The following is a 61,834-nucleotide window of genomic DNA, read 5'->3' as shown; positions in this document are numbered from 1 at the left end:
GGAGATTACTTTATACAATTCTCTGGAGCCTGGTTTATGTCGGTCTCCCTCCATAGCTTCATATTTTTGTTGTTCATAGTTTCTTTTCATTGTGCGTATCATTTTTCTTGTTTCTTTTCGGCAGTCATCGTATTCCTTTTAGGAGCTGTGGGAAACGACTGCCGAAATAATAACCAAGACAGCTGACAAGATCTTTGGAAGGAGTAGGCAGAAGAGGGCAAAAACACGGTATGACGATGAATGTCGGAAACAGCTGGAAAAAAGACAAACAGTAAGGAAGACATGGATAAAACTACAAACAGACAAAAGTAAAAATAGGTCTGGATCCCGCGTAAGAAAAAAAAGTTGATTACTAGCAAGCTGAAAATTTGTTAATAGCTTAAGGGTGTCTAGTCGGACAAACTTTGATATATGGGAACACTGGAACAGGGGAAGTTTTAATTGTGGAACAGTTTAAAAATTTGGCACACTCAGACCACGAAAACGTCACATGTATTTTGTCCGACAGAACTTCCAATTGCTTTGATACCCTTTCATTAAATTCTCTTGCAAAAATCAGACTGCTATTTATCACTTGTCATAATTCCTGTCATTTGACATATTCTACGTGTTCCACTCATTATAATTCCCATTTGGTGATAAACAGCAGCCTGATTTTTGCATGAGAGTTTAATGAAAGGGTAACAAATCAATTGGAAGTTCTGTCGGACAAAATACATGTGACGTTTTCGTGGTCTGACCGTTCCAAATTTTTAATCTGTTCCACAATTAAATCGTCCCCTATTCTAGTGTTCCTATATATCAAAGTTTGTCCGACTAGACACCCTTAAGCTATTAACAAATTTTCAGCTTGCTATTAATCAACTTTTTTTTCTTACGCGGGATCCAGACCTATTTTTACTTTTGTCTGTTTGTAGTTGTATCCATGTCTTCCTTACTGTTCGTCTTTTTTCCAGCTGTTTCCGACATTCATCGTCATACCGTGTTTTTGCCCTCTTCTGCCTACTCCTTCCAAAGATCTTGTCAGCTGTCTTGGTTATTATTTCGGCAGTCGTTTCCCACAGCTCTTATATATCATTGTAAACTGTTTCAGAGTTCAAGGTTTGCTCAAGTTGTTCTATATATTTTTGATGTTTCTTTGTGTTCTGCATTTCGTCCATGTTCCATTGTGGGTTCATTGTTGTTTTGTTGTATTTGTGGCTAAATATTCTGGATTTGACTTTTGCTCTGACTAAGTAATGATCTGTGTCTCCGTCTATTTCTCTGAGGCTTCTTACGTCTATGATATTGTTCCCATGTCGGGCATCTACAATGATGTAGTCAATTTGGTTTCGCGTAATATGGTCGTTTGAGATCCAGATTTGCTTATGAATGTCTTTATGCGGAAACATAGTTGACTTTATTAACATATTATTAGCTGCTGCAGTTTCTGTGAGTCTTAAGCCATTGTCGTTGGATATATTGTGAAGGCTGTGTTTTCCGATTGTGGGGCGTAGGCTAGACTCTTTGCCTATTTTAGCATTAAAATCTCCGCAGAGTCTGCGCATATCTTGTTTGAGCATCGTATCTATCATTCTTTTTAGGGCGTCGTAAAAGTCATCCTTGATATCTTCATCCTTCTCTTCCGTTGGAGCACGAGCTGAGATGATCGAAATGTTGTATCGTTCTCCCTTCATTCTGCTATAGCATACACGCCTTTCGTTTATAGGTTTGAAATTTAGTATATTCTGTACCAGGCCGTCTCTAATCTCAAAGCCCGTTCCAAATTCATGTCTTCTGTTTTTTACCGCTGAAGAAGATGGCGGATTTACTTATTTTTATATTTCCATCGTCTGGCCATCTTATTTCATGGACTGCTGTTATATCCATTCCTATGTTTTCCAGTTGTTCCACAGCATTTGTGGCAGCTCCAGGTCTGTACCAACTCTGGACATTCCAAGTTCCGATATTCATAGTCCTTTTACATTGCATTGGTCGTTTTTTGTGTTTATTTGTCCGGTTCCGAGGCAAAGTTGCAGTTTTCATAACTAGCTTCTTTTTCCGAGGGTGGGTAGTTAACCCTCCGCTCAACCCTCCTCTTTTACCCGGGCTTGGGACCGGCTGCAGTAAGGTGATTTCCGAGCTACTCAGTTCCCGTTCACACCCGTTCCTCACCCTACCCCAGGCAGAGTTTCAATAAATTTAATATAAAAATATTAAATATTTAGTTATTTAAGGTATTTAGGTATTTAAAATATTAGTTAAAATTATTTATAAATACAGCTTTATTCATGAAATAATATTACAGAAGTACAATCGAGCTCTTAAAATTGCCGATTTGTGTTACCCTCGTGATAGTTTGACATTAGATGCAGAACTAAAAGTTTATCATGGTTCATTTTCTTAAATTTGACAGTTGTCAAAACTTGAAAATTTGTTGGTGTAAACAAACAGAAACAATCCACCTAAAAATATTTCCACTGTAATAATCTAGGTAGAAAATTCTCCCTATAATAATAATATGATTGGACAGAATTAAACATATGATGAAAAATCTTACTACACGATCGGAAATTAAAATCGTTAAAAAATAATCGACAGAATTAAAACAATAATACATGTTCATACTTCATATTTTCTGCATACCTCATTATTTTTAGTTCTAAACACGCAATTCTTCAACTTCAATAATTAAAACAACTCAAACATGAAGTAAAAACCACTTCTATGTAATTGGTATATTTATTAAAAATTTTAAAAATCTCAATGGATTGAAAAAATGTGTCCAATTCAGAACGTTTTCGGACCTGTCGGTCCATCATCAGTGAATCTAAAATAGAATAAGTAATCCCACTAAAAAAATTGAAAGATGGTTGAAATTTTAAAAGCTAAAAATTGTGGTTATAATTACTTGCTCGAATACTTGCTAAATAGCCCCAGAACCAAGCGATGGTTGAAATTATAATTCAATCTACATTATGTTATAGTGATATTGAACAGGCTAAACGCCGATGTTAAAAGATATAACCTCCGGGAACATGGTGAAACTCTACCAGGAAACTGATTATTAATAGCAGCTCATACTTCCTTTTTAATCAATTTGATCAGTTTAATTTTATAGTAAACAGTCAAAGTAAAATAATTTTATATTAAAAAAAAATTGTAAAACACAATTTTCTTTTCAAAAAACAATAGATTTAAATGTTAGACATTTTCAGATATTAAAATTTTTATCATAATATTATAATTGTTTTGGATCATGACCTTTGGTTAAAACTTTTGAAAATCGACTACCTTCTTCTCTACTGTCAATGTCACTCCATAGAGTTCCTTACAAACTTTTGACACTTGGTTGTCAACGTTGGCCTAAGATGGTTGATTAAGTTTCCTGGTAGAGTTTCACCATGTTCCCGGAGGTTATATCTTTTAACATCGGCGTTTAGCCTGTTCAATATCACTACCACATAATGTAGATTGAATTATAATTTCAACCATTGTTTGGTTCTGGGGCTATTTAGCAAGTATTCGAGTAAGTAATCATAACCACATTTTTTAACTTTTAAAATTTCAACCATCTTTCAATTTTATTAGTGGGATTACTTATTCTATTTTAGATTCACTGATGATGGACCAATAGGTCCGAAAACGTTCTGAATTGGACACATTTTTTCAATCCATTGGGATTTTTTAAAATTTTTAATAAATATACCAATTACATAGAAGTGGTTTTTATTTCATGTTTGAGTTTTTTTAACTATATGGTATGCAGCCAACCTAGGGAACAACCCTTTTTAGTTCAATAATTAAAATTCAACAAGTAGCTTAGAAATAGGTATTTAAAATAATTTAAAAGCACGAATAAGTTATGAAATATGATAGAGCTGTAACATGAAAACGGTAATCTACCGTGTAAACAGTAAACTTGACAACAGCGGCTGTGGTAGCACCGGTCGGAAACTTTGAATGTTTAAATTTCGGGCCCGCGGCCCGCCTTGACCTTGGCAGATCGAAGGTCTAGGCCAATCAGTTATGATGTAAAATATTCCTGCAGATAATTTTGTATAATTCAGTTAATCTATCATGATTTATAAAAAAAAGTATTAGCACCAACAAAGAAACACTAGCTCAATATTATCATGGGAGATTTTAATGCCAAGATTGGCGAAAGAGAGCATGAAAATATCATAACAAAATATCGTTTGAAAGTACGAAATAAAAGAGGAGATATCTTGGTATCTTTTTGTATATTATAATATAATATATATAGAAAATGAACTAGCAATAACTAACACAATATTTAAACTTCCAAGTGTCGACTTTACACCTGGAGATCACCAGCAGATACACCTGAACGAATAGATATAGACTTTATTTGAACAAATAAGAGATACAGAAATTCAATTTTAGCAGTCAAAACATATCCAAACACAGATGTACCAATACATCACAATATTTTAGTAGGAAAAATAAGAGTGAGATTAAAAAGGCAGGGCCATAACTACGATGTTGGGAGCCCCGGGGCAAACGTGATCTGGGGGCCCCTACCGTGGGGTCTGGGATTTATCCCCCAGCGGAATGGGGGGCGGCCCAGAAAAAAATTCTTGATATTTAACCCGTTGAATACTCATTTTAATGCATTTCATGACTGAAGTTTCTTGTACTAGTCCAAGTAATGAAGCTTAAAATAGGACAAAACCTCGCAATTTTTACAGAATGGATCGATTTGCTGGAAATTTTGAGAATAAGTAGTCGATAGTCCAAGGATCAAAATCTATATCATGCCGAAAAGCGCTTTTACCATGGGGGTGGTTGCCACCCCATCTCGGGGGTGGAAATTTTTTATTATATTTTAATCGCAAAAGTTGGTAACGTTCTATACATTTTTTTGATAAAATTGATAGTTTTCGATTTATTCGCTATCGAAAGTGTTAGTTTTATATCGAAAAGTCAAAGTTTTTAATAAGTTTTCTGCTAATAACTCTAAAAGTTTTCGTTTTATCAAAACAACTTTACTTAACAAAAATGTACCTTCCTAAAAAATAAAAAAAACCGTTTTTTAAATTTTCTTTAAGACCAATAGTAATCGAGCTATACTTTATTATGCGTTGGCTCTTCTTCGTCAAATGCTAAATATTGTAGTTTCAAAGTCAAAAGACGGGAAAACTATTCATTTTTCGAGGACAACTTTCTAACTAATTTAAAGTAAGTACTTAAAAATATCTATCTCCAGAAATAAAAAAAATCTCTAGCTCAAACATTAAGTGACTTATAATGAAAAGAATGTCAGTCCCCATTTTTTCAGCGAAAATGTGATCGCAAGCAACCCCCTAATCACCACCCTAGTAAAAATTAGTCATTAACCTTATTTGGTCTTTTTTATTTATGTATTTATTAATAGGTTCTAGAACTTTGACCAGCTTAGAATGATTAGTTTTTAAAAAATGGAGTTAAAAGCGAATAACGAATTTTTGTAGTTTGGAAAAAATGGCTTTTTCTTCAGAATAGCAAGATTAGCATCGGAGATACGAAAAAATGTTTAAATATGAAATTATAGTTTATTTAATTCCTAAGATCACGGTTTGCAAAAATTTTTTTTTACGGAGAAAGTGAGTGAACTATTGACAATTAAAACTTGTAATAACATGCAAAAACCACCTATACCAACCCTTTAAAGTCACCTCTTTTGGTGACTGAGGCTTTTAAAAAGATTTAATATTAACAGGCTTATAGATCTAGTAAAAACCTACAAAATATTTTTTAACAAACTTTCTAAGGTAAAAAATAAAAAAGTTACGGTTAAAAAATCAATATATTTTTTTGAATAAAAAAAGGAGAAATCAGATTGGAAGCATAATAATGTAAGTTAGCGGTGTTTTTAGTCATTGGCCTTATTCATTCTTTTTTATTTATGTATTATTAATATATTCTAGAAGTTTGACTGGCTTAGAGTGATTAGTTTTTAAAAAACTGAAGTTAAAAGCGAATAACGATTTTTTGTAGTTTGGTAAAAAATTCCATTTTCTTCAGAATAGAAAAATTAGCATCAGAGAGACGAAAAAATGTTTCAATATAAAATTGTAGGTTATTTAATTCCCAAGAACTTGGTTTGAAAAAACATTTTCTACGGCAAAAATTGAGTGAATCGTAAATGAGTATATCGAAGAACATTGATTTTTTCTATACAAAACTAACACTTTCGATAGCGAATAAATCGAAAACTATTAATTCTATCAAAAAAATGTATAGAACATGTTTTGCTTATAATGAATGTTTTTATCAACTTTTGTGGTCAAAATATAATAAAAAATGTCCACCTCCGAGATGGGGTGGCAACCACCCCCATGGTAAAAGCGCCTTTCGGCATTATATAGATTTTGATCCTTGGACTATCCACTACTTATTCTCAAATTTTCAAGCAAATCGATCCATTCTGTAAAAATTGCGAGGTGAAAAGCTTTCGTTCCTGGCCTCTACCTATATATTGCTATTTTAGTTGACCAACACAAAAAATTTTGAAATCACCTTATTTTAAGTTAAATAATTTTGCAATTACCATCTTATCTGTTTTATTCAAGTACATTGTTCGGCTACAATGTGGTTCCTTTTACGTACCAATATGTGGCCTGGGGTAAATTGGTTAAGACAATATAGCTGGGACGGGGTGCCCATATTCCGGTTGCATTTTAGTTTTTATTTCGCCAAAATGACTAAATTCTCTCAGTAACATTTTATATCTTTACGAAAGGTCTCGGGGGCTCCAGCTTGGCCCAGGCCCCTGTTCCAATGGCATTTTAGGTTTTATTACGCCAAAATAACTAATTTCCTAGGTAATAATTTAAATTTTTATGTTATGGTCTTGGGGGCCCCAGCTTAGCCCCCTCAACTTTATGTGGAGGTCTAGGGTGCATCTGTAAGGTCTTTTTAAAATTGTGTCATTTGAAACTATTTCGTTGGAATCGGCTTTTAAAATACATATTTTTATTTTCCTCGTTAAAATCTATGCACGGCCAACCAAACGAGAATTCCTGCGGGGCCCCTCTTGGCCGGGGGCCCCGGAGCACTGCCCCGGTTACCCCAATGGTAGTAACGGCCCTGTGAAAAGGGTTACAAGGACGAATAAGCGAATAGTTATTATTGATAGAGACAAGATGTTAAATGATACCGTAAAACAAGAAATACCTAGTGTATTAGAAAAAAAAAGTTATCAGCAAGCATAGAGGAAAGTACTGAGGAAAACTGAACGAGAATTAAAGATATATTAAGGGCCGTTGAAGAAACAAAATTAAGTACAGTAAAACCAAAAATAAACCAAGGGTGGATGACGGAAGACTGAGGCAAATACTGAGCCTCAGGGACCAGTATTTGTCTGGTCCATGAGTCTCATTAAAGATGAAAAGGCAGAAATAAAGATAAAACCGAATAAAAGAGGATCAACGCAATAATCAGGCAGAAATGAAAACAGGCGAAAACACAATTTCGTATAAAGAATGTAATAAAATTACAAGAAACATGATACTTTTCATCTGCACAAGAAATTAAAAGAGATTGTCGGAACACATGGACGAAAACGGACACAGAATATGTATTGGGTATTTTGAACTTGATGAATCAAGTTAAAAAATTTAAAAAAAATTCTGGCTAATTGGCTTAGTTCCAGCGCCATAAAACAAAACACACACACAAAGTTTCAAAAAACAAATAATAAACTTAAATAAAACAATTTATACAACCTTTAATAAAACATCTTATAACAATTATTAATTATTATTATCCATACACATATTCTACTAAGATTTTTCTTTAATAATACGTTCAACAATTTCTGTAAACTGTAAAATATCTTTGGCTAAAACGTCAGGAACTTCAAACGCAGCGAAATGGCCGCCATCACGGTGGGTGCTTATGTGGACCATATTTACGAATCTTTCAGTGAGAACAGATTCTGGAAACCACAAGATTTCCTTTTCAAATCTCGAACAGCCACTTGGAGGTTGTACAGGAATTCTGTAAACAGAAAGAGGGTTACGCTTTATCTCATTAAAGAAGATAATAAAGTCGCTAATGAATTGGAAGAAATATAATGACATATTTTTTTAAATTTCTAAATCAACTAATCATTGATGTGTATTATTGGAGTGATCTCATTAGGATTGTAAAAGATAACTTCTAATTTTACATTTTGTGGTCTATATTATAGTCCAATCAACAGCCATTTTCTCGTGGAATTTTGAGAACCAAGGTCGATTTCCTTGAAAATTTGGATTTATGCAGTAATTATAACCTTTGTCAAAATCTACTCTATGCCGAACTGCGCTTTTGCCCTGGGGGTGAAAACAACCCCATGTAGGGGATGAAATTTTTTTAATCAGAATAACTATGGAATTCGATTGAATTCTGAGTAAATTTTGTTCTATAATTTTTTTTTCGCAAAATTGACATTTTCCAAGTTATTTGCTATTGAAACTATGCATTTTTCATTGAAAAAACTCACGTTTTATAACCGTTTTTCATGAATAACTTAAAAAAAATTAATTTTATAGAAAAAATCATTAATATCAAAATTGTAGCTAATAAAAAAACAATGAGATTTGCGTCTGAAAGACCTATATGTAAACCCAATAACGAATGAGTTATTGCTCTTTAAAGGATGGTTATTTTCGAAGAACATCGAAATGGAGAATCTTTAATCTTAATAACTCGAATGTGGTGCAATTTCTTGGGAAAACTTAAGAGACATCTTTTAAAGGTCATTAAAAGACCTTCCAGATAAGCTCCAATAAAAGTTTTTTGCTTAAGAACTGACTAACTTATGACAAAAATAAAGTCACTCTCTGCTTTATTCTTTTTGAAAGGTAAAAATTAAACCCTTTTCGTAACAATCCTAATACAAATTAATAGCTCCCCACTCGAAATTAACTTTATTTAGGTATATCTGATACAATCCATCTGATTTGACTGGTTTGGAATGCTTAATTTAGAAAAAAATAGTTGATTAAATTGAAAATGACATTTTTAGAATGAATTTTTCTTAAATAAATCTAAAAGTATTCATAATATGAAAAATGTTTCAAATATTAATTGTAGAATTTCTTTTACTAAAAATTTAGATTTGTTTTTGTTTTTGTATCATGAATACTTTTAGGTTTATTTAAGAAAAATGCACTTTTTTAAAATTATAATAATGTAATTTTCGATTTCTTCAACAATTTTTTCTAAACTAAGCATTCCAAACCGGTCGAATCACATGGATCGTACAAATTATACCTAAATAAAGTTAATTTCAAGTGGGAAGCTATTCGTTTTAATTAGACTTGTAACGACGAGGGGATTACATTTCAAAAAGAAAAAAGCAGAGAGCGACTTTATTTTCGTCATGTCAGTCAGTTCTTATGCAAAAAACTTGCCAGAACTTATCTGAAAGACATTTTAGTGAACTTAAAAATATGTCTCTTAAGTTTTCCCAAAAAATTGCACCACATTCGAGTTTTGATTGAGTTCTCCATTTCGAGGTTCCTCGAAAATAACCATCCTTTAAAGAGCAATAACTCATCGTTATTGGGTTTACTAGGTCTTTCCGACGCGAATCTTTGTTTTTTATTATCCACAATTTTGTGCTCAATGATTTTTTCTATAAAATTAATTTTTTTTTAAGTTATTCATGAAAAACGGTTATAAAACGTGAGTTTTTTTCAATGAAAAATGCATAGTTTCAATCGCAAATAACTTGGAAAGTGACAATTTGCAAAAAAAAAATTATAGAACAAAATTTACTCAGAATTGGTGACTCTATCGATTTCCATAGTTATTTTGATTAAAAAAATTTCATCCCCTAGATGGGGTTGTTTTTACCCCCAGGGCAAAAGCGCAGTTCGACATAGGGTAGATTGTGAAGAAGAGTGTCAACAGAGCTTAAACCCAAATTTTCATTAAAATCGGTGTTGATTCTCATAATTCCACGGTTTTACAGTTTTTTTTACCGCTGATGAGTGGTCTACTAAACAATATACAGGGTGATTGATTAGTAGGGTAAAGCTCGATAGCTCCGCTATAGTAATAGATAGCAAAGGAGTTAATAACAAAAATTTTAGCCACCTTTGAGCTTCACATTACAAAATTAGTTAGAATGTTACAGGGTGTTCGATAACACAGTGGCAGACCTAACTTATGTTTTTTTTTTTAAATGTAACACTCTATATTTTATTTTATATTCGAAATACTTTTAACTTCTCCATCACAAAAATATAAAGGTTTGTAATGTTACACAGAGTATTTACAAAGTTATAACCAATTTTGCATGAAAATCGTAACAAGTTCAACTCCCTGTATAAATAAAAATAAGCACAACAGCAATCGTTTATTAATGCCATATTTTTTTATTTATTGTCAACATTTTTAAGAATTATTTATATTGCTAATTTTCTTTATATCAAATACAGGGTGAGTCAAAAGACAAGTACATTATTTTCTCAGTAATGTTAAATGGAACACCCTGTATTTTATATCATTATTGAAAAGTAACGTTAACGTACTTTAATTTTTATATAACATTCCCTATGCCCAAAATTAGTTTTCGAGATATTTTCATTTTTCAGAGCAAATTATTTTAGGTGTTTAAATTTATCTAAATTTTAAGTAAGCCATGACTGAATTGACAATTGAAGATTACCGATTATCAATCCGGTAGTCAATGTAACACTGTAGCAAATAAAGAAATAAAAATAATTTATTAGTAATACATTTTACAAACAAAAACATAACCACTACATGCAACATTTTTGAAACAATTAAAAACTATCTTTTTATGTAAATGCAACAAATAAACAAAGAAAATTAGTAATAAATTTTACAAAAAAACACACAAACACAAAATACAATATTTTGTGAAGACAATTAAACACTACTTTTGTATGTAAATGATGTAAACAAAGTAACAAATCAAGAACGAAACATAATTTATCAGGAATACATTTTGCAAAAAAAACATGTTTGAAAAAATTAGAAGCTAATTTTAATAAAATATGTTAAATATTTAATTACATAAGGTGTTCAAAATTATCTCCTAACACAATTATTATGTAGGTACGCCTAAAAACGATCATTGAATGAGCTACTTACTCTACGGAGCATTTGTAAATTAACACATTGAAATACACTTTGTATTCTAATTTTCATCTCATCCCTTGTTGCTGGAGGTATTTTATAAACTTCATTATTAACGTAACCCCAAAAAAATCAGTCCAGTTTATTAAATTCTGGTGATTTGGGTGGACACGCTACTGGTCCATCGAAAAATGAAAATATCTCGAAAACTAATAAATTTAGACATAGGGAATGTTATCTAAAAATTAAAGTACGGTAATGGTACTTTTCAATAGTGATATAAAATACAGGGTGTTCTATTTAAAATTACTGAGAAAATAATGTACTTGCGTTTTGACTCACCCTGTATTTGGAATAAGAAAATTAGCAATATCGACTATTCTTGAAAATTTTGACAATACGTTAAAAAATATGGCATTAATAAACCATTGTTGTTTTGCTTATTTTTATTTATACAGGGAGTTGAACTTGTTACGATTTTCATATAAAATTGGTTATAACTTTGTAAATACCCTGTATAACATAACAAACCTTTTTATTTTTGTGATGGAAAAGTTAACAGGATTTCGAATTTAAAATAAAATATAGGATGTTCCATTTAAAAAAACAAAAGTTTGGTCTGCCACTGTGTTATCGAACACCCTCTGTAACATTCTAACTAATTTTGTAACGTGAAGCTCAAAGGTGGCTAAAATTTTTATTATTAACTTTTATTGCTATCTATTACTATAGCGGAGCTATTGAGCTTTACCCTACTAATCATTCACCCTGTAGATATATATCTCAGCGTTGTATTGGGTCCAGACCATACGCATAACTGTGGAACCATGGAAATCAATCAATAAGAACAGAGAAAAAATAAGAGGTCTACGATAGAGAAAATCACTATTGGTTGGTATCTAATCAGCCACAAACAACTTGGTTTCAAGCATATCACATTTTTGTTAGATTTTTCACTTCCATTTCTTGATTTTTAATCCTTAATTTATTTGAAGGTTTTGAAAAATATAAAAATCAAAACGAAATATGCGATCAAACTCTGAATACAGATGTTACACACAATTGCTAAACACTTAAATTCAAAAGCAGTAGGTACACCAGAAGACCTCACCAACAATTCACACCTTTTTAGACTTGATACTATTAGACAACATCGGATGTATATTGTAACAAAGTCTGTAGATAGTGACCCCCAAAATCAATAGGTATAGTTCTTCCAAGAGAAAATCATGCGCCAAAGATTCAAAGTCAAAGTTCTACATTAAGTTTGTCTCAATAAAAAAAGATGTAAAATCAGAAATAATAAGATTTATCAACCACAAACTTAACACGTTTTTTCAGTAGAGGAAACCTATGTACCAATTTTCAAAACTCTAGGACTGTTGCTTTAAGAAAAAAAAACTATATTAAGATGAGACAAAGAATATGATCAGATAATTTTAAAACTAATAGGGTTACCGCTAATCAAGAAAAACCTATGTATTAAAAGTCAAAGCATAACAATACGACAAGAAGAAGCAGTTGTATTTACCCTAAATTCGATAGGATTCTTCCTTGTTCCAGGAGAAACCTGTCTACCAAGTTGTATGACAGTAGAGTTTTTTCTTAAAAAGAGACCCATAATTTAGTTTACCCAAAAACTAATTATAAAATTATAATCATAAAGAAAGCTATTCCGGATGAAATGCCAACAGAAGTCTTTCTCAGAAGTTGATATTGACTTATTCAATTACATAATATACAAAACTGATATAATATGTCTGATATAATGATATAATATTATTATCTAAAGAATGGCTACTATCAACATTCATACCTATACCAAAGAAGAACAACGTGAGACAATGTAGTGAACATCGCACCATCGTCGTATCAGTCTAATGTGTCATAGTATGTTAAAAGTACTTTTAAAAATTATTCATCATTCACAATCACAATATACAGGAAGTTAGAAGGTGAACATCAGTAATACCCAGTTCGGATTTAGAAACGACTTAGGAACAAGACAATTACTGATTTCCTTCAACGCAACGTGATAATGCAGATATGTTTAGATATAAAAGGCCTTCGACAAATATATCGATAGCAATTATAACTGTCAACCTTAGTGGCGGAGAAGGCACGTGAAGATAAGAAGAATAAAGAAAATTAAAACTATGTGTACTTCTTAAATTAGCAAAAATCTCACCCTTCCATATTTGTAGTTAAATGTTTCCTATTTACACTTTCTGCGTACAGTCTCATAGCGGTGGTTGATGATCGAGTAATCCAGTATATCATCACATTATCTATTAGTTGTTCCATGGTGAATTTTTTAGTCAGACCACCACTGTCTAAATCTTTATAGGCAGCATTTGTCCATGTGGTGAATTTTTCTAACAGGTATGCAGCTAGACCCACTGGGCTATCACGAAGAGCAACACCTAAAATTTTACACATTAATTATTAATTAATTGAAAGGAAGACTATTTCGTACATATGGAAAGATCAGCTATTCATTCAGATGGACTTCTTGGAGAAGATCAGCTAGAAAATCAAGGCTTGAAAGGATACAAAATGACCAAATCAGACATTTAATGGGAGTTAAAGCAATTATCATAGACGAAATTCAAAGCAGACAACTGACCTGGTGTGGTCATGTAGAAAGAATGGACGACGACAGGCTGCCAAAATAAATTTTAAAATGGATGCCAAGGGAAAGAAGGAAGAGAGGAAGGCTGAAACAATCCTGACTAGGCGGCATTCAGAAGGCGATGTCGGAAAGAAACCTTCACCCTGGAGAATGGAACGATCGACAAAGCTGGAAACTAAGAACCGGAAAAATACTACTAAACTACTAAAACTTAAAAAAACCGGAATAATAGTAAAAAAACAATGAATAAAGGACAGTTTTTCCTTATAAACAACAATTAAGCATTTAGTAATGGAAAGGCTAGAGCGAATTTTATCAAAATGAGAAAAGTGCCCTGCACAAGAGATCTGAAGTTAGATCTAAGAGTAAGGTTGGCTAGGTGCTACGTTGTCTCGACTTTGTTTTACGGAATGTAAGCTTGGAACCAGTGGCGGCTCGTGGTAATTTAAGGAGGGTGTTCAATTTAAGAATGTAATTATACGAACGGAGAATACGCGCCGCAGGCGAAAAGATTTCTGTAAAATGAAACCTATCTTTGACCCGATTAGTCAGGATGTCACACACTTTATTTGTTTTGTGCAGAATATGATACCTACTGAATGATGGCGCTTCTTCGGTGGTGAAGGTGGAGGCAGAAGTTACGAATAATGAAATGGCTTTGTCAAAACTGTTTAAAAATCCGTTTATTTTAACGGCATCCAAAGACCGAGATTGAAATTATAGTTTTATTCTTTGAAAATACTAAACATGGAAAACAAAATAAAGAATGTAGTTTATCACACCCACATAATCACTAAGTTTTTCTATATTGTTCAACTTTAAAACAATGTTTAAACTTTTTGTTTCTTATTGCACATTCTTTTACCAAGTTTATCTCCGGCCAAGTTAGTCCATTTTTTTATAAGAAGTCGATTTTCAAAACTATTTGCATTTTCTTTTATAAACTTCACTGAATAAGGCTCCACCATCCTAAAAAAAGTACCTACCAATATTGTATTTAATAAAATCCCACAACAGAAAATGCCAAATTGTGAATCGAAACGCTTCGCCCCGGTCTCTGTGTGCAGTGCACAAATGGTCAATGTTTTAAGATAGGAGAATCCCTGGTTCACGGATTTAAGAGCTCTCGTTCTTCTATAGGCTTACTTTATAGTGGCTGGGTTCAATTTGAATTCTGCACTTACCACGTGCATCTAGCGTAGCGGTGTTGTGCAAACAAATTATGTGATTAATAAATACAGTTATATTTTAATGATACTATGATATTTACGAGATTTAAGAAAAAATATTTTAATGATATTTATGAGATTTTAAAAAATATGTATTCTAATGAAATTTGATTGGGTGTTCACTGCACAAGTGAACCAATGGAGAAACCGCCCCTGCTTGGAACTTGAAGCGTGTATAGAAGAATTCTGAAAATAACATGGACAGAATACGTCACAAACAAAGAGGTTCTGAGAAAGATGAATAAAGATATGGAAGTCATAAATACAATCAAAACCAGAAAATTGGAATATGTATTTCGGAAATATTACATGTGCAGAGGGATACAACTTGCTCCAACTCACTATGCAGATAAAGATTCAAGGAAAACGAAGCATAGGGAGACGCAGGAAATCGTGGATGAGCAACGTGAGAGAATGGTACGGATGTACATCAAATGAACTTTTCAGAGCAGCCACCTCTAAAGTCCGAATAGCTATGAGGATTGCCGATCTCCGTCGCGGGATGGCACTTGACGAAGAAGAAAAATGGAAAAAGGTGTTTGAGAAGGGGAATACTAATAAAGACACTATAATTAACGATAATAATTCAAATTCTTACCAATTGTATCAGGTTTTGTAGATTGGATATGAGTGTAACCAAATTCCAACATCAAGAACTCTATTTTGTCCCAAACTGGAGAGACCAAGTGCTCCTTACCTTCATCAACGAATAAATATGGTATAAAACCGCTAAGAAAGTATTTAAAATTGGACATTGGAGTGTTGACAAAACATAGATTCGAATGTATACCAATTACTTTCTCTGGAAATAATATAGCGAGATCTGCGGCTATTGCAGCTCCCCAATCACCTCCTTGAAGATAGTACTGTTTGAAACCTAGTCGGTCCATAAGATTTTTCATTATAATGGCAATTTCGGCACAATTGAGGCCAACTATTTCTGCTCCCTCTGAAAAGCCGTAGCCTGGCACACTTGGGATGATTAACTCAAAAACAAAATCCCTTTCTTTTTCTGGTTTAGTAAGCATTGGAATTATTTCGTAAAATTCTCTAACTGATCCTGGCCATCCGTGCAACATTAACATTGGTAACATTTTCACTCCTTTAGTTTCACTGGGTCGTACATGAATGAAATGGATATCAAGTCCCTGGACGTTTGTTTTAAACTGTGGATACTGGTTAAAGAATTCTTCTCGTTTTCTCCAATCATATTTTGTTTTCCAAAACTCTAATATAGGTTTGAGTGTGTTGGTATTTATGCCATAGTGTTGTTTGACATCTTCAAGAGGTGACTGCAACGGGACTGTTCGGTTTAGTCTGTTTTTAAGGTCTTGTAGGTCCTGAAAGTTAAGCACCATTTTAAATTACACATATTTGTAGAGTAATAATAATAGTCAGAATCATCATCATTCTCTTTGCCTTATCCCTATGCGGGGTCGGCTTCCCTAATTGCATTTCTCCACACAATTCTGTCTTGGGTCATATCAATGTTAATCCCCTTTACCAACATGTCCTGCCTTATCGCCTCCCCCCAGGTCTTCTTTGGTCTTCCTCTCCTACTCCTTCCAGGAATCTGCACTTCAGCTATTCTTCGTATTGGGTGATTAACGTCTCGACGTTGAACATGACCGAACCATCTTAACCTATGCTCTCTCATTTTGGCATCAATTGGTGCCACACCTAGACTTCCCCTAATATACTCATTTCTAATTTTATCCTTCTTTGTCACTCCACTCATCCATCTAAGCATTCTCATTTCCGCCACATGCATTCGTTGTTCCTCTTTCTTTTTCACTGCCCAACATTCAGTTCCGTACATCATAGCCGGTCTTATGGCTGTTTTATAGAATTTTCCCTTCAGCTTCATTGGAATTTTTCTGTCACACAACACACCACTCGCTTCTTTCCACTTCATCCATCCAGCCCTAATTCTACTGCATGCATCTCCATCTATTTCTCCATTACTCTGTAATACCGATCCTAGGTACTTAAAACTATTGCTTTTCACAATCATTTCACCATCCAAAGATACCATTTTATTTGTAGTAGCTCCATCTTTAAATGAACATTCCAAATACTCTGTTTTTGTCCTACTAAGTTTTAAACCTTTTTCCTCCAGAGCTTGTCTCCACTGTTCCAGTTTTTGTTCTAAGTCTCTTTCACTATTTCCTACTAACACGACATCATCAGCATACATTAAGCACCATGGAATGTTACCCTGTAGTTTCGCTGTTATCTGGTCCAAAACTAATGAGAATAAATACGGACTAAGCACAGAGCCTTGGTGCAATCCTACTTTCACATGAAATTTATCAGTCTCTCCCACACCTGTCCTAACACTAGTCGTTACTCCCTCATACATATCCCTCACAATCTTTACATATTCACCAGGGACTCCTTTCTTATTGAGTGCCCACCACAGAATCTCTCGAGGAACTCTATCATATGCTTTCTCAAGATCAATGAATACCATATGAGCGTTTGTTTCTTTACTCCTGTATTTTTCCATCAACTGCCTTATAATGAAAATTGCATCTGTTGTTGATCTACCCTGCATAAAGCCAAATTGATTCTCGGATATTTCGGTCTCTTCACGTATCCGTCTGTCAATTACTCTTTCCCATATTTTCATGGTGTGGCTAAGCAGTTTTATAGCCCTGTAGTTTGTACATTGTTGTATATCTCCCTTGTTTTTGTAAACAGGTACCAGTATACTGCTTCTCCATTCGTCTGGCATTTGTCCGACTTCCATAATTCTATTAAATAGACCTGCTAGCCACCTTGTTCCTGTCTCTCCCAATGCTCTCCATACTTCCCCAGGAATATCATCTGGTCCTACCGCTTTTCCTTTCTTTATTTTTTGAAGCGCTTGAGCCACTTCCTCGTTGGTTATTTTGGTGACCATTGCTGCTACTGTCTCCGTTGACTCTACAGGCTGTCTGTCAAATTCTTCATTTAATAAGCTGTCAAAGTACTTTCTCCATCTCTTTTTGACTTCCCTTTCGTGAACTAGTATTTTATTATTTTCATCTCGGATACATCTAATCTGATTAAAATCTTTTGCTTTCCTTGCTCTCTGTTTGGCTATTTTATATATCTTCGTTTCGCCTTCCCTGGTATCAAGTTGATCATATAGGTTTGAATACGCTTCTGCTTTGGCTTTTGCTACTGCTACTTTCGCTTCCTTTTTCGCCACCATATAGTTTTGAAGATCTGTGTCGGATCTGGTTTCTTGCCACTTTTTATATAATTTTCTCTTCTCTTTTATTTTTCCTTGTACTTCGTTTGACCACCACCAAGTCTCTTTATCCTCAAACTTTTTTCCTGACGTTTTCCCAAGTATTTCAATAGCAGTCTCTCTAATACTACTGGCCATTTTTCTCCAAATTTTATTAGGGCTTCCTTTCATGTTCCAACATATTTTTTCTACTATTCTTCTCCTGAATAGACCTTCTTTCTCATCTTTCAGCAGCCACCATTTGATTTTTTGTGGTCCTCTCCGATATTTTTGTTTAGTTTCGCTTTTTACTTCGATGTCCAGAACAAGCAGCTTATGTTGTTGGCTTACTGTCTCACTCACTATTACCTTGCAGTCCTTGCATTCACGTATGTCTTCTTTCCTTATCATGAAGTAGTCTATTTGGGATTGATGTTGTCCACTTTTGTAGGTAATAAGTTGAGTTTCTCTCTTTTTAAAGAATGTGTTAACAATCGCCATATCCAATGCTGTTGCTAATTCAAGCATGTCATCTCCAGCTTCATTTCTAGTTCCAAAGCCTAATCCCCCATGTATTGTTTCATATCCTGTCTTGGTTTGGCCCACATGTGCATTGAAATCACCTCCTATTATAACTTTCTCCTCTGCTGGAATATCACTCAGTACGTCTCCTAATTGATCATAGAAAGCTCTTCTTTCATTCTCACCCAGACCTGTTTGGGGAGCATACACACAAACAACATTCAATACCTCTTTATCAATTACAAATTTCACTGACATCATTCTATCACTCGTTCTTACAACTTCTACTACGTTACCTTTCATTTCACTATCAGCAATTATACCAACTCCATTTCTAGTGTTACTACTCCCTACATACCACAATTTGTATCCTTCACCTATTTCTTTCGCCCTTTGTCCTTTCCACCTAGTTTCTTGAATACAAGCAATTTGAACTCTTCTTCGTTTGAGCGCATCCACTAACTCCAGACTCTTACCTGTAAGACTACCAAGATTCCAAGACCCTATCCTGATTTTTCTAACCTGCAATGGTGTTCCCCCTGAGATAGTCCTCACCCGGAGATCCGAACGGAGGCTCATTTTACTTCCGGAACATTTTACCTCAGGAGATGCCATCATTTCAGTATAAGTTTTTACTGCGTTTGGAGAAGGTCTTTTCATTATTATGGCCTGAAAAGATTTTTGGATATTTGATGCCTGAATGCCTTTTCTATCAGCACCATACCCTGCCCTGCACGTTTAGCCAATACACCACCAATGCAACCAAAGTGCAGTATTACCCCACACCCGCCTGCATTTTTCTGTATAGGCCAGGATCCCTACTGTAAGGACTGCCCTATAAGCCAATGTATTGTTGCCCGTATCCCGCCGCTAGGAGGCACGTACTTTGGTTATTTCGGGATACTAATAATAATAGTCAGAATAATAATAATTAATATTAATCTTAATTTTACACTGGTTATGATAATAAAATAAACATAGGCAGATGCGTTTTGATTCAATTCGAGTCTCTTATCATCCTCTGACATGTTTTTCTAGGTCTATCCATTATCAAAGAAAGCTTATAAGAAGACTGAATGACTGAACTGAATCAAAACGCACGAACTGGTTGCTCTAATGAGGAACGATGAAGTGAGTGTCGATAATAATCCAAATAAACTGTAAACCCAAGGTTTAAGCAAGCTATCGGACGATGCTAGGAATCTATTCCACTTATGCTTCAACAGTTTACCCATCTAAACCACTATCGTTTTTTACTCTGCGTAGAGTATAACTTAACAAAATAAACATAAGTAGTTGCGTTTTGATTTAATTCCAGTCTCTTACCATCCTTTGACACGTGTTTCTAGGTCTACTCCTTATTAAACAGCTTTAGCTTTTGATATATATGGACTCTTAAAACAGGGGCGTTCGTTAAGGGGGGTCTGAAAAAATCTATCCTTGGAAAAACTCGAAAAACAGTGTATATTTCAAAAATCTGATGATTGGAGTGGGGCGTAAGGATATAAGCTAGTCACAAAGTTTCACAAAAAAGCGAATATTTCGAGAAATGAACGTCAGATCGAAAAACTGGAAAACACGTATGCAATATTATTCTAAAATCTATCGAATAATACCAAACACGACCCCCCACGGAGAGAGGTGGTAGTAACTTTATAATTTTAAATAGGAAACTGGCGATACTTCGCGAAATGAATATTATGTCAAAAAACTTAAAAATGGAAAACTTAACTAATTTTTTTTGGTTTTAAGACCTTATGTTCACAACTCAATATGGCTCCATAACGCTTGAGTAACTGCAAATTTAGCATACTTGCCTCCCCTACTACAAATAAGATTGTGGTTTTCTACATCGGGAAATAATTATTCGTCGATATTATCGATTTTGGCCAAAAATTTACATATGTAATTTAATTTACATATCTTCATCAACAAATAAACATTAATCGTCATTGCATATTCTAAGAATTTTCCGTGGACTGTAACAATAATGATATTACATAATTTTGATAGACTATTCAAATCTTTCAACAACAAAAACAGGTTGCTTAAAATTAGCGATTGGTTATTCGTCTCAGCTGAAAATGATTTTAGAATAAACAAAGGTAGGTTAGAGTGTTAGAGTAACAGTAAATTCAGACTCCTTAAGTCAACTTCTTTTTATCGCTCTGAACCCTGTTCAAACTTCCCCACTGATATCACCTGGTCCAACTGCTTTAACTTTATTTATTTTTTGAACTGTTTGAGCAACTTCCAGATTTTTGTTTTATTTTGGAGACTTCTTCTTCTTCAAGTGCCGTCTCCTAATCGGAGGTTGGATATCATCATCACTATCTTTACTCTATCCACCGCTGCTCTAAAGAGTTCTATAGAACTGCATCTAAACCAGTCCCTTAAATTCTTTAACCATGACACTCTCCTTCTTCCTATACTCCTTCCGCCTCTTATCTTTCCCTGTATTATCAGTCTTAGCATTTCATATCGCGGTCCCCTCATTCCGTGTCCCAGATATTGTAACTTTCTTATTTTTATTGTGTTTATTATTTCGCATTCTTTACCCATTTCTCGCAATACTTCCGTGTTCGTTTTCCTCTGTGTCCATGCTATTCTAAGCATACTTCTGTACTGTAACACCACATTTCAAATGACTGTAGCTTATTTATGTGTTCTTGCTTTAATGTCCAGCTTTCAAGTCCATATTGTAGTATCGAGAACACGTAGCATCTCAAAGCTCTTACTCTCAGTTCTAAGCTAAGGTCTTTGTTGCAGAGAACTGTTTTCATTTTTACAAACGCATTTCTTGCTATTTCTATCCTGGTCCTTATTTCTGTTGTTTGATCATTTTTCTCTGAAATCCAGGTTCCTAGATATTTGTATTTATCAACCCTTTCTATCGGTACATTTCCCAAATGTATGCTTGTTTGTATGTTTGTTTTCTTAGTTATTATCATGTATTTGGTCTTTTTTATATTCATTTTAGTCCATATTCTTCACAGAAATTGTTTGTTTTGTTTAGTAGTAGTTGGAGTTGTTCAGCAGAGCTTGCCATAATCACGGTGTCATCTGCATATCTTATGTTGTTAATAGATCTTCCGTTAATTATTATTCCTTTACTTTGAGATAGCAATGCTTCTAGAAAATTGGCTTCACTATATGCATTAAAGAGTAATGGAGACATAATACATCCCTGCCGAACTCCTCTCCTGATTTCAATTTCTGGACTGGGTTCGTTATCTATTACAATTTGTGCTCTTTGATTCCAGTAAAGGTTTGTTATTATTCGTAAGTCCCTTTTGTCTATGTTTTTTGTCTTTAGAATTTGGACTAATTTTTCATGTCTTACTTTGTCAAAAGCTTTCTCAAAATCAACGTAACAAACATGCACATCCACATTCATGTCCATGCATCTTTGAGCTAACACATTAAAAGCAAATAACGCCTCTCTGGTTCCTAGTCCGTTTCTGAACCCAAACTGACTATCATCTATTCCTTCTTCTAGTTTTTTATTTATACGACCATGTATTATTTTCAAGAATAATTTGAGAATGTAACTTGAATTGTTCTGTATTCACTGCAATCTTTAGCGTTTGTATTTTTAGGGATAGCACAAAAGGTTGAGAGTAACCATTGTTTTGGTATGTTTCCTGTTTTGTACACTGTGTTAAACAGGTCTACGATAATGTCTAAGGTTTCATCATTTATGCATTTTAAGCTTTCTACTGGGATTTGGTCTACACCTACTGCTTTACCATTTTTGCTGTTTTTTAATGCCGATTTAATTTCTTCTTTTAATATCTTCAAAACCGTATCATCTTCTACTTCGACTTCCATCTGCTCTGTTCTATTGTCTTTGAACAATTCATTTATGTATTCTGTCCATCTTTTAATTTTTTGTTAGTACTCAACACAAGTTTCCCATGTGTATCTTTTAGTATTCCCGGGTTTCTTTTTCTGTTGTTCTGAGTTAATTCCTTAATTTTTTTATATGTGTTAAAATTATCATGTCTTTTCTGGTGTTCTTCTATTTCTGCGCATTCTTCTTTTAACCATTGTTCTTTAGCCTGCTTAGTTTTGGATTTTATTTGTTTATCCATATTTTTGTACATCTGATTATCTTTGTTTTTATGCTGACGTCTTTCTTCCATTAAATCTAAGATTTACTCCGTCATCCATTGTTTCTTTTTGTATCTGGTTGGTGTAAGAATTTCTTTTTGACATTTATATATTTCTGTCTTTTTTGGAGACTATTAAGGCAGAAACATATTAGAGACCCGCGGACGCGCCTCGACTCGTCGTGGACTAGCCTAGCTGAGATTCTTTACGTTGTTTTTAATCTTCATAGACGCATTTGGAAGTCTTCCACTGTCTTGTTCGCGACGAGTCGTGTCCGCGACTCTCTAATGCGTTGCTGCCTTTAGTGTCGACTCATAAATAATTTATCAACGGCATAACCAGGATAATCTTAAGGGGGGTTACGACTACTGGAAGGTATCTGGGGGTATGGAACAGTAATGTTGTTAAGCGTATAGAGCTTAAAGTACATCCAAATGGGGGAGGGTTTATAACCCCCAAAACACACCCCATGGTTATGCCACTGTAATTCTTTAAAAATATTTTTGAAAATACATAATACAAAGAAGTAGTCCAAATTCTCTTTAAGGAGTGTTTGGACTCCTTTGAGTCAAAGTTGTAATGATTATTTTGCAACATCTGGTAAGAGGAGAAAAATAAGAAGCAGTAAAAAAGGGCAAGGTCCGTGATAATGTATCCATATAATAAAGTTTATTACATTATTGTCATCAAGGTCAAATCAAACACTATTCTTAATTATTGATTGATAAAACTTTCTATAAAAAGAAACAAATCTTCAAAATATCCCATTACAAATAATATTATGAAAGTATATAATGATATTTTGTATTTAATTTTAAATAAAAGATAAAAAAGAAATTAATCTGAATAAAAACAATATCATCTATTAATAATAATAAAAACGCACCGTTTATGATTATGATTATAACAAGAGATATAACATTTACAGTTTATTTTCCATAGTTGAACATTTGCGAATGCTTTATTTTAGTTGTATTTTAAGCAGATGTTATAACAATCAGTTTTAGGATGATATTTCCAACATTTTCGTAAATAAAAGCTCAATCCTCCTAGTTGAATCATTAATAAAACCGTAGCAATATCTGATCTGCACAGTAAAACAGAAAATTCTCATATTTTGGTCATGTGATTCTTCTTTCTTGATATGCTTATCTCTTATCCATATGGAATGCTGGCGATTATCATGGCAATCTTTATGTTATCTGCAGCAGCTCGAAAAAGCTGCACAGATGTTATGTTTAACCAGGTTCTGAGGTCCTTTAACCAAGATAGTAAAAGAGCTATAACAGTTCTAGCTATTTTCCCATGTAAAATCCCATAAAAAATCGCTAAGGTCCATTCTGTTTATTTTTGACACTTTTTGTGGCGACGCCGACGGCTCGTCAGGTATTAAACAGGTCTTGAACAGGTCTGAACAGATCTTGAACAGGTCTGAACAGGTCTGGAACAGGTCTGAACAGATCTTGAACAGGTCTCTGCTTAAGACCTGTTCAGACCTGTTCAAGACATGTTAAATACCTGACGAGCAGTCGCGCCTCCACCACAAAAAGCGTCAAAAATGAACAGAATGGACCGTAGCGATTTCTTATGGGATTTTACATGGGAAAATAGCTAGAACTGTTATAGCTTTTTTACTCAGGATTTTCTTTTTCTTCATGAACCTCGTTTCCAAATATTTTTCCTTGCAAGGTAGCTTAGATGAGGACATATCTGGATTAATTGTCGCAGAATCTGTCCGAAGTGTTCTAACTTTAGAAATTTGATCGTGGTCAGTATCTCTCGGGTTTTCTTAATCCTTCTGAGGAACTCAGGTTTACGTCAGGGTAGTTGCATTTCCCCAACACTATTTAAAGGAAATGCAGCGGAATGGTTATACAAATTGATGAATACCCTTGTACTTGGACTTGTTTGTATACCCTTCACTTCGCAAACGACCAAGTAATTTGTTCAAATGATAAGGAGGACTTGGAATATATGGCGCGTCAACTAAAGTAAAATGGGGTCTACAAATGAATATAGACAAAATACAATATTTATGTATTGGTGAAGAAACAACCGATTTGATTATAGAAAATAATGAAATAATAAAAACATGCAGAAATTATAATTAGGTACTTGGGAGTACTGTTGAACAAAGAAGGAAAATATGATGATGACATTACAATCGTTAAATGGAATATTGTGGAGTAACGACATAGGAAAATAACGAATAGTAACAATGTATAATACTCTGATAAAAAGCGTACGGTTCTGAAACTTGGTGCATTAAAGAACATCAAAACAAGGGAAAACTAGAGGCTAAGGAGATGGACGCACTAAGACGATCAGACAAAACATCAAAGTTGGAGATAATTCGTAATGAAATAATAAGAGAGAGAACGGGTGTAACAAAAACAATTACTGACTGTATAGAAGAGTAAAAATTAATCTGGTACGCACACGTTTAAATGATGAGCGATGAAAAACTCCCTGAAAAGTCAATGAGAAGGATACCAAAGGAAAATCGAAAAAGTGGAAGACCGAAAAAATTTTGGATTGGTGGTATACGGAGGTTGCTACGAGCGAAAGAGGATTATCTGATAAGGACTGGAACAATCGAGGGAACTGTCGCTTAGGCATCGGACAACGTCGCAGGACGTTATAATAATAATAATTAACCGACAATATACAGTGCTTTTCAAATAAAATTATCCACTATAATATAACTTTTGAACCACTCATTTTTAAAAAAAGCGCAAAAAATAATCTTAAAAATGTATCTATTAAAACACATTATTAAGATAATACCAAAACGATTGTCTCATATTAAATAAAAAATGTAATAAATATTTGTACACTTACTTCTTCCGAAATTTGTATTTTAAAAGGTCTAACACTAGTATCAAGTTCAGCCGGTTTAGAGGCTTTCCACCACTTTTCCCCCAATTCAGGAATTGGAGGTGGAGCCAGAAAAGCTCGTATTCCAAGAAAAATCGCTATCGACGCGACTAAAATAAGCGCTGATAGTACCTGACCGCATGATACAGCACCCATCGCTGTTTACCATTGACTGCTAAAACAAGCGGTGGTACCCGATCGATTATCTGATATGAGTAGGTACTAAATCTTAAAAGAGGTAAAAAGTGATTATGAAGAAGTGGTATTTTTATTTTTAATACCGGTGTAAACTCGTTGGGCGTAATTACCAAATTTCGAGACACTCTGTTGCCATATTTATGTACCTATAATAAGCTTGAAGATTTAGCAATAATGATTTTATTAAAGGTCACCAAATTATTGATGTGATTTGTGATTTACGATCTTTAATGGAAATAAAACACAACGTCAAACAAATCGTTGTCAAAATAGGAATTAAGCCAATTATTTTGTTTTGCTACCTCCTTTTCATCTTCTTCACACTTTTTTTCTACTTAGTTTCCATTCGTTTATACCCTGCACGTTATATTTTCTTCTGATGTCTTCACTCCTCTTTCGATCTCTCAGCGTCTTTCTTGTAATTCTTCTCAGTACTCTTATCTCTGCCGCCTCCAGCATTCTTTGTGTTGTGACTGTGGTTCTTATTTCTGATGCATATGTTATTATCGGTCTTACACTCAGGGACCCCGTAAGAGTTACAGGCGCCTGTGTGCAAAAAAAGATTTTGGCGCCCCTTAAGTTATGTTTTTTTATGTTGGATCATGTTGTTTATGTATTTTTTTGACGGTAGGTAGGTAGGTAAATGCATGAAATAAAGCAAAAAATTGAACTTTTAGAAGTAATATTCATAGTCCATTTACCCACGGTCGAATATTGCTAAACCTCCGAATTTTAAAGAACCGCTTGGATTGACATGAAATTTGGCATATGCATAGCTAATATGTCAAAGAAAAAAGTGATATTGTGCCGATGTGTGCTTTCGCCTTGGATGTGAGTTTCGCCCCTTCTCGGGAGCGAAAAAACACACGTTCAAAATAGTCCGGAATTGGATAAAACTACTAATTTTAAGCAACTTTTGTTCTATAGAGTTTTTTCACTAAGTGAATACTTTTCGAGTTATTTGCTAGTAAATATATTCATTTTTCAAAAAAAAACAGGTTTTTATGCGGTTTTTCGCAAATAACTCAAAAAGTAAGTATTTTATTGAAAAAAATAGTCTTAGAAAAAATATAGCTCATAAAAAAGTGAACAAAAAATGGTGTATATATGAAGTCTGCAGACCCAGTAGAAGCAGAGTTGTAGCTAATGAAAAGTAGATTCTTATTCGTCAAATTCCAAATCGAATATTTCAACGTGGAATAACCAAAAAATCAAGAACTTATCGGTGAAAACTCTTTTAAAGCATTTAAAAGAAACTGTATTTTTGTTTTTTTTTTAAGTTCTAACATCAAAACTAAGTAATAAGGACCTAACTTTCGCTCAACATAGAGTTGGTCCCTTTTTTTGGTAAAAAAAAAATCATGAAAATCGCCCCTTTATTGCATCCCAAATGAAATTAATCGTTACCGCTTCACCACAAGACGCCACAAGTTATTTTACTTATGTGTTGTTTATACGATCTCAAGTTTTATAGGTTAAAAGGACTTAAACGAGCGACTAATCACGAGTGTATGCAAATTTTGAACAGTCATATCTTAAGGTGATACAGTAGCGATCAACAGGTAGCAAAAACGCGTTCCAAGATTGCGGCTGTAATTTTGAATATTTTTTCGAGATATTTGGCACACGTATTCGTAATATAATAAAGAATGGCGGTACAGAGCCCAATTTGAAAAGTATATTAATATGTGGAAATTACTCTGTAACTAAATACAATATTAAAAGAACGAGCCTGTACCGCCATTAAGAAGAACAAAAAAATACACTTTCTTCAAATAAACTTTTTTATCCGATGCCTAGATTTTGTGTCATTTTGGAACTACTAAAATTTTTTATTTCATTAGTAGTTCCAAAATGACACAAAATCTACGCATCGGATAAAAAAGTTTATTTGAAGAAAGTGTATTTTCTTGTTCTTCTTAATGGCGGTACAGGCTCGTTTTTTTCGTATTATATTTAATTACAGAGTAATTTCCACATATTAATATATTTTTCAAATTGGGCTCTGTACTGCCATTCTTTATTATGTTACGAGTAAGTGTGCCAAATATCTCGAAAAAATATTCAAAATTACAGCCGCAATCTTGGAACGCGTTTTCGCTACCTGTTGCTCGCTACCTGTTGATCGCTACTGTTTCCTCTTAACAAATTTTTGTCCTACAGGAAAACAAAAAATCCAAAATATTCAGAAAAGCAAAACCTACATTTTTTTACTGCTTGAGATTTTTGGTATCACTAATAGTTTTTAAGTTATCTGAAAAAAAAAAACGGAATTTAAAAAAAATTATTTAAAAACCAAATCTTTCCAAAAATAAGGCACTTTGAACCGATGAAACTTACAAATGATAAAATATAAATAATACATAATATAAAGTAAATGATAAAGCTGTGACGATTAATTTCATTTGGAATGCTAATTAGAGAAAGTGAGTTTTACGATTTTTTTTTACCAAAAAAATAAGGAGCCATTATTTTGAGCGGGCTTTTTTTAAACACTTTAAAGAAGTTGTAATTAATATTCCCCGATAAGTGCTTTATTTTTTGGTTATTTCACGTTGAAATATTCGATTTGGAATTTGACGAATAAGGACCTACTTTTCATTAGTTACAAATCTGCTTCTACTGGGTCTTCATAAATATACCCCTTTTTCACTTTTTTGTAAGCTAGATTTTTTCTAAGATAATTTTTCGACAAAATACTTACTTTTTGGGTTATTTGCGAAAAAGTGTCTAAAACGGGGTTTCTTGCGAATGAACATATTCACTCGTAAATAACTCTTATAAATATACGCGCAAATAAAGTATTGACTTTGAAACTGTGAACTAACTCTATAAGAACCAAAGTTGCTTAGGAAGTCAGTTTATCCAATTCCGGACATATTTTGAACGTATGTTTTTTCACCCCCGAGAAGGGGTGAAAGTCACCCCCAGGGCAAAAAGCAGACATCGGCACAATACACTTTTTTCTATGACGTGTTAGCTATCTGTATGCCAAATTTCATGTCAATACAAACGATCCTTTAAAATTCACATCAAAAACCGTGAATAAATGGACTATTATTTGCATACTAAAATATCAAAATGAAAGAAACAGAATAAAATCATAATAAAATAAATTAAAATTCATGACTTCTGACATTTTCTCGCACATAGGAATCGGCAGTAACTGAATGATGTACTAATAAAATTTCGTGTGGATGTATACCTTCTTCTTCTTTAGGTGCCGTGTCCGTATTCAGACGTTGGTCATCATCCTGTTTACTAAGTCCCTATCGGCTTTCTCTATCGGCTGCTGCGCGAAATAATTTTTCTACTGTGGTTGTGGTTACACACCATTGTCTAATACAACGCAACCATGAAAGTTTTCCTTGTGTTATAAGGAGGAAGTAGATGGTATTTAGGTCCTCTAGTTATATGGCCAAAGTATTCTGTTTTTCTCCTCTTTTTCTCCTATTTATACCTAATCCTATTTAATTTCTCAACTTTTATTTTAAAATTACTTTTTGTTTTTTTCTCCAATTTATTTGCAATTTTTAACTCCGGGTTTTGGTGCCCCTAAAGGATGGCCGGCCGTGTGCATTGTACACTTTGCACATATGGTAGCGGGGGCCCTGCTTACACTGGCTTTATAAATGATTTCATCTCATTGTTAATATGTCGGTTTCGCCATATAGCATTATTAAGGCATCTCGCCAGTCTCTTTGCTTTTTGTAGGTACTTGATCTCTTACTTCTTTGCCAGTTCTTCACAGCTGGACAGTGTAATTCCAAAGTATTCTATTTCCAATACTTGTTCAATACTGATGCTATCGCCAGCGGACAACTACCTAATGGTTGGTCTAATTCACTGTTTATAGTTCTACCTAAGACGACAACAGCAAAAACCTGTGCTGATTATAGAACCATCAGTTTGTTAAACCATTTATTGAAATTTTTTCTGAAGGTAATACATGGTCGTATCTACAATAAATGCGAGGAATACCTGGATGACACACACTTTGGCTTCCGTAACGGGTTTGGAACGAGAGATGCATTGTTTGGAATGAACGTACTTGCTCAAAGATGTCGAGATATATCTGTAGACATATACTGTTGTTTTATTGACTTCCAAAAGGCATTTGATCGTGTTAAGCACTCTATATTGATCGAAGCTCTAAAAGACATAGGCTTGGACGGCAGAGATGTTCGAATAATTGCAAATTTATATTGGAATCAAACAACATCAGTTTTAGTACATGGTGTGGAATCACAGGCTCTTAATATTAAAAGAGGGGTACGGCAGAGATGCCTCTTGTCACCCCTGTTTTCAACGTTTAGTCCGAAAGAATTTTTAGAAAAGAACTTTCTAAAAAACAAGAAGGAATACTTGTGAACGGTGAAGTTATCAATAATTTGCGATAGGCGGACGATACAGTACTCCTAGCTTCTAGTCAAAAAGATCTGCAAACACTACTTGATAGTGTCGTTGAGAGTTTTAGGGAGGCAGGTCTGGATCTGAACATACGGAAAACCAAAATACTAGTAATAAGTAAACAACAGCATATAAAACCGTCTATATATGTAAATAATACCAAACTTTAGCAAGTTGATAAAATCGTTTACCTTGGAGAGCAACTAAATTGTAACGTAGAAAATCACGGCCGAATTAGATCTAGGATAGAGCAGGCTAGAGCCGCTTTTAGAAGGATGTCCAAGGTGTTATGTAACAGAGACCTAAAATTGGCATTGAGGATCCGCCTACTTCGCTGATACATGTTCTCGGTCTTACTTTATAGTGTCGAGTCCTGGACTGTGAATAAAATCGATCTAAATCGCCTTGAGGCTTTTAAAATCTGGTGATATAGAAGAACATTAAAAGTTTCCTGTTGATACAAGCATGCTACTTAAGGTGGCAGTGAATAAAATTAAAATAGCTATGATGGTAACCAACGTTCTGAAAGGACATGGTACATGAAGAAGAAGATGCTGTCGATCTCTTTTTTGCATCTAGTTGGTCCTTTGCTGATTCCTATTGTTTTAATTCTTTGAGATGAGATATTCATATTAAATTCTAATGCCCTTCGTTAAATCTATGTGGGTACTAGTCTTTGCAGACTATCTTCATCTTTGATTATCAATATTGCGTCTTCTGCTTAACCGAGTAGGTACCTTTTTTTACTTCTGTGTATTCCATTATGTATCCTCTTCCTTTTCCTTTGTTGACACTTTTGATTATTTTATACATAATAAAGAAATAAAGTCCAGAAGACTCCAAAAGGTAGAAAACCTCAGGAGACATTCTGACGAAAGAACAATAAAGCTGGTATGGGAAGAAGTCCCAACTAAAAGAAGACCACGTGGACTTGAAAGCTATGGGCGTAGAGAACTGGATGGAGATTGCTCAATACAGAGAAAATTGGAGGAATGTTGTCGTGTCGGCTAAAGCCCACGACGGGTTGTAACGCCACGGGGTGTGTAAGTGAGTAGTGAGCTAATGAGAATAGATCATGCAATCGCATATTATTATAATAATATTATAATAATTTATATATCTGCCCCCATTGTTAGGCAACTTACATTGCGATGTAGGTACAGAGCCCTGCAATATTAATTTGTACTTCAATATCAAAATCACTATCTTCTACCGTTGATTGATGTTAAATTTCAATCAACGCTTCTACATTACCTACAGTTTGTTGTTACTCCAGCACATATTATTTTCAGTAACTTTCTGTACTGAAAGTATAGGAATAAAAATATAGAAAAAACTAACGACTAAAGATGACTAGGTATACCTTTATTTTCACATCGTAATCGTACTTATTTTTTTTCTGGTGAAGAAAATATTACATTTTATTTGTGGAATCCAATCCTGTAATAATATATTTATGAAATGTATTCCTTGGACTAAAAATGGATAAAAACATGGATTTAATGTGTAATTATCAATTAAATAATACATTCGCAAATATTTCTTTATATAATGAAATTTTTGTTTATTTGATTTATATCTTAAATAATATATATTTTTTGTCATTTTAATTACTTACATCTTACAGGTTTTGCTTTGTTTAGAGATTTTATTGATTTATTTCGCCCAGTGATATTTCACTCGACCTTTTACTTTTACTACTAGTCCATAGAGGTCGCTCTACATTAATTCACCGGACATTATACTTTTACTTACTAACCTTTTCCAATAATAATAATAATAATTATTGTTATTGTTTACTTTATAAATAAATATCAAAATTCTGTAATATTTAAGTTAATTTAATATTGTTTTATATGAGATTAAACCACAATTTATTGTAACGAGGACTTAACATCTGTTTTGAGGACTTCTTTTGAGAAGTTTTCTTTGTAGCTAGGAAAAGAAGAAGCTAGGAAACAATAGGCAAGATACCGGAAACACATAATTTGGTTTCAGAATTGAACCCTCCGGTGAGTTACAGATGAAGGTTGATCGAATAAGTAGGTACATCACAGAGAGATTCAACCAGGAAGAATACGCTGCTAACTGCATTCCTAGACGGCAGTAAGGTATTTGACAAAGTATGCCTCGAATGGGTACAATGGGCCAACCAGGATACAGCAAGGCCATGACATACATTTTTTCGTCCTATCTAGTCAATAGGGCTTTTCATTCACAGTCATTTGTTTCGAGCTTCTGTCACTTGTCGTATAATATTAAGATATCTAAGTCACACGTCTTTGGTTTTTATCATTTGTATATTCCAATAACGTATGACGTAGATATATTAATATTTGATGACACATGACAGAAGCTCGAAACAAATGACAATCGATGAAAAGCCCTATAGAAAAGTCACTGGTTCTGTGTGAACTCGAAATGATCGAGGGTGGAGTTCCACAGGGGATTGAGCTCGGCTCGAAATTTCGATTATTCCATATTTTACGGACACACTCTATATTGAGAATTCATATTTGTAGTCTGAATTCGGTACTTATTTTGGATCAAAAGTATCCGTCTTAGCGGAAATAAATGAATTACAAAAAGTATTAAGTATTAGCTAAAATATTGACAAGCTCGTTAAGGGAAGCTCGGCTCGTTTCGAATTTGGCTCGGCTCGAAAAAACTTTAATTCGGCTCTAAGCTTGGCTAGCAAGAAACAAACCGGCTTGAGCTCGTCAAACGAGCCGAGCCGGACTAAGCTCGAGTTTGTGACAATCCCTACTGTCACCCTTTCTATATACCATATACATTGTGGATACACCAACCACCTCGCAAACCATGTGAAGTATTATAATATCACCCTGTACAATAAGATGTTTTTATTGAAAGTTAATAACCAAAGTAAATAATATAATCGAACGCCCATGACCGAGGCCGCGCGTGATGTTGAAATAGTTTATTCTATATAAAAGTGAATCTCCCATGATATAGATATTATTGTACTCAGTATTTAGTTAATGTAAGGTAGGTCGTTACTGTTATATGTAAACACGTTGTTATGGTTAGTAATTGATGGAGTTGATTGTAAATATAATGCATCTGAACCAAGAAAGAGAGTTTTAATTAATTTGGACCTAGAAGGCATTAACATCACACATTTCCTTACACATGCTCAGTCTATATACCGATGACACAACAACAACAGCGAGAAGACTGGATCCACACCTAGCGAGAAGATGCCTACAAGATACTCTAAATTAGTTGTAAGATTGAAGCTTTCAATGGAAAATCGCAGTAAACCCAGAAGAATCACAGGTCAGTGGCAGATCCAGGGAGGGGGCCATGGGGGCCATGGCTCCCTCCGAGAATTTAAAAAAATAGAAATTTAAATATTTTCAATTCAAATGTTTTTAGTTTCAGACACATATATATGTAAAAAACAGGGGATAAATATGTCTTCTGAATCTGAACTAGAATTGAACAAAAGCAGGAACGCGGAAGCTTCAAGAATGGCATAGGATGAATTTTACAAAGTGCCAATTGTTAGAACGACTTTGGCAACCATCAAAATCGTATCAATTTCTGTATTCTGTACACACACAGAATAAATAAAGAAATGAAGAGTTATACTTGGGCCACCAGCACTTAGAACAAAGTTGGTTGGTACTTTCTCACATTTAAAAGAGATTGTTTTGCAAGTATTCCGTTTTATTTTTCTAATAAAAAATATGGTCACAATGAAGGGATGATAGCCCAAAGCCTTGTCACGAAACCTTTAACATTTTTCGCCAAACTCATGGGCAAAGCGGAGCCACACAAACCCATGAAAAAACATCATACCACAAGGAGTGGGTTCAGGTTGGGCTCGGTTTTCTGCAAAGTTATCGTAACCAGCAAAAGTCAGTCATTAACCAGATAGACTCTCAGAGGTCTAAACAGACACAAGAAAATAGAGAAAGACTACGACCAATAGCACAGTCCTCTAACATATAACATATTCATCTAAGAGGCCATCGTGATGATGGCTTTCTACTTCGGGACTAAGATACTGGCCCTAGCTATAAGGGGAATTGTTAAGGTTGGAAATCGCATCAGGAGATAAGACTAATCAATACATATCCACTGCTTCTTCCCGAGCAACATACATTAGTAGCACTAGCAGAATAAGTTGATAACATGTGGTGAAGAAATAATTGAACAAATAATGAATCTGGGTCAAAGCGTAAATTGTTACTTTGTTATATTTGACGAAACGACCGACGTATCCCACGTGGAACATCTTTCTCTCTAAATTTAAGATACATACACAGTAACAACACTTGTGAAGACTCTGTCAAGTTCATTGACGCTTATGAGAACATAAAAATAATTAGTGAAAATTAAGAAAGAGAGAAACAAGGCCTGACAGGAGAAGCATTGGGAAACATAGTATTATACTTGTTAAAAAAACTGCACTTGGATCCGAAGAAATTTGTAGGACTCGGTACGTACTTTAATAATTCTTTAATAACGATAAGTTTTGAATGTCTTTATGGCACTCAAAAGTGTCTGAAAAGTGCCTTAAAACTCACCATCATTGTAACCGTAATTTTTGAAAATTACTTCCTGGTACCCCCCCCCCCAAAAAGTTCATGGGCCCTCCCGAAAATCGGCCCTGGATCCGCCCTTGTCACAGGTAGTCATGTTCCAAAAAGATTAGGGTTAACAATTATCCGTAGCGATTAGCAAAAGCCTTAAAAAATGACAAAAATCATGAATTGGGCTGCAAATTGCTTTCTCGTGCAACTTATTCACCTGATTTGGTCCCCTGCGATTATTATGTGTTCTCAAATCTGAAGAGATGGCTCGTAAATAAAAAAATCAGCTCGAACGAAGAGGTAATTGACAAAACAAAACACGTATTTGTTTCGAACACAAAATGGCTTCCAATAGTAGAAAAATTTCACCTTCTAGGTCATAACCAATCTGTTAATGACCAATTTCAAATTCTACATATTCAAAATCAAGGTCATAAGCTAAGTTTATTAAAATTGATAGAAATTAATAAATTAAAAAATACAGACATAATTCTGAATAACCAACTTGAGACAAAGAGCTCTCCTCTCCTCAACGTATTCCTCATTCCTATCCTCATTCCTATCCTCATCCAAATAAACATTAATATGTTTCATTTCATTTGTATAAATGGATTATAAAACGTTTTTATGAAGCACATTTGTTCGGATCACACTGTAACTGTAATCGAACGAAGGTGATATTTTGGCATAAATTGGTAACATTTATTTGACAGTTGCGGTGAGTTGACACTTAATATTTGTTTTTATTCTTTACTTTAAGTATTTGTTTTATTATATTTATTGTATTAATTATTTACTTTAACGTAAGATTATCACTTAATTCTTCTTTTCTAATTCTAAACTTTTTATTTATTTTCATTGAATATTAATTGGTTTTGTTGTTTAATCCATTTCCGCAAAAATTATGTGATATATTTGATTTAAAATGGATTCAAGAATTTTTTGTAATTGGGCAACAATATCAACTTAGATCTCTGATGTAGATAATGACGTGCAACGGTAAGTATATTAGACGAACTGTACATATGAATCAGTTCAAACTTTATATTCTCTTCTTTCTATTGGTATTATATATTCTGTAACTATTTTAAAGCCTTTTACCAGTATATTTTCTAGAAAAATTATAAAATAAGGTTTATATTTTAACACAAAGAAAACTTACTTGTAGGAAGATACTTCTCTGCAGTAATCGCTATCTTTCATAAAGTTCTCAGGTAACCGAGGACACCTCGGCAAATAAAACAAAACTATTTTGAGAGCGTATTGAGTTTCTCAGGAGACGTTTACAAGAAGGAGGTAATACTCATGAATATACAATGAGATCAACTACGATTATAAGACAATTTGTTTTGGTGTTAGTACATATACACCGGGGTGTTTTGTATACTTTGAAACGTATACAGTTGATGAGCTGCAATATTTTGCAACTTTGTACGAGACTTTGTAAAACTTACTTGAATTGGGTTCATTTTCATTGATCAATATTTTTCGTCTTCCTTGCAACGGGTTAGCTCTGTCGGACAACAGAGTCAGTAAAACGCAAATTAAATTCAAATAAAATATGTGTATTTTTATTACCCAATACAATAAAATAAAAGCAACAAAATAATATTTAATCCTCCGCTCGGACTCGAATAAAGTGCATCGGCAGTTATCTGTAAATAAAAATAAAATGTATTTTTTGATGGCGATGATAATGTTCGTACACACCATTAAGTTGAAGATGGGAGTAACCGTTCAATTCACGGTTATGGTCACCGCGAGCGATTTATCAATTCTGAACCGCTACACGGCTGGCTTTAACTCAATACGTCAAGAACCCGGTTGGTTTTCGCTAGATCAACACTCCAGCTTAAACCAGTTGACTCTTCTTAGATCAGTACTCCGTAAGATTCCGGTTTGTCTCCAACTCTATACGTTGGAGCCCAATTGGCCACAAGGGATCGGCGAGTTCTTCGCCAGATCAGTTCTTCGGCTTAAACTAACTTTTCGGTATTCTCGATCTCTATTATATATAATTCCGAAGGACCATCTCATAGTATTCGTCGGTAATGGTGGCAACTATTATAATTCGGATTAAAAAAAAATTTCCTTGATAAGAATATAACTCTAAAGAACTCTAAAGCAACTCCAATGTATGTCTTGATACGATGTCTGGTAGGAATGCTTCTGCTATTTTAGTCGCTTCTTCATTAGGAAGTGGTGCAATTTCATTAAGTTTAGAAAAATAATCCATTGTGACCGTTAAGTACTTATTTTCTCTCCCTCTGTCATTGGTGCAAGTGCACCAAGAATATCCACTTCAAGCAATTCAAAAGGCTCTCCAGAAAGATATTGGGCCATTCTTACTACAACTTTTTGTTCAACGATCTTATACATCTCGACGACAAATGATCCAGTAAGATCTATCTCGAAGTCTGTCAAGTGTCCTTTTGAATCCAAAATGTCCACCAGAGAGGCTGCCATAAAGTTCTTGCAATACAATTTTAATGTGTGTTGGATTCCTAATTATTAAACTGTACCTACTCCATCGGGACTTGCCCAATTCCGATATAATAGACCATTAGAAGGACATTCTCATTCTCAAGGAGAACAGATTCTCAGTGAGTCCATTACGACTTTATAGTTAAGCCATTCGCGTAAGAGGTTTAAGTGATTACCTTGCTTTTGACTCTTTTTAAAATTTTCTTGGGAAGTTTGATTGTTATCATTTTCCTGTTTAACTGTGATCCGGAGACTTACTTCTTCGTTTATATTTTTTTTCTTCTAGCTTTGAACATGTCATTTCATTATTTCGAGTTACCTTGCGCTCTGGTTGCCAAATTGCCACATTGACACCTGTTCTCTCAATTTCTTAATTTTATTTTTACTAATCCCAAGTTGCTCCTTCAAATGATTCACTTCAGATCCCAGAGTATCTCCTTCCTTTCTTTAGTCAGTTGTGGGAGATTTATTTTTTATGGACCTCTACCTACTAGTATTTCCAATAGGACTGTATGATGGGCTTCTGGATGTCGATCTAGGCGAAATTTCTTTACTCCTGGGCTGAGATTAGTGCGCCATGTTTCCAAGTTTCCCATGCTGTTTGACCATCGAATGTGGGTGGCTTTAAAATTTTGCTAGGTCTAATTATCTGGTTTAATTATGGAAAATCATGAGGCTCTTTGTTTATAGATTCGACATAAGTTATTAAAATAATAAACAGTAATGAAGCTAAGGTATCAATTTTTCTTTCTAACTCTAGAACTCTTTTTGAAGTTATACTTCTTTAGGCGCGATGGGAGTGAATTTTACATCAAAATCCTTAGTGCCGGACGCACGCGCGTTATACTTTTGCTCTGATTGGGTGTTTAAATGACATGTCAAAAATTATCCAATATGGCGGATGTAGCACAGCTGTGGTTTGATGTGGTCTATTTTTGTGGTTACGGCTGGTGTGTTATAAAATTTGTGAGAAGAGAAAAGAGAAACAACAGACAAACGTTAGTTAATAGTTATACTGCCTTTTAAATAGTTTTCGTATAAATTTTTGGACTTATTAACATAGAAAAGATGCCAGGTGTGGAAGTTCATCAAACAGAGAAGTGGAGTTTTATTTTGTGACTGCGGTTTTCAATCACAAAATTACTGATAAAAACCGATTATCTCGAAGGCGTAGAGACCTGTGGATAACATCAATCAAGCAGGACGATCTCATACAAAACTAAAGAATAAGAAAGTCGAGTAATATTGTAGTGACTTTTTAAATAGTTTTTAAAAGCGACAGTACGTAATAAGACAATAGTACGTAACAATTGTAAATGCTTCAGTATCCTAATTAAAAAAGTCATAGGTACCTACCTATTGTAGTGGAGTCACTGAAGGTGGATATGAGCTATTACCTCCGATATCGTTGAACCTCCATCGATTTGCATGAAAATTGGTGAATGGTTAGAGGATATCTCAAGGAACAAAGGTGATATGGTGCCAACTTGCGCTTTTACCCTGGGGGTGGATGACACCCCTTCTCGGGGGTGAAAATTATTTTATTAAAAATAAACCCATAATTCGATAGAGGGACAAATTTCAAGCAATATTTGTTATATAGAGTTATTAAAATAAATCAAAATTTTTTGAGTTATTGAAGATCAAAGATTTTAATTTTTCTTGAGAAAAATGCATGTTTTTAACCAATTTTTCATCAATAACTCAAAAAGTGTAAGTTTCTACAAAAAAGTTTTAATTATCAATATTGAAAATAATAAAAAAACTAAATAAACCCCTTACTACAAAAACCTTTTAATGTTAACTAAACGTGAGTTATAGGTAATTGAATGTATATTTTTTTCGGCGAGTAAAAAACCCGTAAGTATTCAAGCTGAAATAATACCCCAGGCTGTGGGTGAAAAAACGTGATATAATTCAGGAATTTTTGAAACCTATCAGGTGTTGTAAAGGACGATGCCAGGAATAACTTCTACTAAAATGTAACCAAAAATATTGTGCGCATTTTTTTAATTGCGATTTTCATTTGTTAAATTTGCAATTTATATTGATTTTTAATTTTGTAGCTTAGGATATTGATTTTAGAGAAAAACTTTTAAATAGAAAGTTGTAGTAAATTAAAAAACCTACAATTTGAGCTGTGGTAAGTTTAATTTTGTTAATTGGTTATTGCAAAACAGCCTGCGAAAGGTCCAAAATGGCCGTTTTTTACAATTGCATTATTTATTGTACAAATAATTTATTTTTATTTTTTAAAGCTTTAAAGTTAAGATCTTTCAATTCCAAACATAAAAAAAATTGTAGAGCCAGATTAACAAATTTGTTGCTTAGATATTTTAAATTGTTTATCCCAAGAGGTAAAATGTCGAAGGCTATAACTTTTTGAAAAAAAAATCGTAGAAAGTTGGTAAAACATCCAATCTCCTTCGAAAGAGTTATGTTTTCATGTTCTGATATAAATAAATGCGTAAAACATTTTTAAACCTCTAATTTTTGGATTTGAAAATAAGGGGGCAAATTTCGTTATAAACATTTAGAGCTGAAGCGGCCCTGTACATCCTATGAGTTTTTAACTTACATATTATTGTTGCTGAAGATAAAACGAAGGTTTATAAAAAAATAAAAAAATTCTACGACCAACTGAGGCCGAGATAATTTTTGGGTTTGCAAATAAGGGGGCAAATTTCGTTATAAACATTTAGAGCTGAAGCGGCCCTGTATATCCTATGAGTTTCTAACCTACAGATTATTGTTGCTAAAGACGAAACGAAGATTTATAAAAAAATTAAAATTTTCTACAACCAACTGAAGCCGAGATAATTGTTTTTTTTCTTAAATCATAGTGCCTTTATTTATAATAATTAAGAAATTATTTTACAGTCATTGACTAAAGAAAGACTTATATTATCTTAAAATAAAAACTATTATAAAATATAATTATATTTAATTATTAAAAATTATTTTTTAAATCGGTGCTTTTGCAAGCGGCCGAATTTTGCAAATCGCCCGGCTCGCTTCAAATCCGCGCGCTCGGAAAATTTTTACGTAACTTGTATTAAATGACAGAAAACAATTTAATAATATTACCATTATAATATACAGTCTATTTACCACTGTATTTGTTTTTCTCTATAAACTTTTATATGTGAAATCCAAAAAGAATAGTCACTACAAGAAGAAAAAGTTTTATGTATATTATAGTAAGAAGTAACATTATTATTATTATATTTATATAACAATGAAAAAATTAAAAATATAGTTATATATTTCATATATATGTATCATTTTTGTAATATTATTTCTTCAGAAATGAAATTTCACATATAAAAGTTTATCAAGAAAAACAAATACAGTGGTAAATAGATTGTATATTATAACGGTAATATTATTAAATTATTTTCTGTCAAAATTTAATACAAGTTACGTTAAAATTTTCCGACCGCGCGGATTTGAAGCGAGCCGGGCGATTTGCAAAATTCGGCCGCTCGCAAAAGCACCGACTTTAAAAATAATTTTTAATAATTAAATGTAATTATATTTTATAATAGTTTTTATTTTAAGATAATATAAGTCTTTCTTTAGTCAATGACTGCAAAATAATTTCTTAATTGTTATAAATAAAGGCACTACGACTTAAGAAAAAAAAAAAACAATTATCTCGGCTTCAGTTGGTTGTAGAAAATTTTTATTTTTTTTATAAATCTTCTTTTTGTCTTCAGTAACAATAATCTGTAAATTAGAAACTCCTAGGATGTACAGGGCCGCTACAGCTCTAAATGTTTATAACGAAATTTACCCCTTATTTGCAAACCCAAAAATTATCTCGGCTTCAGTTGGTCGTAGAAATTTTTTATTTTTTTATGAATCTTTGTTTCATCTTTAGCAACAATAATCTGTAAGTTAAAAACTCATAGGATGTACAGGGCCGCTTCAGCTCTAAATGTTTATAACGAAATTTGCCCCCTTATTTTCAAACCCAAAAATTAGAGGTTTAAAAATGTTTTACGCATTTATTTACATCAGAATATGAAAATATAAATCTTTCGAAGGAGATTGGATGTTTCACTAACTTTCTACGATTTTTTTTCAAAAAGTTATAGCCTTCGACATTTGACCTCTTGTGATAAACAATTTATAATACCTAAGCAACAAATTCGTTAATCTGGCTTTACAATTTTTTTTATGTTTGGAATTGAAAGATCTTCATTTCAAAGCTTTAAAAAATAAAAAAAATATTTGTACAATAAATAATGGAATTGTAAAAAACGGCCATTTTGGACTTTTCGCAGGCTGTTTTGCAATAACCAATTAACGAAATTAAACTTACCGTAGCTCAAATTGTAGGTTTTTTAATTTACTACAACTTTCTATTAAAAAGTTTTTCTCTAAAATCAATATCCTAAGCTACAAAATTAAAAATCAATAAAAATTGCAAATTTAACAAATGAAAGTCGCAATTAAAAAAAAAGGCGCACAATATTTTTGGTTACATTTTACTAGAAGTTATTCCTGGCTTCGTCCTTTACAACACCTGGTAGGTTTCAAAAATTCCTGAATTATATCCTGAAATCGACCTATTTTTCACCCACAGCCTGGGGTATAACGGGAAATTGATGCATTTTATAACATAAACTTATAAAACATTTGTCAAAGTACTTAAAAATATTTATTAAATGAACCCCCGAACATGTTGATAGCGTTAAAATTTATGCTCCAAAATTTTTTCAAAATTTATCTTTTAAAAATTTTTCCAAAAAATGTTATTGTTTTTTTTTTAATAACTCCGTTCATGTTTACGATATCAGGTTCATTTAAAAACTGCTTCAAAGCTAATTCCACGTGCTATTTTAGCAGGTTGAACCTAATCTTCTAAACCCCTTACTTTTTTAAAAATATAACGTTAAATGAACCCGGTTGCATGGTTCCCACAGCAAAATTTAAGATTTAAACGTTTCTATCTCGGTTATGTTTCACCCTATAGAAATAGTAAAACAGGTAAAATATTTGGCACAGAAAAAACTAAAATTTGGTTATATATAATTTTTTACGTATATTGAGTATTTTTGGAGTTATTATCAAAAGAATATGAGAATTACAATAATTTTTTATAAAAATTATGATTTTTTTAAATTATATCTTTTTTTTCAAAAATATGCATTCTAAACCAGTCAAAATTATCGAACACATTACTTATGCTAATATAAAGAAGCTCTTGTAAGAATTACTATAAATTTTAATTTTTGTGGAAATGGCGTATGTTTTATTTTTCACTTTTTCCTAAAAAATTCGAAACGGTTCTTTTGTTTTCATTATAACTTGCTTAATTTTGACGCTATTACCTTGTTCTGAAGCTCATTTGATAGGTATTCCGAAGTACTTTGGCAAATGTCTAGCAGGAATATTTTATACATTGCATCGTTTTCCCGTTATTTAGCTTGAACACTTAGATTTGAGTACTCGTCGAAAAAAATACATATTCAATTGCCAATAACTCACTTTGAACTAACATTAGTTTTGATCTTTATGTAAGGATTGTATTTAATTTTTTATTATCTTCAATTTTAGTAATTATAACTTTTTTGTAAAAGCTTATAGTTTTTGGTTTATACGTGAAAAACCGATTTAAAACATGCATTTTTTTACGAAAAAATAAAAATTGTTGGTCTTTATTAACTCAAAAAGTGTTGATTTATTTTAATAACTTTATATAAAAAATTTTGCTTATAATTTGTCCCTCTATCGACTTATGGTATTTTTTTTAATAAAATAATTTTCACCCCTGAGAAGGGGTGGCATCCACCCCCAGGGTAAAAGCGCAAGTTGGCATCATGTCACCTTTGTTCCTTGAGGTATCCTCTAATTACTCACCAATTTTCATGAAAATCTATGGAGGTTCAACGAAATCGGAGGTGAAAACCTTCAGTGACTGCACTATTGGGAAAATTTAAAAAGAACCTTCCAAAATAGTATGTAATGCTTTGATTTACATAATTTGATTACCATCAAAATTTCTATCAATATTCACCTAATATATTGTTTTCTTACTCATGTTTTGTTGTATTTTCTTTCAATTTCATTCAATTCTAAATAATTTCAATTCAAAATCAAAATAATTTGGTTAAATTTAGAACCGTCAAAAGTTTAATCCGTTTAGTTAGTTGATCTTCGCACGTGATGACACATGGTCTCCGTGTGTAAAAGTTTAAGGTGAATGAATTTCAATACTAACTGCGCTGATAAGCGGGTTCGAACCCCAATGGAAACTTTTATTTTTTTATACATTTTATGATTGTAAGTTTATTTATTATATATTTTTTTTCAGAAAATACGTATTTAGTTAAAAAATTTTCCTACATTGTTCAGAAATCATTTGTGGCATTTTTCAATGTGTTTGTTTGTGTGTGTTTTATTCTTTTATTATTTTAATTTTTGGCACTGTTTTAATAAAAATTTTTGAGAAGTAGTAAATAGTAAAATTAAATTAATATTTAAATAAAATATAAATAAACTGTTTAAAGTATATTAATTTCGTTGAAATCATATATTAGAAGTATTCTTAAGAACTTTTTACGTGCGTACAAAGTACACACACATTCTTTTTTTGTTCTAAATTATATTTCATATCGTTTTTTGTTATATTTTATTTTCTAAAACAATTTTTAAATCGTTTTGTTATTCTTCCAATTTGTCTATTCCACTAGTAATTTGATTTAATTATAACTTAAAATTTTCGTGAATTTGAGTTAAACTATTTATGATTTCTACTTCTACTTTTATACGGTTCTCTTTTTGTCTTCTTGACCACGCTTCTACTTCACCTCTTCTTCTTCTTGTCTACGTTTCTCCTTCACCTCTCGACGCTTCTTCTTTTCCTCTCCCATTTCTCATTTCTTTATCAGGTTTAGTAGATCCTGTATTAACCATTAATAGTCCAGGAACCGAAGCTTTCCACCCCGCAATTTTTACAGAGTGGATCGATTTGCTTGAAAATTTGAGAATAAGTAGTGGATGGTCCAAGGATCAAAATCTATATGATGCCGAAAGGCGCTTTTATTATGGGGGTGGTTGCCACCCCATCTCGGGGGTGGAAATTTTTTATTATATTTTGACAGCAAAAATTGATAAAAACATTCATTCTAAGCAAAAAATGTTGTATACATTTCAGTTGTTGTATACAGCTTTCGATTTATTCGCTATCGAAAGTGTTAGTTTTATATGGAAAAAATCAATGTTCTTCTATAGTATACTCATTTACTATTCACTCAATTTTTGTCGTAGAAAAAAATTTTTCACACCAAGTTCTTAAGAATTAACTAACCTACAATTTCATATTTAAACATTTTTTTCTATCTTTGATGCTAATCTTTCTATTCTGAAGAAAATGGCATTTTTTACAAAACTACAAAAAATTTTTATTCGCTTTTAACTTCAATTTTCTAAAAACTAATCATTTTAAGCCAGTCAAACTTCTAGAATCTATTAATAATACACAAATAAAGAAGAATGAATAAGGCCAATGACTAAAAACACCGCTAACTTACATTATTATGCTTACAATGGGAGTTCTCCTTTTTTTTCTCAAAAAAATATATTGATTTCTTAACCGTAACTTTTTTATTTTGTATCTTAAAAAGTTTGCTATAAAAGAATTTTGTAGGTTTTTACAATATCTACATGCCTATTAATATTAAATCTTATTAAAATCCTTAGTCACAAAAGGAGGTGACTTTGAAAGGGTTGATAAAGGTGATTTTTGCATGCTATTACAAGTTTTAATTGTCAATAGCTCACTTAATTTTTGTTACAGAAAAATTTTTTTGATACCAAATTCTTGAAAATTAAATTAAGTATAATTTAATATTTAAACATTTTTTCACATCTCTGATGCTAATCTTTCTATTCAGAAGAAAATCCATTTTTTCCAAACTACAAAATTTCGTTAATCGCTGTTAACTTCCCTTTTTTAAAAACGAATCATTCTAAGTCTGTCAAACTTCTCTAACCTATTAATAATTCATAAATAAATAAGACCAAATAAGGTCAATGACTAGTTTTAATTAGGGTGGTGATTACGGGGTTGCTTCCGACCACTTTTGCGCTGAAAAAAATAGGGACTGACATTCTTTTCATTATAAGTCACTTAATTTTTGAGCTAGAGACTTCTTTTTATTTCTAGAAATAGATATTTTTAAATTATTTAAATTAGTTTTAATAAGGTATTCTCGAAAAAAGCATATTTTCCCGACTTTTGACTTTGAAACTGCAATATTTAGCATTTGACAAAGGAGAGCTAACATATAATAAAGTATATCTTAATTACTGTTGGTCTTAAAGAAAATTAAAAAACACGGTTTTGTTTATTTTTTCAAATAGTACAATTTTGTTAAGTAAGGTTGTTTTGATAAAACGAAAAATTTTGGAGTTATTAGCAGAAAACTGATTAAAAACATTGATTTTTCGATATAATACTAACACTTTCGATAGCGAATAAATCGAAAACTATTAATTTTATCAAAAAAATGTATCGAACATTTTTTGCTTAGAATGAACGTTTTTACCAACTTTTGCGGTCAAAATATAATAAAAAATTTCCACCCCCATGGTAAAAGCGCCTTTCGGCATCATATAGATTTTGATCCTTGGACTATCCACTACTTATTCTGAAATTTTCAAGCAAATCGATCCATTCTGTAAAAATTGCGAGGTTTTGTCCTATTTCAAGCTTCATTACTTGGACTATAACATTTATTTAATATCTAAATAAAACGGGATAATACCCGAAGGTTGGCTGTATACCATCTAGTTAAATAAAATTTAACGTGAAGTAAAACACTCCCTGGTGTAGTTGGTATATTTAAAAAAAATTTAAATTTTTTTTAAAAATCCAAAAGGATTAAGTTCAGAACGTTTTCGGACTTATCAATTATCAGTGAACCTAACAGTAAGTAATCTCACTTAGTAAAATTAAAAAGGGTGAAATTTTGACTGTTAAAAAATTGAAAAGTGTGGTTAAGATTACTTACTCCCTGTCCTTGATAAGTGGGATTACTTACTTTTAGGTTCACTGAGGATGAACTGATAAGTCCGAAAACGTTCTGAACGTAATCCTTTTGGATTTTTAAATTTTTTTAAAATTTTTATTAAAATATACCAACTACACCAGGGAGAGTTTTACTTCACGTTAAATTTTATTTAATATCTCTTCTGTTCCATCGCTGTCACCAATGTTACACTTGCTTTTAATCTTCTTCTTCAAGTGCCATCCTCGTTCCGAAGGTTAGCGATCATCAGGGCTATACGTATTTTCGCAACTGCTGACCGAAACAATTCGTTGTTGCTACAGCTATACCATTCCCGTAGATTCTTTAGCCAGGAGTTTCGTCTTCTTCCTATGGACCTTTTTCCTGCTATCTTCCCCTCCATAATTTTTCGAAGCAGTTCATATCTTTAATCACTTTATTGAATGAGAAAACAATATTACAATACTTGATACCAACTTTAACAGAATGAGAGAGCCATTCAAAACTCAATTACTATTACTAGATACTACTTGAACTGGCTACGTCCTGTGTTTATATCCTCTCTCAGCTCGTAGGTAGAGGGGATAATTAAAAATTCGCGAGCGCCAGTAGTGACAAGTCAGTGAACTTTAACTGGAAATTTGACGTTCTACATTAAGAATTGCATATAATTTTTACTAAATGTCTCATTTAAAAGGCCGGAAGTTCCTTAGAATAAACAAAAAGTTTCTTTTGAACGTTTGAGATATTTAAAACTAAAAATCACACTAAATTTTCTCTTTTTTCACCCCTGTAACTGATTAAAATAAACAGAAATTTTCAGGGACTTTTGACCCTCGATGATAATGTAGGCTTTCATTCTGCGTTTAAATTTTTCAAATATACTTCTTGGTTCTCTCAGTGTTCGAAAAAAAGTAATGCATTTAAAAAGAGTTGGTACGAAATTTTACGTTTACGCTCTTATTTAAATGTTTAAGTGCAATAAATGCACAATTTAACATTTAAGAATATTATACTATAATTATATTAAATTATTATACTTTTTTGCAGAATAAATTGTTTCTAATATTATCTGTCAACATAAACTTCAAAACGATAAGCAAAATCTTAAAAATAATCATAATAAATAATAAATTCTGTACTTACTGATTGATATTAGCTGTCGATTACAATCCAATTACTTCTTTACGTTATAAATATTACACGATAAGAATTAAATAATAAGTCTGACACAATTATTATTTGCTTTTCTCCTTTCCTTTTTAAATTTCCGGCTGAAATAGTAAGTCATCCGCTAGATGGCGATACCAGCCATACCAGCGAAACTCACAGAATAGGCAACACATTTCTCTTTCCAGCGAAATTTCCAACGAAAGTTGTTCTAGTAATCCGCTAAGTAGGCGGCGATACCAGCGAAGCTCAGGGCGTATAGGGCTTTTCATCGACTGTCATTTGTTTCGAGCTTCTGTCATGTGTCACATAATATTGGTATATCTACGCCATACGTCTTTGGTTTGTATTGTTTATATACCAATAACGTATGACGTAGATAAATTAATTTTATGTGACACATGACAGAAGCTCGAAACAAATGACTGTGAATGAAAAGCCCTATAGATACATTTTTGCACGATTGATCATTTTTGACTGTTTACCGTGACAGATTTTACGTCAGTAGGTGACATTTACTAGCAACTCGACGGTAAGTAATCCAACTCGACGGTAATTCACTTAACGTCGAGTTAAAAAATCTCTTAATTTTAATTTATTTTTTTGAAAGAATAAAGAAAACTAACGAATTATTTATTAATATTGAAACTTATGGTACAATTTGTTAAATTATTTAATGAAATTCCACTTGTTTGGGCTGTGGTTTCATTTCTAACAGAAACTCCTGCAGAATCGCATACATTAGTAGTATTACTAGTATTGCACAATATTTTTTCGGCAAAATCTATTTTATTTTGAAGAGAATCTTCTACATATCTTTCTGCCACTGTCGATGAACGCCAATCTCCATGACGCTTTAATCCGAGGACATCAACACCTTTATTAGCCAAAAGCGTTGATGTCCTCCTGAACGAATGGCCAGTATAGTTCTCGGGATTAGGCAAATTTAAGAATTTGGCAATTTGAGAAGGCCAGCCCCCGATTGTCCCTTTCCCTATTACTTGAGCTCAACATTTTCCTTTGGCGTATCTTAAGAACAAATGATTTGATTTTACTTGTAATGGACGAAGTTTTATATACTTATCTTGATAAAATGAATGAAACTAGTCAATATGACGAAAATGTTTAATTTTATAATTTATAATGGTATCAATCGTGCAAAAAATGTTATAAGCATGTCGAACGTTAAGGGTAACCGATCTCAGACAATAATTGGAGTCGTCGCTCCGCTCCTCCTCCAAACAATTGTCTTCGATCGGTATAAAACCCTTACCGTTCTCCATACTTAATATACTATTTCTGACGTCCCAGATATTACGAGATAGTTCGGGATTTTCTTCTTCTTTTTCTTCACGTTTTGGACTCCAACTACTTGGGTATTTGGTTAGCTCATTGTCTGCAAAGAAAGAAAAAATCCCTCACTTTCGGGATTGTTTCGATGACATCCCTGATTCATGATTTTTAATATTTCTTCTTTTTCGTCAAGGGGCTTTCCTATATGGAATAAATCTTACTGAACTATCGTAACAGTATATTATATAGATTCAAAATATGTCACCATACGTATTTTACTTTAATTGTAGTAGATATACAGTCCGCAAATCCGAATCCCGCTAATCTGAACGTTCGGCAAATCCGAACCCACGGATTAAAAACATGTTTATTATACATAGTAAAACCAGAGAATTTAACAATGTAGGATTAATAAGGAGTATTCTTTAAGAAGTCGGTAACTTTCGTCTGACGCATGGAGGTGTAGCGAGTTAACGCAGCGATGTTAAATCATTTATGCATAAACATTACATCAACCGGTAACGCAGCAGAGTTCTGCTCCACGTAACCTAGAGCCACATCCAGAGCTTTAGTGGCAACTGCGTGTGACACTCGATCTGGCAGAAAAACTTCTTTCTCGCTTTCTTCTTCTTCATTAGGGCTGCCTTAAGGTTGAACCAAGTCTACAATGTCTTCATCCATAAATTATTGGTGGCCATTTTCGTCAGCTTCAATACATTTTGTAATTGCACTTTCTTCTTTGCTTTCACATCTTGGAAGTTGTGTTACGACTTTTAGATCATCTTGTAATGGAGCTTCTTCAAATTGTAAATCTGGCCACAACTTTTTCCATGATTTTGTAATTAAAGTCTAAGCGCTGTTGTCCCAGGCCTCAGCCACCCAATAAATGAGATATTTTACGGTGATTTTTTTCAGGTTGTCAGTAGTGGACGGCTTTCCTCGCCTTCTAATACAGTCCGTACCAAATTTTTTTATAGTACAGTTTTATAAACTGCAGAATACCCTGGTCCATAAGTTGCAATAGGTCATATTTGGTGGTAGGAAAACAGCTTTTCCACTTCCTTATTGAATATCGAAACGGATGGAACTAATTGTTTTTCAAATCGTTCCTTAAAAAGTGCACTATTCATCCATGCTTTCCAGGCTAACTTTCGGATAATCCGAACTTTTCGGAATCCGAACGGGCTGTCCTCCCAATTAGTTCGGATTTGCGGGGTTCTACTGTATTTACTTTTTTATCAAGCATAAAAGCATGTTAACATAAAAACCATTCCATTGCATATTATAAATTTATATCTATTAAGTAATTAACCGACGGCTGAGAATAAAGTTATCATACAATTAACACATTCTGAAAACAACCCTATTTCCCTAATTAAAGGAAAACCTACAACGCTGTTTATTTATATAAAATGCGATGATGTATCTTAGCATCTCAGTTCGTTATCCAGTTGGCATGCATGTAATTCATAAATATACTTCAGTGACTTCGCTTACAAGTCTACCTGAACATAATGTATACAAACAAATTATTTGCATCTCAGTTTCTCATATATTTTATAATCCAGCCGAAGTATAGAGAATTTATTCATGTTAGGATAGAAAAGAGAAGTGGATATGTGTTTGAAGTTTTGTTTGAGGTATTTTGTATCCGTCAAGTATTTTGTATCCGTCAAACTGAACGAGCATCATGGATCAAACGACGCCATCTAACAATCATACTTTTTGATTCAACTGGGTTTTGAGATATATAATATCTCTGATCTATAGCACCCATAAAGTGGGAATATCCGATTTTTCCTATTTTTAATGTTAAAACATGTTCCATTTAATGTTTCCAAACATGTTAAACTGATTTTGTTGGTTATTTGCTCATTCGTCATCATAGTCCAGGTAAATAAGATTTTTCTTGTGACACTGACGGCTGCGATTTTACAAAATATACCAGCTGTCAGCACAAACTCCGCCTTCTACACATACCTCATCTAGAAATGTAAGTATCCGTTCTAATTTCACCTTCATATGTTCTCTAATTGTTTCATTTCTTACATGTTAATCTCGAAACCTGACAACTTCTCCTCAAAAAGTCAATTTCTGTACTAAGTAGCTTCTTTTTATTTCTTGCACTTATATCCCAAACTTCTGCACCGTAGATTGTAGCGCTCTTCATTATACTTTCATATATTCTTTTCTTTGTTTCCTTCCTGATACATTTGTCCCATAAAATTGAATTGAAGAATCTAGTGATGCTTCCATCTTTATTGATCCTATGTTGTATTTCATCTTCACTATTTCCTCTTTTGTTAAATATAGCTCCCAAATATTTGCATTGTTTCACACCAACAATATGTCCTTGTTCCAAAGGTAGGTTTTCAATGTCTTTGTTTCCCACTATGAATTATTCTGACTTGTCCATATTTATTACTAATCCTGCCTGTTGGTAATGTTCATTTAGCTTCCGTATCATATAGCTTAAGTCATCTTGATCTTGGGCTATAACAACTTGGTCGTCCGCAAAGTATAATGTAAACAGGGAGTCGTCTCCCACTTTCAGTCCCATCGGTTTTACTGCTTTTGTCCACCTCTGTAAGGATTGGTCAAGGTATATTTTAAAGAGAGTGGGAGATAGACAATATCCTTGTCGGAGGCCTTTTGAAGTACTAAATACCTCAGTGAAATTTTTGCCGTTTTATATATAAAGGTTTTATACAGACAATATTGATATGTAGATAAAGAGTCTTACCAAGCTGTGAAACCTTCTCCTGAACACTGAAGCCGGTGACACACGAGTTGACTGTTCCCGTTCCACGTGCCTCGCGTTTTGATTGTTGCAAAGTCGTGTATGGCGTCACTCCCGAATTCACTGTTCGTGCACGACTTTTGATTGTTCGTTTCAGCCCAAAAGAAAGGCTGTACCGTCAAGAGATGAGCGGTACCCGAGATGACCCTTTCGAAAGGTCGTAGAGAAAAAAGGTTGCACCTTCACGTGTGGCGAGAGGTACGAGAGAGAACCTCACCCTTTGACGGGCGTGAGAGAAGAGAGTTTTTCTCAATCGCAAATTGTCCAAATATTGTCTATTGGAAGGGATGGATTTAGGTGGGGATGAACTAGGTGGTGCTGGACAGGACAGGGTTGGGCTGGTACGTATTTAAAGTTAAGGGTTGTAATAAAAAAAATTTAACACAGTAAAAAATATAATAATATTTTTGACATGTGAAAATTGAAAAGTTATAAGAAAATCTTACAACAAATGTAATTTATAGATTTACCTGCACATCGAAGTTATGCTGTTGCTGCTGTAAGACTGTGCTATCCCCCTGATGAGGCTGTGTTGTTGAGGATGCTATGGAGCATAGTCATGCTGCTGCTGGTTATAAGGATTTCCACTAGCCTATAGAAAAACAAATAAATATTGATAACAACAAATTGATAAACGGTACTCTAGTAATATCATTAGCGCTCACATAATAGCAGAGAGGGGGCAGAAAGTGACTGGATCACTTCGTGGTAAGAATGTAAGCACGAAGTGGACAAAACAGAACCCACAGAGTGCGGGAGTGCCGGCACACAGAGAAAGTGCGAGCTGTTTACTAGCACCCTTTTTGCAAAATATGTAATGCAGATTTATTTTTTTTTCTCTTTAAACTCTTTTTAACTTTTTTTTTTGTATTCAATTTTGCAGAAACTCTACAATATATTAATTTTAGAAGACTAACCCTTGCTAAGCATTGTTGCCGGACGTCACTGTCTGAAATCTACACTAAAGCCGAAACCTGCTCTCAACCTTCACCCTCCGTTTGTTTCGGTTGTCGGCCCTTCGCCACGATGCGGATAAAAGGACGCAATGAAATCTTTGCCAAGTTCGGTGTTTGCATACATTTTAAAAGGTCTAAAGGTCCTACATTTTTGGAAATCGTAGTAGCACAATAATTAAGAAAATAAGCATTAAATATAAACAATGATATGAGTACGACTGCTTGGTTTAGTGTATTAACCTTAAAGTTAATTTGCAATAGCTGTATGAAGCCATTACCGTATGAAATATTTTCTGATTCGGACTCTTTGCGGATTGATGTCCCCTCTAAACAAATCTGAAGGGTGCCGAGCAATATTTTTGAGCAGAAATTGTTTAAACATTGTTTTAAATATATGTTCCAAAAAATGACTTTTTTATTCTGTGTGCCGGGTAGTTCTCTCAAGACGACAGACTCAGTAAAACACAGGTTAAAACAAAATACGTATATACAATGTAATTATGTATACGTCAAAAAGAAATAAAAATAAAATACAATTCTATTTGTAGCCGCGTTGCAGCGAAGTCCTTCCCGGATAGACGTCTGTAAAAGAAAAGCAAAATGAATAACAATCCGAAATATCCTTACACCTCAGTGCAGTGTAAGTTGCAAAACAGTCACGCGATTAAAATATATAAATTTATCGGAAGCTTGCTCACTTCGCTTGCTACCCTTTAATTATGAGCCACAAATTACCTCAACATGGTACACATTGCTGCTCAAGTTGGCATGCCTTAGCTGGCGAGATCACGTCACTACGGTGACTTGCTACTCAGGTCGGCCTGCCTCGCTCACCTCGCTTGGCTGGTAGTGGAGCACAGAGCTGTCGCTTCAAGACTGGAGAATCTCGGTTCGCTGGCCTCCTTAAGTATCCCTTTGCCTGTGCTGTTTCGGAGAAGTGGAACAATCTGCGCAGATTGTGGAACTCATACGGTTCTAACTGCCGCTGTCGGTGAGTGCTCACGGCGTATCATTACATCTGGAAAACACATTTTTAGCTTTTTTGGGATATTCTAAACAAAAGAGGTCTGTATTATTTTTCTCAAAAGTTGATACTTTTCGAGTTAAGCCGCATCCTCACTGGTAAATTTTTAAGCCGCGTCCTCACTGGTAAATTTTTCCGTGCCTACTGAACTAATGGTGCTCCGCAAGAATTTGCGTCGCAAATTTAATTGCTCCACCATCGAAAATTTGTTTATCGGTCGTTTACACTGCAAACCGTATGCGACGCATATCCTTTGATCTTCGCTCACAAAACCGACAACCGATGGAGCGTGTATTAAATGCGTCGAAAATTCTTGCGTCTGATTTATGCAGCGAACACGTCCACATTAGCACAATTTACCTTAAGTACGCAAATATTATCAACGACACCTGGTTCGTCACAAATTTTTACCAGTTATGACGCAGCTTTACAAGCGATTCAAAATCCGCATTTTCGAGGCTTTGAAAACCCATATATGTAAATTATTATTTTTGACGTTGCCAAGTACCAAATTGAAGTTTAAACATTTAATTTCAAGACTCTGAAGAATAATCGGGGTCTATTTCAATTTAGACCGTTGTTTTTTAATTTTTATTTACAGGCGTCCATTCGTTTTTTAGTCGCCGCGTCGCGCAGCACTATATGGTACGTTTCTTTTGCGTTACACACGCGAAAAATTCAATATATTTTATACAAAAATAGACAAAAATTTACAAAAATTTATTACAATATTTTAATCAATGTTGTGTTTTTTGGATTTTTATAATCCTGTTGATTTAACAGAAGATTATAGTTTTCGGTCTTAGTTGTTTATAGTTGCTTATGTGTTCTAAACGGTCTAAATTGAAATAAGCCTCGTTTACTTCTCAGAATCTTGAAACTGAACGTTTCGTCTTGAATTTAGGTTTTCGGGCCTTAAGAATGCGTATTTTCGCATTTTTTGGATTTTGAATTGATTAAAACTCAAAGATTGTCAACTTTTGAGAAAAATGACAAAAAATTTCCTGATAAAAAAGGTGTTTTTTGGCAATTGTTTAAAAAAATTGTTTAAACAATTTCTGTCCAAAAATTTCTAGTGTCACCATTGTTGCTGATGTTCAGATTTGTTTAAAGAACACAATTTTTGGACTGGAATCCGCGAAGATACGGAATAAAAAAATTCATACGGGACCGGTCTCACAATGTGGACTAACATATGTTTTTTTTTATTTAATAGCATAGACATTAAATATCTGTTAGTCTATGTCTATCTATTGTATAGTAATACAGTAAATAATGCAATGCATTAATAATACAATAAAAACAATAAAATGGATCTCAGATAAAGTGATATAACATTTATGATAAAAAAGGATGCAAATCTGAACTTAAATCATAAAAAATATCATGCCCGCGTACAAATCTTATAGGACCGTGCGTGTATCTGACAAGAAATCTATAATGATATTGTATATTTGTTCTGAGCCTGTAGCCAGCAGAGACTATATATTGAATAGTGCATGCATATCAAGTTTAATTAAATTTTTATAGAGATAATTTGAATGCTGTTGAAACTTAGTACATTCAAAAAAGATATGATCAAGATCACCCTGTTTTCCGAAATGTTTGCAATTATCGTCTTCAATCACATTTATTTTATATAAATGAATTGGATAGCAAGCATGTCCAAAACGTAGTCGATTTATAGTTGTTATATATTTACGTGGAGCTTTAAAACTCTTAAACCAAGTACTTTGTGGAACCACTGCCACTGGTTGTAAAGCGGTGTATCTTGTGGGGTTTGTTAAGCAGTAAAGATTACATTGATCTTTCCATATCGATAGTTGGTTTCTTTTAAAAATAGTAATAACATCCGATACACATAAAGAATATGACAATAAAGTGTCTGATGTTATACTGGATTTAGCTAAGTAGTACTAGATTTAGCTAATGGATGTTATTTTGTGATGTATTATTTTTTATCATATCTCATTATTCGTTTATATTAAGTTAACTAAGGATCCAAAATGTATAAATTATGGTAGGGGAGCAAAGTATGCTAAATTTGCAGGCACTCGAGAGTTATGGGGACCTATTAAGTTGCGATTATTAGGTCCTAAAACCAAAAAAAAGTTAAGTAAAATTTTCCATTTAATTGGGGACTTTCCACTTTTTAATTAGATTTTCCATTTCCAACAATCGTTCTTTCCGATTATAGCGCCATCTATCCATAATGCGAAAAAATATCTCGAATAAAAGTTGCTTATTTCTACATAAAGAATCAAAATCTGCAATCAAAAATTTGGGGATACCATTTAAGATATTTAAAGTAACCCCCCACCCCACCTCCGTGGTGTGTCGTGTTTGGTACCATTCGATAGATTATTCAAAATAATTTTGAAAGTGTATTTTGCAGTTTTTAGATCTGATGTTCATTTTGCGAAATATCGCGGGGTTTGTATTTAAAATTTTAAATTTATCCCCCACCCCACTCCGTGGGACGTCATGTTTAGTACCATTCGATAGATTTTTGAGAAATATTGAAGACATATTTTTTAGTTTTTCAATCTGACGTTCATTTCGCGAAATATTCAATTTTTTTGTGAAACTTTTTGACTCACTCATTTTCTTACGCCCCGCACAAATCGTCAGATTTTTGAAATATACACTCTTTTGCATGTATTTAACTTATCTTAATCTAACAATTTCGAGTATTTTTAAAGATAGATTTTTTTTTCGGTCCCCCCTTAACGAACATCCCTGTGTTAAGAGCCAATATATGGTAGAGGTATATCTGCAGGGTACCAGGTTTCTCCCCATATGCTAATATGAGGCGCTCGAGTAACTGCAAAAATCCCCGCTTGGGCTCCCCTACCATTTAAAGAATCTTTGACAGATTAAATTGAAAAAGTGTGAGAGCTCATGATAGCAAATTTGTAGATTTTGAATGTAATTAAAAATTAATTTAAAACATTAATTGTTTTAAGCGAAATTTTAAAACAAACACAAAAACAAAATGCTCTCATTAATTAAAAAGTTATATTCGGAAAACGGATTCTAATCTGGGAGCTTAAATAAACAATAAAACGTCAAATACAGAGTTTATTTATCCTCTGTCCGCTAAAAATGGTAAAACGTATACTGAAACTATGAAATTACGCACACAATATGTCATTTGCTTCACAAAGTTATATTTAAATTATTGCTGAATATAATGTAAAATTATTTTGCTGATGAATTATACATGAACATAATATGTATTTTAAGGCTCGAACATTTTAATAAAAACACTAACAAATAACTATACAGGGTGAGTCGTGAGGAACCGTACATACTCCTACCTCGTATAGAGGCCCCTATGGGGAATACCAAATGACCATTAAAAAGTGTCTGCTCCCATTGTTTAATAATATACACGGCGAGTTTCGCATTTTGACAGAAATTTGTATTCGTCATAATTTTTGAATGGTCAGATCGATGTGTCTCTTATTTTGGTCACTCGTTACGCTATTACCACCTAATCAACTGATTTATTCAAACTAGAAAAAATTCAGGTCCGGCTTTTAAAAATTAGTTCGTTTGGGTCTTAGAAAAAATTTCACCCTGTATACGCTTTTTGAAAACTCTAATATGGATTTTACAAATTAGACAAATAGGCAATTAAAATAGCGTGTTTATTTTTTTCCCACACGACTACTTAATTTTTTATAAAAAAATCAAATTTGACTATGAATTAAAAGTTTGGTAAAGTGAAACATACATTTAAAAAAATTAATTTTTATTACAAAAATTAATTTGTTTTAAACAAATATTTAATTTATGTTAATACTCAATCAACTGATTTATTCAAACTAGAAAAAAATCAGGTCTGGCTTTAAATAATTAGTTCGTTTGGGTCCTAGAAAAAAATTTCACCCTGTATAAGCTTTTTGAAAACTCTAGTATGAATTTTACAAATTAGACAAATAGGCAATTAAAATGGCATATTTATTTTTTCCCCACACGATTACTTAATTTTTTATTAAAAAGTCAAATTTGTCTAAATCGCAATTTTACAATAAAAATAAAAAAAATTAAACAAAGTTTTTCTTAATATTAAAAGTTTCACCATTTTTTTTATTTTATTTATAACACGTCTAGATCTAAAACTCCCCATAACACTTAAATACATTTTATATTTTTTCACTTAATTTTTGCGATTTATCTTTGCAATTCACGAATGTGCACCTTTTATTTTTAAAAATTCACAACTTTTACGAGAAGAAGACTGAAAGGCTGCAACAATTTTCATAGTCTTCACAATGGTAAGAGATACGTGCTGTAAAAATTTCAGAAAAAAAAAATATTAAAATGGAACATAGTCGTAGCGAGTTTAAACCGTGATTTCATTTTTTTTTTCATTTTTAGGTTAAAATTCCGATTTTGACAAATTTGATTTTTTAATAAAAAATTAAGTAATAGTGTGGGAAAAAAATAAATATGCCATTTTTATTGCCTATTTGTCTAATTTGTAAAATTCATATTAGAGTTTTAAAAAAGCGTATACAGGGTGAAATTTTTTCTAAGACCAAAACAAACTAATTTTTTAAATCCGAGCCTGATGTTTTTCTAGTTTTAATAAAATCAGTTGATTGAGTGGTAACATAAATTAAATATTTGTTAAAAAAAAATTAATTTTGGTAATAACAGTTAATTTTTTTAATCTATGGTTCACTTTACCAAACTTTTAATTCATAGTCAAGTTTGATTTTTTTCTAAAAAATTAAGTAATCGCGTGGGGAAAACATAAATATGCCATTTTAATTGCCTATTTGTCTAATTTGTAAAATTCATATTAGAGTTTTCAAAAAGCTTATAGAGGGTAACATTTTTTCTAATACCCAAACGAACTAATTTTTTAAAGCCGGACCTGATTTTTTTCTATTTTGAATAAATCAGTTGATTAGGTGGTAATAGTGTAACGATTGACCAAAATAAGAGACACATCGATCTGACCGTTCAAAAATTATGACGAATACAAATTTCTGTCAAAATGCGAAACTCGCCCTGTATATTATTAAACAATGGGAGCAGACACTTTTTAATGGTCATTTGTTAATTCCCATAGGAGCCTCTATACGAGGTAGGAGTATGTACAGTTCCTCATGACTCACCCTGTATTATTTAGTTTACAAAATAAACCTAATAAAATGTACAACTCAAAAATTAAATAAAATTAAAATAAAAAAATTGACACCAGGTGCTAAGGGAGTCGGTTCTGATAACGTATTCATATTGTTCTTCTTCTTCTTTACGTGCAATCTCCGCGACGAAGGTTAGCAATGGTCATTGCTATTCTCACTTTTGACACTACAGCCCGAAAGAGTTCAGTTGAGCTGCATCCAAACCATTCTCTGAGATTTCTCAGCCAGGACACATTTTTCTCCTACCTATGCTGCGCCTTCCTTGAATCTTTCCCTGCATATAACTATACCAAAAACCCAGACATCCAAAGTGAAAGTTCAGAAAAACGTCGTCACACCATTTTGAGCGTCGGGTTTGTTCGGGGGGGGGGGGGGGGAGGAGGAAATCGGTAAATATAAAAAATATCGAAAACCTCCACTTTTCACCCTCCGTAACGCTGGAACCGTTAATTTTATAACAATTATGTATAGAACCTTTTTTGTTTTAAATTTTATGTAGAACATTTTCCTATAGGCATTCCTTACGCTAAAGCATGGTTTTAGAAATATTAACGAAAAACGTAAAGAAACTACTAATTTACCGACTTCTCCCCCATCTCCCCCCAAAACGGACGCTCAAAATGGTGTAACTTTTTACTGAACAATATGTGGACCAAATAGAACAATTTGGTGTTGACGGAAAACTTTTACTTTGGATGTCTGGGTTAGGCCTTTTTTGGACTAATTATACTATACTACCTCCGTAACTTTGGAACCATTCATTTTAGAAGCGTTATACATAGGGCCTTTTTTATTTCAAATTTAATGTAGAACAATTTTGTGTAGAGGGTTGTTCATGCTAAACTGCTTAGTTTTAGAAATATTGACGAAAAACATAAAAAACTACGAATTTGCAGATTTCTCCCCCTCACCCCCCCAAACCCGACGCTCAAAATGGTGTGATTTTTTTCTGAACATTATGTGGACCATATAGAAAAATTTGGTGTTGGAGGATAACTTTCACTTTGGATGTCTGGGTTTGGGTCTAACTATACCATACTATTAGTTCAGGCCGCATCTGTTTTGAGATGGACGTTCAGAGGTGACTTAAATTTTTTTGCAGAAATTGCTTAAAAATAACTCAAATATTAATATTTGAGTTATCTTCCTATTCAAAATGGTCCGGAACATTGTTTAAATAATCAAAATGTCAAAATATGAAGGAAAGATTCGATTTTTTTATTGGTTTTTTGATTATAACTTTAAAACTATTCATTTCTGAGAAAAGTTGTACTGATATAAAAGTTGCGTAATTAGATTTTCTACAATACAGAATTAGTTGAAAATTTAAAAAATAGTTACCCTTGTTGCAAAATAGCAATAATTGCGAAAAAAACATACAAAAACAAGTACTGGGCTTTTACGTTTTTCATCTATTTATGCTACACTTAGGACATTCATATTTTACCCAGAAAAACTTTATGATATAGTAAAACAACACTGTAAATTTCATTAAGTGACTTGTCGTCTCACTTCCAACATGTGAACAAGTCATACCTAGCTCTCAGATGTTACCTAGGGCAAATTAGATAATATTTTAAACATCTAGGCTTAAGGTAGCATTTTATACCAATGTTTCCTTGACGGACTACTTTTACTGGGCTTTGACCCACATATTTTTGTGTAATACTATCTTGGTGGTTAAGCATGTACATTGCACGTAAGCACTGATGATGACTGGTAAACCAGTCGAAAACTAGTTATGCGAATTTGATGTGGCCCTTTTGAGGGTTTTTAAAATATACCTTTTATACAAGATTTATTGTTTTTTTTTATATCGCTTTCAATTACGAAAAAAGAATGACGGATTTTTGAAAAAAAAATTTTTTTATGGAACAAACAATATATTTTTTTGTAAATTAAAAGGACGGTCATTCATCTATCCAGCGATATAAAGTTTTTTAAATTCGGTTGTCAAATGACTGAGTAATTAACTTTTAAAATGAGAGGTGCAACGTGGATATCACTAACTAAATAACATAACTAATGGTAGGGGAACCCAAGCGGGGATTTTTGCAGTTACTCGAGCGCGTCAGATTATCATATGGGGAGAAACCTGGTACCCTGCAGATGCACCTCTACCATATATTGGCTCTTAACATAGGGGAGTTCGTTAAGGGGGGCCCGAAAAAAAAATCTATCCTTAAAAAACTCGAAATTGTCAGATTAAGATAAGGTAAGTTAAGCACATGCAAAAGAGTGTATATTTCAAAAATCTGACGATTTGAACCGGGCTTAAGGAAATGTGTGAGTCCCAAAGTTTCACAAGAAAAAAGCGAATATTTCGCGAAATGAATGACAGATCGAAAAACTAAAAAATATGTGCTCAATAATTTTAAAAAATCTATCGAATGATACCAAACACGACTTCCCACCGAGAGGGGTGGGGTGTAAATTTAATATTTTAAATAAGGAAAACTGTAAAATACACTTATATATGGCACCAAACACGACCCCCCACGGAGGTGGAGTGTTAAAATCTTAAATAGGAGCCCCCATTTTTTATTGCAGATTTGGATTATTTACGTAAAAATAAATAACTTTTATTCAAAACATTTTTTCGAATTATGGATAGATGGCGTTATAATCGGAAAAAAGATTGTTGGAAATGGAAAATTAAATTAAAAAATGACAAGCGCCCACTAAAATGGAAAACTTACCTTTTTTTGGTTTTAAGACTTACTCTTCACAACCCAATAGGTCCCCATAACGCTCGAGTGACTGCACATTTAGCATACTTTGCTTCCCTACTATAAGCAAATTGATATTCTCGTTCTTTAATTTATAAAAAAATATACTGTGTGTTTCAATAAAAAAGTCAACAACGTTTTTTTTTTCAAAAATCTGCAATTTTTTATTTAAAAACGATATAAAAAATTCAATTCATTTAAGCAAAACTTTTACTAAAATAAAACATTTCAGCGAAAACCGCATATTTCTATCTTGAGTCGTTTAGAAGTTATAGGCAGTTAAAATGGGGAAAATATAAGTGGACACCCGGTATTAAAATTAGGTAATTGTTTGACCAAGTTACTTTCTTTTGCATT

At 33.2% G+C, this 61,834-nt stretch overlaps 1 protein-coding gene across 2 annotated transcripts; it reads right to left on the bottom strand.

The window, feature by feature from the left end:
* Positions 1-2,246: 2,246 nt before the first annotated feature.
* LOC114338837 (juvenile hormone epoxide hydrolase 1-like) lies at positions 2,247-25,889 on the bottom strand. Of its 2 annotated transcripts, none has more exons than XM_028289468.2 (4): positions 25,634-25,889; positions 15,539-16,280; positions 13,268-13,502; positions 2,247-2,444 (listed from the first exon to the last, which is right to left on the bottom strand). In XM_028289468.2, the coding sequence occupies exons 1-4, from the start codon at positions 25,823-25,825 to the stop codon at positions 2,399-2,401; spliced, it is 1,215 nt and encodes a 404-aa protein (XP_028145269.2). In that variant the 5' UTR covers positions 25,826-25,889; the 3' UTR covers positions 2,247-2,398. The 2 variants fall into 2 exon arrangements, with proteins under 2 accessions (XP_028145269.2, XP_028145259.2); XM_028289458.2 differs by lacking the exon at positions 2,247-2,444 and adding an exon at positions 7,692-7,983 and having other exon boundaries at positions 25,634-25,887.
* Between the last annotated feature and the right edge of the window lie 35,945 nt (positions 25,890-61,834).

The sequence above is a fragment of the Diabrotica virgifera genome, chromosome 1 (genome assembly GCF_917563875.1).
Source record: "Diabrotica virgifera virgifera chromosome 1, PGI_DIABVI_V3a".
Taxonomy (NCBI): Eukaryota; Metazoa; Arthropoda; class Insecta; order Coleoptera; family Chrysomelidae; genus Diabrotica; species Diabrotica virgifera.
This window is presented reverse-complemented; position numbering and strand designations above follow the sequence as displayed.

Coding starts and splice junctions, on each gene's coding strand:
- LOC114338837 (XM_028289458.2), bottom strand. CDS start 25,825: ATGGGTGCTGTATCATGCGGTCAGGTACTATCAGCGCTTATTTTAGTC. Junction 16,281..25,633: donor AAATACAAATTTCGGAAGAA/GTAAGTGTACAA, acceptor CTTAACTTTCAG/GACCTACAAGACCTTAAAAA. Junction 13,503..15,538: donor TACAAAACCTGATACAATTG/GTAAGAATTTGA, acceptor GTAAAATTTTAG/GTGTTGCTCTTCGTGATAGC.